The sequence below is a fragment of the Sorghum bicolor genome, chromosome 10 (assembly GCF_000003195.3).
Source record: "Sorghum bicolor cultivar BTx623 chromosome 10, Sorghum_bicolor_NCBIv3, whole genome shotgun sequence".
NCBI lineage: Eukaryota > Viridiplantae > Streptophyta > Magnoliopsida > Poales > Poaceae > Sorghum > Sorghum bicolor.
Window position 1 is genome coordinate 56,164,282 of NC_012879.2, and position 67,922 is coordinate 56,232,203.

The 67,922-nt window shown below is 44.7% G+C and overlaps 10 protein-coding genes across 14 annotated transcripts in view; 5 read left to right on the plus strand and 5 right to left on the minus strand.

Annotated features, from left to right (window-relative positions):
* Positions 1,147–2,340, plus strand: LOC110430841. Its single transcript, XM_021448928.1, has 2 exons — positions 1,147–1,777; positions 1,958–2,340. The coding sequence occupies exon 2, from the start codon at positions 1,961–1,963 to the stop codon at positions 2,279–2,281; it is 321 nt and encodes a 106-aa protein (XP_021304603.1). The 5' UTR covers positions 1,147–1,777; positions 1,958–1,960; the 3' UTR covers positions 2,282–2,340.
* Positions 5,322–9,467, minus strand: LOC8069386 (endonuclease V). Of its 3 annotated transcripts, none has more exons than XM_021448927.1 (9): positions 9,143–9,467; positions 8,404–8,561; positions 8,034–8,301; positions 7,633–7,695; positions 7,266–7,305; positions 6,253–6,317; positions 5,991–6,107; positions 5,780–5,904; positions 5,322–5,674 (listed from the first exon to the last, which is right to left on the minus strand). In XM_021448927.1, exons 2-9 carry the CDS (start codon positions 8,472–8,474, stop codon positions 5,665–5,667), a joined length of 759 nt encoding a protein of 252 aa, XP_021304602.1. In that variant the 5' UTR covers positions 8,475–8,561; positions 9,143–9,467; the 3' UTR covers positions 5,322–5,664. The 3 variants fall into 3 exon arrangements, with proteins under 3 accessions (XP_021304602.1, XP_002438803.1, XP_021304601.1); XM_002438758.2 differs by having other exon boundaries at positions 5,776–5,904; positions 8,404–8,556; positions 9,143–9,465; XM_021448926.1 differs by having other exon boundaries at positions 5,776–5,904; positions 9,143–9,465.
* LOC8069387 (photosynthetic NDH subunit of lumenal location 4, chloroplastic) lies at positions 10,146–11,717 on the minus strand. The gene is made up of 4 exons (XM_002438759.2): positions 11,125–11,717; positions 10,932–11,024; positions 10,677–10,737; positions 10,146–10,582 (listed from the first exon to the last, which is right to left on the minus strand). Exons 1-4 carry the CDS (start codon positions 11,674–11,676, stop codon positions 10,434–10,436), a joined length of 855 nt encoding a protein of 284 aa, XP_002438804.2. The 5' UTR covers positions 11,677–11,717; the 3' UTR covers positions 10,146–10,433.
* Positions 18,814–23,656, plus strand: LOC110430968 (receptor-like cytosolic serine/threonine-protein kinase RBK1). 2 transcript variants are annotated; one of them, XM_021449284.1, is made up of 9 exons: positions 18,814–19,353; positions 19,569–19,637; positions 20,391–21,092; positions 21,576–21,830; positions 22,252–22,406; positions 22,497–22,576; positions 22,667–22,802; positions 22,995–23,144; positions 23,212–23,656. In XM_021449284.1, the coding sequence occupies exons 1-9, from the start codon at positions 19,338–19,340 to the stop codon at positions 23,371–23,373; spliced, it is 1,725 nt and encodes a 574-aa protein (XP_021304959.1). In that variant the 5' UTR covers positions 18,814–19,337; the 3' UTR covers positions 23,374–23,656. The 2 variants fall into 2 exon arrangements, with proteins under 2 accessions (XP_021304959.1, XP_021304960.1); XM_021449285.1 differs by having other exon boundaries at positions 18,891–19,353; positions 20,409–21,092.
* On the minus strand, positions 23,881–26,352 carry LOC8069388 (fructose-1,6-bisphosphatase, chloroplastic). Its single transcript, XM_002438760.2, has 3 exons — positions 25,919–26,352; positions 25,040–25,436; positions 23,881–24,561 (listed from the first exon to the last, which is right to left on the minus strand). Exons 1-3 carry the CDS (start codon positions 26,309–26,311, stop codon positions 24,161–24,163), a joined length of 1,191 nt encoding a protein of 396 aa, XP_002438805.1. The 5' UTR covers positions 26,312–26,352; the 3' UTR covers positions 23,881–24,160.
* On the plus strand, positions 33,179–38,046 carry LOC8069390 (vacuolar-sorting receptor 6). The gene is made up of 12 exons (XM_002437369.2): positions 33,179–33,905; positions 34,938–35,648; positions 35,767–35,855; positions 35,973–36,042; positions 36,162–36,245; positions 36,372–36,530; positions 36,626–36,708; positions 36,821–36,884; positions 36,991–37,119; positions 37,250–37,353; positions 37,468–37,574; positions 37,641–38,046. The coding sequence occupies exons 1-12, from the start codon at positions 33,251–33,253 to the stop codon at positions 37,645–37,647; spliced, it is 2,262 nt and encodes a 753-aa protein (XP_002437414.2). The 5' UTR covers positions 33,179–33,250; the 3' UTR covers positions 37,648–38,046.
* On the minus strand, positions 42,134–49,861 carry LOC110431187 (proline-rich protein 36-like). The gene is made up of 3 exons (XM_021449914.1): positions 49,520–49,861; positions 48,708–49,328; positions 42,134–42,379 (listed from the first exon to the last, which is right to left on the minus strand). Exons 1-3 carry the CDS (start codon positions 49,859–49,861, stop codon positions 42,134–42,136), a joined length of 1,209 nt encoding a protein of 402 aa, XP_021305589.1.
* LOC8069392 (myb family transcription factor PHL12) lies at positions 56,724–59,287 on the plus strand. Its single transcript, XM_002437370.2, has 6 exons — positions 56,724–56,925; positions 57,034–57,110; positions 57,207–57,252; positions 57,655–57,715; positions 57,816–57,888; positions 58,265–59,287. Exons 1-6 carry the CDS (start codon positions 56,724–56,726, stop codon positions 58,865–58,867), a joined length of 1,062 nt encoding a protein of 353 aa, XP_002437415.2. The 3' UTR covers positions 58,868–59,287.
* Positions 63,551–67,437, plus strand: LOC8061582 (ALA-interacting subunit 3). Its single transcript, XM_002437371.2, has 8 exons — positions 63,551–63,968; positions 64,668–64,726; positions 64,833–64,907; positions 65,008–65,124; positions 65,322–65,392; positions 65,623–65,923; positions 66,122–66,411; positions 66,953–67,437. Exons 1-8 carry the CDS (start codon positions 63,878–63,880, stop codon positions 67,005–67,007), a joined length of 1,059 nt encoding a protein of 352 aa, XP_002437416.1. The 5' UTR covers positions 63,551–63,877; the 3' UTR covers positions 67,008–67,437.
* LOC8061583 (haloacid dehalogenase-like hydrolase domain-containing protein 3) overlaps positions 67,638–67,922 on the minus strand; it is a 3,703-nt gene continuing 3,418 nt past the window's right edge. For both annotated transcript variants that reach the window (XM_021449246.1, XM_002438764.2), the window contains exon 5: positions 67,638–67,922. This exon is cut by the window's right edge and continues 328 nt beyond it. In XM_021449246.1, coding sequence (XP_021304921.1) covers positions 67,891–67,922 — 32 coding nt within the window. In that variant the 3' untranslated portion in view covers positions 67,638–67,890.

The window sequence follows — 67,922 nt, forward strand, 5'->3', positions numbered from 1 at the left end:
ATGACAGTCTAAAAAATAAGATTGTTTTAGTTCGTTTCTACTTCTAAGAAGAAAAGACATGAGATGGTTGAAACAACGGGGGGTCTAATATATAATCAATAAATTGTGTTTGGGAGGGTGCGGAGGTTGAATACGGACAAAGTGAGTGAACGAATGATTGAATCATCAATATAGTAAAATATTCTACTTTGAGCGCTTGAGACTATTGCAAGAGCAAGACGGTTCCTTGTGGAGTCAGTCAGCCCCGCAAAGAATAAAAACACAAACCGATCAGGGTGGAGAAAGAATCCTCGGCGAGGAATGGCGCCCAATTGGGTCTAGCTCTTGTAGCAATGGATTGAGCCTCGATCGCTTGCAACTGCGGTCGGGTAGGTTCGGTTGTCTCCTAGCTAGTTGTTGGACCTAACCCGGCCGGGCGATTAGTCCCGGCGAGCACAGGATTTATTATATAATTAATCGCCCACGGAGCGGATGAGGTAGGGCAGAGGTCGCCAAAACAAGGGGCCCGCCGGCATGTCCTGGCGGTGTCGCTAATCCCAGGTGCCCTGCCGATTAATCAATCAATTTTGGGCACCATGCCACCACCACCACCACCACCACCCGGGATTCGTTCGTGGCTCCCTCCGCTATCGGCGATGGATCCATCAGTGGGGATGGTAGTTTAGTTTGGTAGAGCAACCAACAACGTGATTGGTGTGGTTTCAGGCCACGGGCCACCCCCAATTGGCACTGGCACCGGGAAATCTGAAGCAAATCCAAGACGGCACATGCCGCGGCGACGCCTCCACATGGCCTCCCGCCCCCCGAATCGGTGCACGCGGCTGCGGCTGCGGCTGCGTGGCGTGGCTGCGCGTGCTGTTTCCGCTTCGGCTTGGAAGCTTCCAATCCAGCGCCAGCGCCAGCGCCAGCATTTCTCGCCAGCCTGACGCGCTTTTTCTGTGCCTACGGTTGCAAGACGACGGAGGAATCTGTGCGGGCAGAGATGACGGTGGTGCTGCCAGCTTGTCACTGCTCACGTCCGCCCGCGGCGGTGTCGTTGTCAACCGTTCTGTGGAGATTTTTATTCCCGGATCCCCGTTTTGACTCAGTCTTAACGTACGTACTAGTACTACACATGCGTGCATGCCGTTTGTCATCATGGTGCTGTGATTCGGTGTGTGTACAAGGCCGGGGACGTGACAGCGAAGGTGCCGGTGGGAAAGCGCGCGGGATTAGTCAGCGTCTCCGCGACATCCTCTGGCCTGGCCTTGTGCGATCCCGGCACAGCAGACATCCCGTTCAATTGCTCGTACTCTATAGTCATGTGATCATGTCACGTCACAGATCTGAGTATCTGATGATCATCAGTCGGGTGGGTCAGGTGCGGTGCGGCCGTGTCGGTTCCCACGGCGCTCGGCGGGGTCAGACCGGGACCGAGGCGTGCCGCGTCCCCACCGGAGCCGGCCGAGGAAGAATTCGAGCCCTAGGTCGCCGGCCGGCGACTTGACTCCCGAATCTCGATGCATGCGGGCCAGCACGTACGGCTCCGACGGGACTGACGACCGGGAGGGGAGTCGCGCACTCACACTCCTCACACACTGCGCGGCCTTCGCCGGCGTGGGCCCAGGCCTTCCCTTCCCATCAACAAACGGGCGCAGTACTGTTAGGCAGGCCCAGTGCGGTGTCCGGACTCCGCCCGGAGCGGCCGCGCGCCGCCGGCGCCAGATGCTCGCCGGCCAGACACGCCAACGCCCCGCCACAAGCAGCGCTCGTGCCGCCGGCCGTCTCCCTCACGCAGGTCGTTTCCTGCTTTCCTCTCGTTCGTTCGTTCGGTTCGGACTTCGGACCATGCATGTGTGCGGTGGGCGTGCGGGTATGCATGTGTGAGGGTGATGCATGCATGTTCTGGTTCTGCGCGGTTCGATGACTGATGTGTGTTACTCTGCTGCTCTGCTTTGTCGTGCACTCTGTGTTTCAGACGATGTCCCACGTCCACGCGGCGTTCACCGCCGCCGTCAACAACGGCGGCGACGCGGCACCCACGACGGGGTCGGAAGAGGACAGGGAGAGGACGACGATGGATGAAGAAGATCCGGTGAGCCGCGCGGCTGAGAAGGCGGCGGACGTCGCCGGGAAGGTGAGGGGCGTCGCGGAGGAGGTGAAGGAGGCCGGACGAGAAGTCAAGGACCGGGCCAGGGAGGTCGGCGAGGACGTCAAGGAGAGCTCGGCTATATATGGCGCTAGGCTAGGCCGTAGCTCAGCCGCTATAGTTGTATACGCGTATAGTACAATACCCCTGTAGCCGTCAAGGTGACAGACAACGCTTGGTAGTTTGGTGTTCGTCATCATGCGATAAACTCACAACCCAGCTTGTTTAATTAACAGCGCGCCACATGCCTTAGCTTGCTAAACATGCGGCGAACTTTCATTTATTTGCGAAAATATGCATCCAGTTCCGTTCATCTCTCGCAGCAGCAGAAGATGCCGGCGCCGCCCTTTGGGAGGCACTGCCCGCCCTCGGGGTACCCATTGCGCTGGCACCAGCCGTTGCAGTGCGGGCAGTCATTGCACGGGCCATAGCAATCGTACTTCGCCTCCGCTGAAGAACCACACAAAAATCGATAACGATAAACCCCCTGTTAGTACGTATCGTACTCCGATCCAGTGTAGCAGCATAACATGCGTATAGAAAAACTTTGAATACAGTTTGATGATTTTGATCGTTGGGCATACAGTACGTACCATTGGATGAGTACAGAGTGGAAACTATGAGTACAGCGACGACGATCCTGCAGAGGACAGCACCAGAGAACGAGGCAGCCATGGCCGTCAGTGCTACTGTGATTCTGCAACAACTTCTTTTCGTTTTTTGTCCTTTGGATCTACAACTTGATCAACCAGAAAATGGGCGATGGCACATTGCCGTTGGTGTCAGTTTATATAGGGAGTACGTCCGCCTGCTCATCTGCAACAGTACCCAATATTATTCCTAAATCTATATCCATATCTATATTAGGACCGTCTATATCATCTATCTATAAACAGTGCCCAACTTCAAACATAATCTATATCTATATGTATAAATCTCGCCCACTTGGTCGTATGAAAACATTGCCGAATTTCAAACATAAATCTATATCGATCACTCTATTTATATCTATATTTATATCTATATCAATATCTTTATCTATATCTATATTTAATATTAAAAAACATAAATTTTATTCTAATCTATCTTTCATCCCACTTTTTTACTTCCCAAACTGCCCTCCCGCCCATCGTATTCTATACATGACTTAGCGCTTTGGCAGGGCTTTTCCCTTCGGCTCTAGCTCCTCTAGAGAAGCTCTGCCAAATATTTTTCTAGAGAAGCCGTTTTTTTTTAAAAAGCACAGGAGCGGATCCGTTTTGGCGAAACCATAATTTGTGGCTTCCTAAAACAGCTCCGGCTTCCCTAGAGGAGCCCTTCGTGAGGAGCCCTGTCAAACAGCCTCTTAGACTCATGACTTTTGTTCATACGGGTTATAATAACTAATTGGTGTCTAGCGATGATATGAAATCCAATTTGAAAACGTATTGGGTTCCCCTCGGTGTTTGATATGTGACCCAAGTTGATGATTCATATACATACAAGTTAAACCAACTCGCGTTTAGTCTATGAAAAAAGACGCAATGTTGTCCAGTTTTTAAGCATATAAATCTCTGAAAACAGATGTTATGCCCGGTTTTGAGCATAAATCTTTGAAAGTAGACGCAACACGATGCCTTGTTTGGAGCGTAAATTCTCTGAAAACAGACAACGCTTCCCAGTTTAAAGCCGACATCTCTGAAAACCACATGTGACGATGCCTTGCTTAGAGCCTCAATGGAGCAGTGGGTGGAGATTTCGGAGGAGTCCACTTTTGATTCGATGCCGCCGGTTGCATGGTCATCTACCCAGGTACCATCCGGGTGGATTGTGGATCCACCTCCCTAATAAGTCCAGCCGGGTGGGTAAGGAGCTTGAAAGGGTGGGGGGGGGAGCCTTGCAAACATCTGCAATACCAGAGGGTTAGTGGTGATGAGATTGATTTCAAATAAGAAAATCCTTTGCGTGCCGCCTCTATGTTTCGAAACAAAGTACAAGTTCTGGATGTGCTGCTGCCATGCTGTGGTTATCTTGTATACCTGAGCAATGGTGATTATCCACCATGTTCTTTCACATTCATAGTTCATGTTTGATGGTGTGAACTCGTCATATTCCTTCAATTTTCACTTGTCATAAGGCAGCATACGTGCCTCATCACCAAATGTTTGGTGCCGCTTTGACATTGGTGTAATCTTATCATCGTCTAGGTTTCTTTTATGTCTGACATGATTCCATGCTGGTAAATTTATCTGCAGATTAAATGGATGAAGGTACAAGGGACAGATGACCTTTTGGCTAAGAGTATCTTGGAGTAAGGAGGAGGATTTCTTTTCATCAGCAGCACTTAGTGTTTCAGCTATGAGCTTAAATCATGTCTAAGTGAATTATCAGTATTGTCAATCTTTTATGTCCATGAGCGCTTAAACAAAGCTGTAGGTTTTTGTTCATACTGTGAATTGTGTACCTGGTTTTATCTGCCAATGCCAAGTTATCAGGGGGTGGAAATGGATCTAATATGCATCGAATCGAATTAGGATGTCCATCTTTTACGACATTTTATTCCGGATTTGAATTTGGATACCAAAGATGTAAATACAAAATGGATGGTCCCCGGCAATCGTAACGCGCCGTCTCTGAACCACAAAGCACATGGAGGTGAGACTTTTTTTTTTGACAAGGCATGGAGGTCTCACTGCATAAGAGTATACATGAGACTTGATGTATACTCTTATGCAGTGAGACTCAGAGAGTACCGTAAGTGTAAATTTCTGGAAATTTTCATAATCCTTTTGCGAGTATATATAGCAGCATACAGTCTAGGCATACTATAGGATGACAGGGTAGCGACGATGAGTGTGGCAATGAGAAAGGATCCTGCAGAAGGCATTGGCATCGTCAGTGCCACTGTGGCTCTGCAATTTGCTGAGTGCGTGATGGCACTTCGCCGTCGTCCGTCGATGTCACCTATATATATAGCGCCCGGTCAGTCCAATGTTACGTTTAAACTCCCAAGTTTCAGATGCCAACGGTGCCAGGTTCTATGATCGAGAATCCGGAAAAGCATAGAAACAGACGCCTGCTTTTGGTAGCTTTAGAACTGGATTTGCATTGCTTTTGAGCGCAAGATTATTTCTCCACCGTTCACGGCATTAGAAAGTTTTGGCCTTTTAGGGACAATCTCTGGTATGCCTGTGATGGTGTTCTTGGAGCTGAGTCCATCAAACTGCTTTGATTCTACTATTTGCTCGTTGATAATTGGCAGCAACAGACGCACAACTCCAGACTGATCAAAGGAAGCATCACAACATATTTTACAAACGACGGTAACCTCACAACAGGCAACAGATTGGCAACGACAATCGGTTTTAGAGATGTGCAGAAGCTGCTTCATGTGGAAGTGCCAAATACATGTTACACATTTGTTTCTGGAAATTCAACTACAGCGAGGAAGATCAAGATCCCAATATGTCCAGTCTTGTTACAGCTTACGTTGAAGAAAAGCTAGTCTTGTCGTCATTGCCGTGGTTTTTGGAGCTTCTGCAGGAAGGCCTTTGATCTTATATCCGCCTAAAGAATAAAAAGAAAGGCCTATCTTATTAGCGACTCAAGAAATAATCATGCACATTATATCAAGGCCTGCCTCTTCAAAAGGGCAATCCTATTCCTACCTGCCTTGTAGGCTCAGGAACACGGTATTTACAACAGGACTTCACTATCACCATGGCTGAATCAAGTGAAATGCGATGCCCAACTGATATGTAAATTGGCTTCAATGAACCAGGGCAGGAGCGCATCGCCTGGCACAAATGAACTATTCAGTTCCACCAGCTTAGGCACTTAGCTAGGCGGAAAAGACATTTAGGTCTGATGTGGAACTTCTTACCGTGCCCCATTTTGTCCCAGACTGTCCAGTCAACAAAATCAGCTCCTTGTTGCAGTTCTCTTTTGATTCAAGCAGTCTTCTGACTTCTGATTGGTTAAGGCCATCTACATGATGTAGCTATGTAGTTGAAACATTGGCATTAGTCTTCTCTGAAAGAACGGGAACACTGAGAAATTGAATTCGGTTACAATATTCTCAAAAGCTGGATATCTACAGATGTACTTGTGCATTGAAACTGCACTGCTGCAGTGAAGTAACCTACATTTTTTCCAACTCCAATAGTAGGGACGTCTGCAAGGACGCCGAGATGACAAGCTAAACCAAAACCTGCTGAATGCAGAAGTTAGAGTGACCCAACGACATATGTTAAAAAAACGAATGTCATGAAGAATATAAAGAACAGATTACGTTGATTTTACATTCCTGAAGCTTTGTGGGTTATTTATATGCATATCAGACAAGATGAACCATGTCACTAAGCAGTGGCGGGCGCAGGATTTGATTATTTGAGGGCTGGGTATTCAAAAAAAAAATGACAATCAAATGGCCATTTTTTTTTTGACAACCAAATGGAAGGGTTTAAAACTCACGAGAACGGAGGATTATAAGCCTTGGAGATAGTTTTTTTTTTGTTTTTCTCATATACACATATATATACATATTATATATATATATATATATATATATATATATATATATATATATATATATATATATATATATATATAATTTTTTGCCAAAAAATTTGGGCATTCAACTGAATGCCCATGAATACATTTGAGCTCGCCCCTGGTCACTAAGTCTTCTTGCTGAGGGTTCACACAGCTATGAGGCATTCTTTACTCAAAATAGCATAGAAACAGAAAATGCTCCATTTTCAATGGATACTAATACTGATAGCCAGGCAGAATTTTGAGAAAGATTGTCTATTTCACCACCAATGAGGATTTATATGTCAAGGCAGTTTGCTCTCAAAATAGGAAATGGGGTCAAAGAGGATGTGATTAGACAGCGTCCTATAACATGAATAATGTTTCTAAAATGAACCAAGGTTTCCTTTCAAAAAAGGGAACTAATCTTCTTATGGAATCCAATACATGATGCACACATCATATATTATTTTACAATCTATCTATAGAATCTAAGTTTACATGTACAAAATGCCAACATTGTCAACTAAAACATTAAAGTAGCTATACGCAACAAGCTAGCTACTTGAAACCATTACTGTGAAAATGAGACAGCCAGTACCAGCAAGCAGTTAATGTGTTTTACCTCGTGGATGGAGTAATCCATTTCCATCAACCATGAGCAGCTGCCAGGGCAGAATGGTAAACCTTAGAAAAGGCACGGGCAAATACAGTTAAAAAGATATATTAATTCAGAAGATGCTATAATATCATATCGCGATTATGCAAAACATCTCATAAAATGATTCATAGTCATGAAACGTAATTGCTTGAACAGTAGAATTCTTCAAATGTGTAGCTCCAGGCCTCCAGCAGTCATTACATGATAATAAAGAAAAGCATATGCCTAGTTTCCTATGACCCCTTATGCAACCTGAACATTTTAGAAAGTGATGGTATCACTTCCAATTGAAGTATACAGGATTTTTTTCGCAGAACCAAAATAATTTTACCTGAGGGTAGAAATGAGGTGCATTGATCTTCACCTTTTCCAAGAGTCCAAGAAGAACTGGAGCCTGTAATGATGGATAGCCTTGTTTACTTGTTCAAAATACATGTTGGTACATTTCAACAGTAACAAGAAAGTATACATCATACATTTTTATCAGTGAACACAAAAGAAAGAATTTTTGAGAGACATGCACCTATCTCAAGATCTATGATTTTGGATTGATCATACTAGAATCCCTTGGATCTAGACTTTAGAGGCAAGAAGAACGAACAGTTAGCAACAGGGTATGTCACACTTCTTGCAGCAATGATTACAACTTATTTATTGGTTGAAATGTGCAAAAAAAAAAAAAAAACAGAAAATTTTGGATGAAAATAATTGCACGCCCAAAATGCATGATACCTCTCTGAATGCAAGAAAACCAGGAATATATGGCACTTGCAGTCGAACGACATTGAACTCTTCATGGACAACTTCTAAAGTATCGGCATTGAGGACTACCACTGCAGCACATGCTGTGGCTGGGTCTTCCTTTAAGAAGCTAATGTCAGTCCCACCAATATACTTCAGTTTGCACCTTTCATGTTCATCTGAACCTGAGCCCACCGAAGGTAAACTCCAGGCAAATTCATCTTCAAGAATAAGTTTACTCTTGAGCATGTCTTGTGTTCTGTACGGCCAAACCACCAGCAAGATATATGAGTCCACTCCTGGCAGACTGAAAGATGAGTACAAACAGTGAAATAGGTGATGCAAGGGGACGAAGGCATACTTGATCCATTCTTGTTTCTGCAGCACCGAGTCATGGTCATATCCTTCTTGGTACCCTTGAGCATCATCCATTCCTATTGTACTCCTCACAAGACAGCTAATTCTTGCATGTTGGTTCTGAACCCTCCAGAGAAGATGTCAAACCCTGACAAATCTAGCCTTCAACAAAATGTAGAATTGGGCGATTCAGCAATAGGTCCCATAAGGTTGAGATTGATGTTCAAAATAATGAGTAGCTGATAAATTTTCACACCTAGGGCTACTATCAAAGTATATGTAAACCACCAGCACCTTGTCAAATACCACCCACACTAACCTAGCTCATAAATGCATAAGTTTAGATGATATCTCAATTCCATGCTTAAATCCACAGCATACTTGATGAAAACATGAAAGTGGTAAGAAAAACCTAACTAATGAAGGTTTGGTTTGCCGTCGCCTCTCATACTTCATCAAAAATAGGATTTTATCCCCTGAAATCTCTCTTTGGTTATAGTGAGAATGGGAGTGTTTTGCTCGCTGCCCCCCTGTTTTTCCCTGTATTCTTTGACACTTTTTATCAATAAATTTCCTAAAAAAAAAGGATTTTAATGTCTTGGTCCTGTTCATTCTGTAATTCTCCAAAAAAAAATAACAAAGACACATAATTAATCATGGGAATTGGCAAAAGGAAGGTGACTTGAGAAATTCTCGATTGGGGAATTTAACATTGAAATAAAGATTAGGATTTGGGAATTCACCTGCTGTTGCTGCCTCGCTGGAGACTGAAGTTGGGTCTGGCTTGCTGCCGACTTGTCCTGGCCGCGTGCCAGCTGCCGGCCGGAGGCCGCGGCGACCACCCTGCTGCTGTGTGCGCGTGCTGACCAGCAGCCAGTGGCCGGCCCCCCGGCTGCCCGCCTACAACTTGACGAACAGCAGTAGCGCGGCCGCGGGCGGGGGAACGACGGCCCGCTCCGATTAGTTGCTTCACCGCCGGATGCCCCTTCCGCCTTCCTTGTCCGATGCAACGGCGACTAGGGAGCCGGGAGGAGAGGAGCAGAGCAGCGACGTGCCGACGTGGTAGCCCGTAGCCGCCCAGGCAGGCAAGCCCAAGCGGCAAGCGCTATTGCCTTCGGCCCTTTGCTTCAGTGGGCTGTAAGTTGGGGCCTGCTGGGACACCAAGGGCCAGACCATATTGGGCCAGAAAACTTAAGGAGTAGGAGTACTCAGTTACTCACTCCGTTGCGTTCCTTAAAAAAAAAGTTGTGTGTTTGGTAACGAGGAACGTTCTAGATTAAACGCCACGTTATAGAAAGAATATTTTGAAACCAACTCTTATTTTTGTATAAAGTTCGGAGAAACACCGGAAAAACCTAGTTTTTTTTGGGATTCTAGTTCTAATTTCAAGAATCCAGTGAAATAGCCAAACAATTTCATAAAGTTGTTCCAATTCATAAGAGAAATGTTACTCGAAACGCTTATAGAATCTAGGGTCTTGAAGAGACGCAAGCTGGAGGTACTCATGAGGAGTCTCGATGGTGTATGCTGAGTTTCTAATGAGTATCGTATCAACTTTATTTGGTCGATGGATGAAATCTCTCAGCTTATAGTCTAATCTCACAATTTCATAGCTACATCATTAGATTATTACATGTACAATATTTTATGATCAATGTGCTATACGATTATGTAGCCACTGGCAATAGCTTTTAAATTAAGTATTAGTTTGAACAGATTTTCTGATTCATGACACGGCAGCATGGATTGACATAAAAAAATCAACACACTTTTATTCTGAGAGATAGAGATGTGCTAATAAACTTCACCAAGAATGTCTGATGTCTCGCTACCCATATACAAAAAATATATTTTTTATACAGACTCGTGTCTGTGGCAATCTAAATATCGCTCTCTTTAACACACAGGGACAGCAATCACACGAGAAGAAAAATAACCCCTCTCAAAGCCCGGGCAGCTACGATCGTGTCTACAAGCTACGCATGGATCACTGAATCTTGGCCTCGTGCATTCAGTTCAGAGTTTCCGTTGACCTCAGCCGGAGGCTCTGCCGACGTACTCGACGTCGAAGAGGAGCGTGGAGTTTGGCGGGATGACGCAGGAGGTGGGCTCCCACCCTCTGCACCCGGCCCCCTTCTCGCCGTAGGCCAGCGCCGGTGGCAGCTTCAGCGTCCGCTTACCCCCTGAAGAAACGTATTCACGAATGGAATTGAATTCAGCAATACATCCGATTCAGTGTAGAGTGTTGACTGAGTTCATTGTTGAGTGTTGACGTACCAGCAAGCATTGGCGGAATCCCTTCGCCGCCAACAATGCCCTGATCCCATCCTTTGATCACCTGAAGCAAGAAACGAAAGAAATACACTTCTAACATGACACTGTGATCATCTGCAGAGTTTTTTTTAGTTTTTGTTGCTGGGTTCAGGCTAATCCTGGCTGCAGGCGAAGATTCGATTCTGACGAACTAGCGTGAGTGCGTGACAAAGACAGACAGTATACGCAGGTTCGATCGTTTAGCTGGCGCGGCGGTACCTCTCCGACGCCGACGCGGAAGGTGAGCGGCCTCCCGCGCTTGTAGCTGCTGTCGAACACCGTGCCGTCCTCCAGCCTCCCCGTGTAATGCGCCTGCATGCAGGCACCGAACGACGCAGATGAGCAATTGAGCACGCACAGACATCGACCACATCAGAGAGACAGATAGAGATCATCTACGAACGGTGCTGACCCTGATGAGCTGCCCCTCCTGGGCGGCGGCGCCGGTGCCGACGACGCGGTCGCAGAAGGCGAGCCCGGACGGCGCCACCTCCAGCGGGCACTCTCCCCCACCATCCGCGGCCGCCGACGCCGCCGCGGGGAGCACGAAGCGGGAGAGGAGGGCGGTCGACAGCACGGCGGCCGCGGCCTCGCGCCGCCGGAGGACGAGGCCGGCGTCCGGGCAAGGCCGCGCGGGAGAGGAGGAGGAGCTGGTGGGGTGCCTCGCGGCGCCTGGCTTCGGGAGGCTGAGGAGGAGGAGGAGGCGGGACAGCGGCGACGCGGACGTGGACGACGCGGCCGGAGCCATGGCTACTGCCTGCTGGCGCGGAGGCGGGAGAGCAGGTTTGCCGTTGCCGTTGGTCCAGCGGATAAGGCGAGGCGGGTCGCCGCTTCTGAATCGTGGCGCCTGGTGGTGGTCTGGTCTGGCGCGTGAATTTGTGACGGCAACTTTTTGGGCCGTCGCAAATAGAGAAACGCCCAGGCCCAGGTGGGACAACCGAACAGCAGTGTAAGAAAAGCCCATTAACTCCAGGCAAATCCTGGTCCACCAAAAAAGAGTGGAAAAGATTTAAAAAAACAAAAAAAACTCTGACTAGTAGAAAGTTACGTTACGTGACGGAACCTTTGCCATAACACCGAGGCACGATGAAAACCGCCGGGTTCGGCGCACCGGACTCGGCGGCTGGCAGTGACCGGGCGCTATGGCGAGCGACGGCTCGCGTGGGCGGGCGGCCGACCGGGGCGTGCTGGGGAGTAAAAAGTGGGTAGGTTCCGGTCGGTCTCAGCTCTCACGCGGCCCGGCCGCAGTCTCCGCTCATCGCAGCCCGCATGTGCGCTGCTGCCGTTGGCCGTTGCATTTGCACGCCTGCCGGCCCTAGCGGACGTCGGCCACGTTTCCTCGGGTCCGCACGGGGGGCCAAAGCGGAGCCAAAAACGCCAATCGCTCCTGTGATCGCGGTGGGATATAGGGGACACGTCACTGCATCAGTTATTCGGTTGACAGCACTGGTAGAGGTAGTAGAGTCGTATGGGGGGACGGTTAGGCCCAGCACGCACGAGCACGAGATTAAAAATAAAAATCTTGTGCGAAGGCAAGACTCATCAAAGTCTCAGAAAATGACTTGCTGTCTTTTTTTTTTTCCCTTTCTTTCATCTGCTTATGGTTGGAGCAAATTGGCGCAGGCGACTGAAAAATTGCGAACTTGTTGAAGCAATGTAGCAACAGTAGCAGTATCGGTATGGCCATGGAGTCGTTCACCTGCTCGATCGGCTCAGCCTCTCGCGCGCTTTAGGTGGCCTGCAGCACTCCCGGCAGATTGCCATTGCTAAAAGGTCACTCCTCACTATGCTGCCACTGTGCCAGTCACCGTGCAACAGTGCCACGCATCCCATGGTATGGAAGTCAGACGCGACTAGAACCACTTCCATCTCCAACCGCGGGCCCCGTTCCATCAACACCATGCCCATGGAAGCGGTCAGCTACGCAATTAGTACGCCAAGTCAAAATCCGAGCGTTTAAGCACAATCAGTGGAGCGTGACTCGAGCCGAGCGAACCCACTGACCACTGCCAAAAAGTCTAGCGGCGCGGCGTGGTCGTGACCAACAACGGCTCCCCCACCCCCAGTGCTGTGCTCGTGCTCGGCGGCGTTTGACCGGCGCCCCGTCGTCCCTGTCCCTCCGACGCTAACACATTTCGCTGATAAATCATGAGAGAAGGTAATATTAATTAATTTATCTAAAAAAAATAATATTAAATAACTGATAGATTCGACTAATAATATCCGTCCCGCCATGGCATCTGCACGTACTCCTGCGTGTGCGGACGCGATAGGCAGTCGGCGAAGAGGTCGTCAGCTGCATGGCCCGCGAGGGTTTTATGGCGCCGTTTAATCTGACAGCGCGCGTCTGAACGATGACATATAGCTTGTGGATCGCCTCGTACGGTGCTGTGGGATACTGTCTGGAGCACGTTGGTACTAGTACTGTATAACTGCATACGTGTGCGTCGACCTGGCGGCGTCTTTATTAGCAATAATCGGGTGGCCTTGACACTTGCACGCACCTGAGTTTTGCTAAAATGGCACGCACGCCGGCACGCTCATTAGTTGTGCTTTCTCAAAAAAAAAAAAAAAAAGGAGATGACACGCAAAGGGAGGGATCCGCCCCGCGCCGCATGTTCTGGAGGCGGCCGCGCGCGCTGGCCTGAGCTGAGCTGAGGAGCGCGGCCGCCGCGGAACCTGGAGGAGAAGTCATCGTGTGCTCGGCTCTGCCGCCCTACCGGCAGGCAGGAGCAGGAGCAGGAGCCCCCGCCGGCAAAAGCACGGTCCTCGGCATTAACAAGTCGCGGCGATCGCCCAGCCAGATGACGCGAGTGGAGTGGGGGATGGAGTGAGCAGGCGTGCGTGCGTGAGTCGCACAAGGGAATCCGCAGGAGAGGGTTCGGTCCAACTGCTCCCAGCTTTGCCGATAAGGTTTTTTTGAGTACGAGGACTGATGGCAACGGCACCATGCGCACGCACTCTGCAGCTTGCATTTGCACGCACACCTGCACTTGCGTCCAGGCAATGGTGCAGTTAGCGCGTATGCTAGCTCCTTCCTACATAGATTAAGTGGACCGCTTCCTAATCCATCTTGCCCCATCGCACTGCACTGCATTAGTGCATGGGGGCAGTTCCCTGCGCACGTTGTCAGCTCCTTCCTACATAGATTATCATGGATGGAGTCGTGTCTCTTTTCTTCACAAACACGACTGCTGCTCGCTCCTATCATGTTCATTAATTGTTCAGTGTCATGTACAATCGCCCCCCCCCCCCCAAAAAAAAAACATGCCATTTACGACTATTTCTCTGTAGGCAGCGAAACAGCGGCGGTGTACGTATTTTTTGGCTGGAAATGGTTCCAACCACGTAATAAATTACGTGCGGTCGGCCGTCCGCGATGGCGCTCGGTCGCTCACCCAATCTTTTTTTTTTTTCAAAACGTCAGCGTCGGATTTTCGCACTAGCAACGGCATGCGTTTTGCGAGCTCGTGGCCAGCAATTTGAACTTGAGAACCAGGGCACCCAGGGTGATTATTGGGGGGGGGGGGGTGAAGTGAGTGAATGCATCCACGAGTTTGCGTTGGTGCTCTGCCACCGGAAGTCCGCAACTAGTGGTACTTGGGCCTCGTTTAGTTTCAAATTTTTTTTCCAAAATTTTTTAATTTTTCATCACATCAAATCTTTATACGTATGCATGAAGTATTAAATATAAACGAAAATAAAACTAATTGCATAGTTTGGTCGGAATTGACGAAACGAATCTTTTGAGCCTAGTTAGTCTATAATTGGATAATATTTGTTAAATACAAACGAAAATGTTACAGTGTCGATTTTCAAAAAAAAGCTACATTAACACTTTCGTTTGTATTTGATAAATATTGTTTAATTATAAACTAACTAAGTTTAAAAGATTTGTCTCGTAAATTACAGACGAACTATATAATTAGTTTTTATTTTTATCTACATTTAATGTTCTATGCATACGTCTGAGTCCACGTGATGAGTAATTTAAAAAATTTTGCAAAAATTTTTAGTGGTACTAGACGAGATGATTCTTCTGCACTGATCGTATCCTATATGTGGATACGGATTGGTGCTTCCCTGGCCGATCGAGGCGGTGATCAGAGGAGGCCCCGGCCCGTACCCCGTCCTCGTGTCTGTCTCTGTCTAACATGTTGCGGCTGTGGATGAGGACGATGAGTGAATGCCGGCCATTCCAGTCCGTTCCGTTCCATGTGCTTTGGATTGTGGGATTTCAACTTCGAGCCTTGTTTAGTTCTAAAAAAATTTACAAAATTTTTCAGATTCTTAGTCACATCAAATTTTTAGACGAATGCGTGGAGTATTAAATATATATATGAAAATAAAAACTAATTACACAGTTTGGTCGGAATTGATGAGACGAATCTTTTGAGCCTAGTTAGTTCATGATTGGATAATATTTGTCAAATACAAACGAAAGTGTTACTATTCCTATTTTGCAAAAATTTTTAAACTAAACAAGGCCGAGTTTCAGCAGCAGCCCATACATAACTGTTCCTGTTCACTTGGCCACTTGGCCCTAGGAGTGTGCGGGAGGAGAGAGCCGTTCCTGGTGGCACAGTCACTGTAATGTGGGCCCCGTAGGTTTTCTCAACGTTTTCTATGGCCACTGCTAGTAGTATCTTTTCTGATGTCGATACTAACGGCGTCCTAACAGTTGCGGTAAGGGGGTATTTACGCCTTGTTGTTCGTTTGATATGGCAGAGAAATATTGTTGGACTGATTTGTTGTTGGAGAAAAACACTGCTGAATGGCTAATAGATTTGACTGATAAGCTCAAGCGAATAGCCACGTCACACATGTGGCTACCACCGAGAGCTGGCTGGTGTTTGGTTAGCTGCCACCATAAGCCACGCCACAAAACTGTGGCTGCCATCGATACTGTAGCGGCTATTTAGATGCAGTTAAAGTTGTGGCTGCCGCACAATACTACGGGGCTGTTTGGTTGCTAGCCACAGTTTGCCACACTTTACCTTAGGCAAGTTTGAGCAAGTTGGCAAGTGTTTGGTTGACAACTAAGTTTAGGCATGATTCTTTTGGGCTCCACATGTCATAGAGTCAAAAAGTGTGGCAAGATTTCTTTAGACATGACAAAGTGTGGCAACCAATTTGGTAGCCACACTTTTTATGGTTTGCCACACTTGACTAAAGTTAGTTGTGGTAAACTATAGCTAGCAACCAAACATCACCTACAATACAAAAGCACGTCACAGGTGTGGCGGGCATATTCATCGCCACAGCACGCCGCAGGTTTGACGTCGTTCGGGCACTGTAGCTAGCAAGCCACACAAAAGGCTGGCGTGGCTGCACATCCCCTAAAATCGCCGGCTACTTGTTAGCTATAAACAATAAAAAAATAACCTCGGCAAGAATGGTAGGTCAGTGACTCAAAAAACATAAGAGAAATGTGCGAGCTAGATGCTTGCTTGATCGCTAGCGCTGTAAACTTTCTCGGTCTTTCTTCTTGTGATTCTCGGTCTTTCTTCTTGTGATTGGATAAACCGACCCTTCTAGCTAGCCGGTTGTCAGCCATTGGAAATGGCTTAGGGCATCCGCAATGGCTGACACAATGCTAGCTAGGAGGGCTAGTGAGCCAATCATATAGAGAGAGAATCAGAGAAATGAACAGCACTAGCGAGATTGAAAGTGCTAGGCTCGCACACCATCCGATGATTTTACTCTCTCTAACTGTTGCTCCCATGCTCTGTAGATTAGAGTATCTTAATTATTTTTCATTTTTTTATTTTTTCTGAGCTCAACATAGGCTGGCGATTTGGCTTACTTGTTGCGGACGCCCTTAAGAGGGGTGTTAGATTGCTCTACAAACTTGCTCCACATAAACAAAGAGTTTGTGGAGCATCTCTTTGCTCTTATAACTTTATTATTTTTCTCTGAAAAGAGTGCATAAATCAAAAAACTATTTGGTTAAAAAATATAGAGTGGAATAAAAAAAAGTGTAGAGTGGAGTAGTCACTCATAAATTTAAGTTAGAAAACAGAGTATACTATACTACTGTAATATACTTTAGGACTAAATTGTATTTTCATGTCAAGTGTGAGCCATCCACGTACTGCTACTTTGAGATTGAATTCTCTGTAATGGTACAGTTCTGGAGCTTTAATAAGTGCCGATGTGGCACTACTCCTTCCTTAAATGACCTACGGCCTTGTTTAGTTCACCCTAAAAACAAAAAAGTTTTCAAGATTCCCCGTCACATCGAATCTTGTGAAACATGCATGAAACATTAAATATAGACGAAAATAAAAACTAATTACACAGTTTAGCTGTAAATCACGAGACGAATCTTTTGATCCTAATTAGTTCATGATTGGATAATATTTGTCACAAACAAACGAAAGTGCTACAGTACCGAAAACTTTTCACTTTTCGAAACTAAACAAGGCCAACGTTTTGAAGCAAAGCGCATGATCCATAAAAAATGTAGACCAGACATACCATCTGTTACGTGACTGGTACCACAGCAAGGCCACCTGTTCATTTCAATGCATGTGACCCAACGCTAGTTCTTAGCCTTCTATTAGGAGGTGGTACCACTACCACCACCCTAATGCTCCATCCTCCAAGCCCTATATTGCAAAAGGATAATAAAATCCAAGACAAAAATCCTTACGTTCTATTGACATATTATGAACCTAAATCCCTTAACTGCCAAACATTATTCTCATATACTCTATCCGTCCCAAAATAGATATAATTTTTATTTCTCGAGAAGTCAAACACTTTTAACTTTGACTGAATATATCTAAAAATTATTAATATTTATAGTACATAATTAATATCATTGAATAGATCGTTGAATATACTTTTATAATAAACTTATTTGGAGAAATAAATATTAAACACATTTTCTACAAACCTAGTCAAAGTTGAGAAAAATTAACCCGCTTGTATCCCATAGCGATATCTATTTTGAGACGGGGGAGTGTACCATTAACGTTGATATGTAATCTATTCCATACTAGGCTTTGTTTAGTCCCACCCAAAACCTAAAAACTTTTCAAGCACATGTATAGAGCATTAAATATAGATAGAACAATAATTAATTGCACGATTTGTAGATGGATCTTGGATCAAGGAACGGATGTGTAAGATGTTGGTTGTGCAGGGTACCTGCTCATGTGTGGGCGATGTGGGTTGCGTGGTTGCTATTGCTTGGCTGCGAGTGACCGAGCGTGGCAGCAATTGTGGACGATAAGCGAGCAATACACTTCCTACATGTACATAGGTCTTAAGTGAATAGATCCTTCCAAAGTTACAAGGTTGCATAGTAGTACAACATCACGCGTTCAATTAGCCAAGACTATCCAAATACGACTGGTAAATATAATGACGTGAAGACATTAAAATTATACTGATAGTGACGTTGATATGATTTGAGTTTTTAGGTGGCAGACCGGTCTCGATTAGTTCCAAATTTTTTTACAAAATGGACATTGTAGCACTTTCGTTTGTATTTGACAAATATTGTCCAATCATAAGCTAAGTAGGCTCAAAAGATTTGTCTCGTAAATTACATACAAACTATGCAATTAGTTATTTTTTAATCTATATTTAGTGCTCTATGAATGTGTTGTAAAATTCGAGGCCACCAAAATTTGAAAACTTTTGCATTTTTTTTGAAACTAAACAAGGCCTATTTTTCCCCAAAAACCAAAGACAAAGGATGTACTTGGAACTTGGAAGGGAAGATAATAAATTACCCTCCAACTAGTATATACTGTATCCAACATGGATATATCCCCATTCCCCACGAAGGCAGACATCAACATCCAATTCTCTCGTCAACTTTCCCAGTCCAACTCCAACCAAAGCTCTCCAAGATTTTACCGAGAGGATTAGGCACAAGACACAACACAAAGCACCTATCAAATTCCATGCCTTTTCCACCACCAACTCTCACATCTCCACTCTCTTCTTTCTTCTCCACAAGAACCAATTCCAACACTACAAAAAAAAAAGAGATTTGCAAATATTTTTCTCTCTCCGTCTCCTCCTCCTGCCTTGTATTCGTAGGTCCCTGCAGGACCAAAAGAGAGAGGTCATGTCACTACAAAAAAAGGCGAGGGACTACCATCAGACCTCTGAAGTGCTCCATTGCCCGGTCCCTCTCCTCCCACTCTCTCTTCTCTCTCTAGAGTAGACTAGACCTGCCGCCCTGCCTATATGTTCTCTTCTTTTGAGAGAAGGGAGGAATAGCCGCAAGCCTGCAGCGCAAAGGAAAGCACAGCAGTACAGCACAGCACAGCACAGCGGCGGTTTTCAAAAGAACCCGCCACTCTCCGCCGGTCCGCCCTGCGCCATCCCCATCCACACCACCACTCGTCCAGCAATCCCTCTCTCCCACGTCTCGTACAGTAGTATTAATTTCCTTGCGCCTCCTGCATCCTCCATTTTTCTTGGGTGCCGTGCGAGCTCCAAGTACCCCTGTCTCCCTCCCGTCTGCTTGCCTGTTCCATTTCCGGCTGCTCAGTTGGTAGTGTCGTCGTTTCAATGCGAGACGCCCGTCCTCGACGAGCTTGATTGCCCTTGAAAGCGAAGTTGGTGTCCGTCGTTGCCGCTTGCCGGTGAGGAAGAGGATATATGGCTCTCACGGAAGGTATTCTTCGTTTCTCCCCCTTCTCCCTTCTTCCTTCTCCCTCTCCCTGAGAGATTCCTACCGCGACGATACAAAGCTTGCTCCTTTTATTTTCATTGGAATCATCTCTGTACATTCTTCCGTCTATTTTGGTTGGGCGGGAGAGAGGGGGAACCGCCTGACCTCGTCGCCGGCGATGGTGAAACTGAAGGAGTTTTTCCTGCTTGGTCCCGCAGAGGCAGCAGGGGAGGACGAGCGGCTGCTCAAGGATCTTCTCGCTTCTCCTTCGTCTTCAGATAAGGAAGGTGAGCGCCGCTTCTTTGATAACCTTCCTTCCCCAATTTCTGTCTGTGGTTCACACACAGCCTCTGCTGTATCTTTTCTTTCTCCATTCTGATGCTTCTTTTATGGAAACTAGTATTTCTGATGGGTTTCTTTTCTTTGTAATCCTGGAGTGTTTCCAGATTCCAAACTTTTGAAGTTTGGTGACGCAACTTTGAACTTTGAACAGTCGTTTTTTTAGAGATGAGAGAGAGAGAGAGGGATGGCTGATGTCAGGGTTAGGATTCCTTGTCGATTTTGAAACAGTAAACTAGTATGTCTCAGGGGGTGCAGTTTTTTGCTTCCATTTTATACGGTGGACTGTTAAATGGTCAAATTCCGCCGAATTTCCAACCCTACCAAAGCCTCTGAAACGGACATTTTTGCTGTTTTATTTAAGCGCCGCTTTCGTCTTCAGCACCTGTGGCTGTGGTAGATAGGAACAAAACATCAGTTTTGGAAGTGGGCAAGGGCGGTGGTGCAGATGTCAATTTTTTTTGTGGCATTTCATATATTGTATTTCTTGAAAACAGAAACTTCTTCAATAGAATGCGTCATGTGATATCTTCTGGCAGCACGTGCCTTTCAAGGCAAACCAGACAATCGGTGTATCATTGTGTTTTTGTTTCTTGCTGTGACTTGCTTTGCACTTTGTCCGGTTCTTGATTGTAGTTAGGTAGCTGATTTTTCACGAGCAGAATTCTGTTGTTGGTAATCAAATAACATACTTGCCACAGCCCATGCTATGTCTGCAGGAGAGGATGAAGGGAATACAGAGACAGAGTCCGATGAATCTACTAAAGAGGATTGTGACGAGGATTGTGACTACGGCCGGTCCATAATCGAAGCCACTGTATCGAGTGAAGATCTCAATGATAAGGGTGACAGCAACAGCCAATGTGCTGAATCTGATGGTGCTTGCAATCAATTGCCTGAAACGGGCTCCGAGAGCAGCAATGTTGAGTGCGCTGATGAAGTGCCTCAAATCAGATCCAAGAGCAGTAATGATGAAGATAATGGGTGCGCTGATGAAATGCCAGGAACCCTCTCCAAGAGCTGTAGCAATGATAGCAGTGAGTGTGCTGATCGGAGCTCTCCGCGAGCTGTGCTAGATATCTCAGTATCTGGTAGCATGGACTCGGATGACAGTGTTTCAGTCGAGCAGTCAGCAGAGTCAAACCATAATGTGCAGTGGAGGAACCTGATCAGCAGTCTAATACTTAGGAGAAAGAAGTCCATGGGCAGAGCAGTGACGTTCCCTCAGAGATCCAAGAGCAGAGGGATTAGAGGGTACCTGGAGAGAATGAGGAGTGGTAAGAACCAAATGGACTGCAGTGCCATTGCTCCTGAGATCCTCCCTGAGATTGGGAAATGGAGGCCATCATGGCGTAGCTTTGACTACAACGAGCTTTGTGCTGCTACTGACAGTTTTAGTTCAGGTAACATGCTGTCATGCACACTAACTACTTTGGGATGTGGGTGACTTAATGATTAGGCGTCGTTACTATCATTGCAACATTTGTGTGGTGGAAAATAGCTTTAGGCTTTAGCATTAAGCCATGGATTTACAACTGTACTGCTATGATTTCACTGGGAAACAAAATTACGTGAGGTCTGAGGTCCTAATCATGAACGGTTCTTTAGGTTAATGATGATGACTTGTTACTGTCCTTTAGCAGCAAAAAGTTAACATCACGCACATGTTAATCTAAACTAGTCTTTTCGCATGAACATTTCTAGATTACAATACCTCTGATACCGTGGCAACACAATATAGAAATGTGATTCCTTCAGCTCTGATTTTTTTAGTCGATCATATCCTTTTCTTTTCTTTTATGTAATGCTAATACTGTTTCAACCAAATTTTATTATCTAGCTGCCCTGAGTATCCACTGAATTTGTTTTGTGGTTGACTTTTCTAGAGAAAATGATTGGGAAGGGAGGGCATGCCGAGGTATACAAAGGGCAGCTTGCTGATGGACAATTTGTGGCAGTGAAGAGATTAACAAAAGGCGGTAACAAAGAGGACAGAGTTAGTGATTTTTTATCTGAGCTTGGAATAATAGCCCATGTTAACCACCCAAATGCAGCACAGCTCTTGGGGTTCAGTGTGGAAGGTGGTTTGCACTTGGTTCTTCAGTTCTCACCTCATGGAAGCCTTGCTTCTGTTCTACATGGTATATTCCTCTCTTAACATTAACACTTTTGTTAGCTAACTAATGAATGAAATAGTTGAGTGATTTTCTGTGATACGGGGACATACTTTATGCAAACATTTCTGAAAGGGACAGTCACTTTTTAATTAAGAATTGGATGGGAGCAGATCTTTACCTTTAATGCCAGTACATCATAATCCTTCAAAGTAGTTTTTGAAATGCCAATCTTCAAAGTGCAATTAGTTGGGAGAAAAAAGGTTCATGTGTCGATTTCTGCATACTATTTTATAAATTTACACTCAGTGACCTAAGTCTCGTACAGCACATGCATGGTCTGATTAAGCAACCATTGCCTTTTTAATATAAAATGTTCATTAGCTGTTATATTAAAGTGTACTGTGATGCCCTTAGTCTAGTGATAAAATGGAGTTCAGCTAATCAGGTACAAAGGAGCCCCTGAAGTGGAAAGTCAGGTTCAACATTGCACTTGGAATTGCTGAAGGGCTGCTTTATTTACATGAAGGCTGCCATCGACGCATAATTCACAGAGACATCAAGGCATCTAATATCCTTTTAACTGAAGACTACCAACCTCAGGTATGTTCTACTGTTAGGTTACACTAATCGTGCCCATTATGTGATTACTATGGATGTCAAGACTTGCAGTTTTGCTCCCTTCTAATACAGATATCAGATTTTGGGCTTGCAAAGTGGCTCCCTGACAAATTGACCCATCATGTTGTGTATCCCATTGAAGGCACATTTGGGTGAGACTGGCTGTCTCTTGATCATGCTTTCATAGTCAAATATAGCGTTTTAGTTGTTGTTTTAACTTGAACCTTACACCCAATTTTTAGATATATGGCCCCAGAATACTTCATGCATGGGATCATAAATGAGAAGACCGATGTGTTTGCATATGGAGTTCTACTTCTTGAACTAGTTACCGGGCGGAAAGCGGTGGACTCATCCAGACAGAGCCTAGTGATATGGGTACAATTAGCAAACTACTACTGTACACTTTATATAAACTCAAGTCATTTCATTAGATTTGATTGTGTGATGTTGTTAAGTGTAATTTGATCATTCAGTAGTAAGAGAGAATGAAAAGAAAATAAAAGATGATCAGCATAATTACATGCTTCTGAAACCCTGGAATTCACACATTGTTGATCATCTGTGAAGGCAAAACCGCTGCTTGATGCGAACAACATCAAAGAGCTGGTGGATCCTTCCCTCGGCAACGAGTATGACCCTGAAGAGATGGTGTACACCCTAGCAGTGGCATCCTTGTGCATTCACCACAGCTCAACCTCGAGACCTAGTATGAAATCGGTAAGTGGATCTTTTCTGATAATCAAAGTGCAAATGAGGAAATTGACCCTTGATTTGTTGGTTGCAGGTAGTCTGTTTCTTGAAGGGAGACCGGGAGTCACTTGAGCTGGTGAGAAGGCCCAAAATTGTGAAGCCCCTGATGTTTGACTCGTGCGATTCAGAAGATTACACACGCTCGAGTTACCTCAACGATCTCAACCGGCACAAGCAGCTTGCATTAGAGCAGTGAACTTTGAATTGAGTTTGGACAGATTCACTGTAATTTTGTACATCAGTCACGCTCTAGCCACACTTTGATCCTCCCGCTTTCCACATAGGTTTTAAAAATTGTATGGATTGATGTGAGGGATCAGTTATCATTCAATCCCTGGTTACTGATCTTGCTGTAATTTTCCCCAGAGTTTAGCACATGTTAAGGCCCTGTGATCTACTATATCACTTCGATTGTAATGCCAGGTGATGCAGCCATCAGTGACATTCCTGAGATGGTGATTGTTAGTATGGTTATGTTCTGATCATTTCCATGGTTTCTTATATGTAATGTTTCCCAGTATTAACCCTCACGAGCCATGAGAGAACTGCATGTTCCTAGTTTCTGTGGTTACATCATGGATCTCCTAAAGGAAAGTAGTTAGGTCATGAGTGCAACATGGTGACTTCATTCTGCAGCCAGCATTTGCAAAACAAGATGATACTGCTACTATTACTATGAAGTGCTACATTGGCTACATGGGCATGTGGTGGTGGTGCTAAGAGATAATGTATATATGTTTAGATTTTAGAAACTTTCTATTATTCACAAATAGGGTGCAGGGTTGTGTAGCTGCCAAAAAAAATCATAATACTTCACTCAAAGGTACAGCAAATTTTGGCAGAAAAGAGAACAACAACAAAGCGTTTAGTCCCAAGCAAGTTGTGGTGGGCTACCTTATTGTATGCAAATATAGGGTTGCCACACGTCTGTTACCTTATTGTATGCTTCGGCACCTGAAAAATCTGAAGCTTTTTACATATCGTTAAACTTCATATCCAGGATTAACCTTCTGCTGCACATCTCCATAGCTTTCCAGCTCAAGCATGTCATCTATGCTCCCTAAGAACAAGGGCAGCCTCTGGTGCAACTTCACAGGCTGAATGTTGAGGATTCTGTTCTTTCCATCTGACCCTCTACCCCCAGCCTGCTCAGCAAGGAAACTGAGAGGATTTGCCTCATAAACCAGCCGCAGATGATCCCTTGGGTTCATAGCAACCCCACCATATATGAGCGTCCGGTGGAAATCAGCAACCAGTGAGCACACGTAGCGAGCTGAGTACTTCTTCGGATGCTGTCCCTTGCCTTGTCTGATTGTGTCAATGTACTTCCTTAAGCCCTCAGGCCAGTCAAAATACCTAGCGTCATTCACCGAATATATCTGCCCTGACATAATATGCAACTGTAGCTTTTGAGCAAAGGTAAAATCCTGTAAAGGGAATTACTAGAAGATGCAAGTCTGAAACAGGTTTATATAATGAATCAGAGTTGCAGACTCTGCAGGGTTACATCTGTCAGTCTCTAAGTCATAAGAAAATTATTGTGACATTCTTCAGAAGTAACTCATGTTGAGAGTAAAAACCTGTAAAAGGAATTACTAGAAGGTGCAACTTTGAAACAAGTTTATACAATGAAGCAGAGTTGCAGACTCTGAAGCGTTACATCTGTCAGTCTCAGTCATAAGAAAATTATTGTAACATTCTTCAGAAATAACTCACGTTGAGAGTTCTAGGAATCAGTTTTAATAAAACTTGCACAGCTGTGCAACTAAAACTAAGCAATCAGTAATGACTAAGCAACCGTTCAATGTTCAGTGAAGAATGTGGAAAGCAGCAAATTACTAAATACTGATATGCTTGGTTACCTCTAGGGGGTATTTGGATGGAAGGATGTGTAAGGATGAATTCTCCGGTCGACCAATCCAATGTGAAGGCATGGGTACCTGCACCGAAGCTGATACACAAGATGGTGGCAGATGAGTACAGGACATACCCAGCAGCAACAAGGCGAGTTCCACTTTGCAGTGAATTGAGCTGAGCTCTCTCCTCCAAAGGGAGATGGTCCAGCTCCACCAGCCTATTGTAGATCCCAAATATTGTTCCAGTAGGTATGGAGACCTCAATGTTGCGAGAACCATCAAGCGGATCAGTAACAACAACATATGGACCGTCATTAGATATCCAAATGGGAAGATCATTTTCTTCGGATGCTAGCACTGCAACCTTTCCAGAACTTTGGAGCGATGACAAGATGATATCATTCTGAATTCAAGCAAACAGAAAGGATGCTTAACACAGTTTTGCCACCAGTAAAAGAGATATGGTAAAATATTTGAGTGTAGTTCTTGTGGTATGCATAGCAATGGATTCAAGCAAGATAATTTGGTAATGCAAACACCTAACATGGCCTATGTGATTCTGCAATCCAAACTCTATACAGGTGAATTTAACAAGGTCCAGGTCTCTAATCTTTGACCTTTCATATCCTAAATCTACTATGTCAAAGCTATAATTTTTTTGGAATCAACTAGTTAGTTGATGAAGGAAAAATATAAACACAGCATAAAATAGAAGAGATCAAGCACCTTCAGAATTCAGATGGATATTTTGTTATGTATACTACCATACTGCCATATAAGCCCTTAAGATCAGTCCCACAACAATGTTACATCCATAAAAAAAATCACGTGGTTAAATGCGAGAACGAGGCTAGGAACTCAAGAACAAGCGAAGACAGCACGAACCGACAATTCGTCGAGCGGCTTAGGCGCGTCACGCCCGGCCGCCACGGTCCCACGCCCCGCCTTATTAGACCGCGACAGTTCGGCGTTGCCGGGGGACGCTACGAGAGCCGCGATGCGCTTGCATGCGCTCTGGATATGCGCCACGAGGACAGTGAGGTCAGCGGCCGTGCCCGCCTGGCCCATGTGCTCGAGCAGCGTGGGGGGCGACGCCGCCGCGGCCGCAGCAGCCATGTCGTCCGTGGCCGCGGCGAGCGGCTGGCAGACGAAGGCGCGGCGCCCTGTGAACGGAGGGAGGAGTAGGCGGGGTTGTGGCGGTGGCGGCTGACGATTTGAAGTTGGCGGGAGAGGGCGCGGCGGGTGGTGGCGGAGGAGGGAGAGAGATGATAACGGCATAGCTCAGCCCGTGTTTGGATGGTTCCTGTTTGTCGGGGTCGGCGAAGGCATAACTTGGAGGAGGAAAAAACCGATAATGGTTGCATCCAACTGTCGTGTTCCACGTGTAAAAACTCCTGCCTAGGTCGCTTGGCTCGGTGCTTGCATCCTTTATTTTTCTTATCTTGACGACTCAGGCTAGTCTCGGTGGGAGTTTTACCAAGATGTCATGCATATTTATTAGAGCACCATATCAGCAAAACTGTACTTTTTATATGAAACGAAAAGGAGAGAGAAGGAAGTAGTTTCACCATGGTGAAACTCCACGGGCGTTGTTTCCCACGCGGTGAAACGGGATGAAATCTCCACTGATGGCTAAATCGTTTCACCATCTTGCATGTGATCCAATCATTTTGCAGTAATTAAATGCTTTGCTTAGCCTTGGAAACAACAAAGTGAAATCTTCATTGCTGGGGTTATTTCATAGATGGTTTCATTTCCAATCTTGATGACGTGTTGGTATGTGAAACCGTACAGTGACATTGTCCATTGAGACTAGCCTTAAACTTTTTTTTTCTAAAATACACAAAAGGTTTGCGTATTACAGACACGTCGGACGAGGGGGAAGGTTCTTAAGGTATTACAAGCAGCGCAACCTCTCCTGCACTCTACACATCTAACTCATGGATCAGACAACCCAGGTTTCGTGCCCCGGCATTAATCTACATGTCGGCAGTAAACGGCTGCTTAATCAACATTTAAACATTATAAACCCAATGTCATTTAGGCCTTAAATGGTGAATTAAACCATTGAACCGTTTAAACTTTTAAGAATGGTCTAAATGTCTAAACACAATCAAGTTAAATGTGATTAAATGACCTAAATGATCAACTCATATTTAGTTATTAGTATGAGGATTACAACTATTACATATAGTTTTATTTTTTATGTAAAAAAACCTAGGTATTCTATGAAATACAAAGGCATACCCCTAGCTTCGCTATGACCATAACTCGCCCACTAGGTGCTATTTGGATGTTAGGATAGACAGAGATGTAGTGGGATGATACCATGTACAAGGTTGTTTGGTTGAGACATGCAAGGGCAGGGCATCCTATCTGGAAATATTCCTCTCGGATTCGAGCTCAACTTGCCCTGAAAAATGGTGGACGGAGATGTCCCCACTGGGACGAGAGATGCGCACGTGAAGAGCACGAGGCAGAGACCAGTCGGTGGAGTAGGAGAGCAAGGAGTGTCGGGTGGCAGAGAAGGAAACAGGACCAGGCACAGGGGCCACGACGAGATGGCCTCAACTGGTCGTGAGTGGCCACCCCAGCGATGGAGGACTGGCCCCGGGCGTGTTGGAAATTCCGGTCCGGGGAAGAAGAAAAGGAAAAAAACAAACAAATGGACCCCATTTGTCAGTGTGTAATCCCACTTTTGATGCTCTCAGACCAAACAGAAAATGAGCCAGTCCTATCTTTGTTAACCAGACAGAAATTGGAATGGTCCCTTCTTTGTCCCGTCGCAGAAATTACAGACAGAAATATTTCACTCTACCTTGACTCCCAAACAAATGCTACCTAAGGCGTTGTGCCATGGGCAGAGGACGCTAGTTCACCGAACGACAAAGACAAAAGATGAGATGCAGTTTTTGAGGACTTCATGGGTTGGTAGTAATAAAAAGTTAGAAAGATTTATAATTAATAATTTAGAATGAAGAGGATAGACAGATAGATAAATAGACCGATTAATTTAGTATGTTATGCAAACTAAAACAAAATAGAAATGACGTCTCTCGCGGGACGAGCCTCAAAGACGCCACAAGCATCGACTTTGCCACATATTATGACCCGGAAAGGACGTCTGACCCGGAAAGGACGTCTGACGGTCTCCGGCCCCTAGAGGACTGGCTCAAAACTCACCGTCAAACACGCGGTCGGCCAAGTCTAAAATTGCCACAAGAAAGATCGACGACTGACTGACCCAATGCAAGAGTCGTCCAACTTGTCCAGGACCCAACAGATCGCTCACAAATTTACCAAAACGACCACGACCTGCCCACCTTTTTCTTTTTTGATTTAATTTTAGATTCAGATTCTCCTCCAGTTTAGGTTCAAAAGTCATTTATTAGTTTAGGGGCTCTTTTCCCTTCCATGGCACGCATATATGGACCGGCAGTCAGTGGCACTAACCTTCAGTCCCTACCTCTCTCTCCATGATGGGGAGATCTTTCTTGCAAGCAATCGTGTGGTGCAGCACACTTGCAGCAAGAAACATACAACAACTGAACTGTTTGTTGCGTTATGTCGCATGATGTACTCGTCATGCTGCTTAATTTTGGGTAGGGCGCGAGCTAATGTCACATCGTCTAAAATATCGTCGCATATATTCCACACCACAAAGGATGATAGAAGATAGATGAAACGTCATAACATTGCAAGAAAGTCTGAGCCTGCGTGTCACAGCCGACTATTTATAACCGGCGCCCGTATTTGTAGGTTCTTCTTTGCAGAAAAAGACAGGTACTGTTCCAAGTCAATTGTCGGAAATTACAGTTTATATAAAAATAAGTAATACAAGCAAATATGAAATATTCTCAAATCCATCTAATCATGCGAGGCATTGGTGATGCAGCCCTTTCCTTGTTCTTGCGCATGGCTGTGCCCTTTCTTTTGTGCGATTGTCACCTCTTATTTTTCGTTTTTTTGTTCCCATTGCTAAACTAAAATGACAACTATCACTCTCATGTATAAAGCTTGATGACATTTTATGTTAAAATTTAAACTGATCATACAGGCATAGTTGTGAGGATATCCTAATAAGACAGGTAGCTTTTGTAAAGTTTTATTTCACATACGTACATAGGGGTTCATATACGTGCATGTAAGTTGGGCATACATATACACACGTTATATATGTTGCGTTCCTAAGTAACAAGTGCATCAAAAAAAGAATTAGTTTATTCTAATTAAATTATGTTATATCTATAAAGTTACAAAAATAAAAAAAGATTCATCATATCTAATACTCCCTCCGTCCCTAAATAACTGTCGTTTACGCTTTCCGAGAAATAACTTTAATTATATATATATTAAAAAAATATTACTACCTCCATCTCAAATTGTAAGTCATTCCAAGAATCTTGGAGAGTCAAACTTTTCAAAGTTTGACCAAATTTATATGATAAAATAATTATTATTATGATACCAACTAAATATCATTATAATCTTTCTTAATTATATTTTCATAGTATACTCACTTTACGTTACAAATCTTAGTATTTCACTCTATAATTTTGGTCAAACATGAAAATGCTTTAACTCTCCAAGAATGACTTACAATTTGGGATGGAGGGAGTAATATTTATGGTACATAATTAATATCATTAGAAATATCTTTAAATCTAGTTTTTTAATAAATTTATTTAAAGATGTAAATGTTGCACATATATTCTACAAATCGAGTCGAACTTGTGGCACGCATACCAACGGCGACAATTAAATAGAGACGGAGGGAGTAGATCAGTATGCATCAATTAAATCTAAAAATAGATCTTCATATCTAAAAGTTTACTTATTTTATCTATTACCTCCTAGAAAATAATAGATGATTCTAGCGCTATGATCTAATTAAATCAACGACTCACAAACATTTAAGAGTATCATAGCAACACTCATATAAAATATCGTGAATTAGCATATTTCAATTCGTCAACAGCGTGTTTGGTTTGAGAATTAACTTCATCCGGCATAGGTTTACTCCATATGCATTGAGAGTCAGTTCATCCGTCACATTTGTATGGAATGAACTGGCCTTTGAGATTAGCGGCATGCTAGAGTAAACAAATGGAATGACTCGATGACAGATGGCATGGCACGACGACACAAACTAAACAGTATTTTTCCCCGGATGGACTGATCTCTGGCAAACAAAACGCGCAGCAAGTTCTCTGAGGTGGAACCTGTCGTTATACAGAACCCACAAAGGGTTATTTACACTGATTTCTCTACAACCACGTTAAGCCACGTCATTATTTTTTTGTTTCAACCGTTATTTAGATCTTCGATAGACATCGCCACACATTTCGTTGTTTGTTGTCAAAACAGGCTACGCACACGTCACCGCTTGCGCTTATTCCTCTCGCTCTCACGATCTCAGGCCTTCACCAAAAAACCAAAAACTTTTGAAGATTCTCTATCACATCGAATGCATAAAGTATTAGATATAGACGAAAACAAATACTTATTATGCAGTTTGCACTACTACACAACTGTTTAATCGTGACGAGCACTTTACGTTTACCGCAGCGGGCATTGACGTCCGCCACGAATGAAAGGTCACGGTTAATCGTGGCCTCATCGTGGCGGGCGCCTGTGCCCGCTGCGAAAAATAGATTTACCGCAGCAGGCAACATAAGGTGTCCGCTGTGGTTAATCCCATTAACCGCAGCGGGCACCTTATGTTGCCCGTCGTGGTTAATGATTTAAAAAAACAAAAAAAAACTAGACAGGCCCGCGAGCCCATCCAGAGGCCCGACGAGCCCATCTAGGCTGTTGTTGCCGCCGCCGCTAGGAAAACCCTAGCGCCGTCAGTCCAGGGTTGTCGCGGTCGTTGTCCATGGATCTACTTTAATCCACCTTCTCAAATCTGGCTCGTGGCGGCTCCTTCACCGGATCTGGAAAGAGAGAAGGAAGAACAGTGAGATGAGTGAAAAAAGAGGAGGGACGGGAGGAAGAGGAGGAGCAGCGGCGTACCTCATGTCGACACAAAGAGGGATCCATGTCTTGACGCCTTCCCCGCCGTGGATTCGGGCTCCATCCGCACCGCCGTGCTCCGTCCGCGTCGCCCGAGGAGGTGGGCATAGCGAGGAGTGGTAGTAGAGCAAGGCGAGGATGAGGAGGAGCATGAAGGCGACGCCGATGGGGGAGCCTCCCACGCGGTGGACGGCGTCGGGGAACTTGCCGAAGACGGGGAGGAGGAGCAGACCCACGGGGCTCAGCAGCTCCGCCATGGCCTCCGTCAGCGCCTCGCCGCCGTCGCCTAGGAACAGCGGGGCCGCCGCCACCACCGCCAGCAACAGGTCGTGAGGCACTAAATTGAATAATCATGGCTAGCAGCAGCAGCAGCAGGTAGAGACCTTATATATTTGGGCTTCAAAATTTACTGTGACGGGCATGATAGGTTGTCCGCTGCGGTAAATCGATTTACCGCAGCGGGCAAAAGTGTCCGTCACGGTTAATTAAAAGTGTCCGCTGCGGTAAATCGCACGATTTACAGCAGCGGGCAAAAAAAACGCCCGCCACAGAGTGAACAGTAGCAACGTCACGGAAGTTCGTTTCTGTAGTAGTGTTGTCTATAAATCACGAGATAAATTTTTTGAGCCTAGTTAGTCCATGATTAGATAATATTTGTTAAATAAAAACGAAAATGCTACAGTACTTTTTCCGAAACTAAACAAGACCTGAGCTCCAGCTGCCACCATGTCTTCGGCTCCCCACTCAAGATTAACCAACACATCATCACTACAAACGAAACAGACGGGGGCATTTATTTCCACATCGAGTGCTCAGCCACATCACTGCAAACAAACTGTTACCGAAAAAAACCGAACCTTTTCTTGCCTCCTCCATTGCAGTATTCATCCATGAGGAGACCGCCGCTGTCGCGTGGCCTTCTCTCCATTTCTCCGTCCCAAAATAATAATTATTTTTTTAAAAAATAATTTTGATTAAATATATATTAAAAATATTAATATTTATGTTATATTATTAGTATTATTGAAAAGATATTTAAATCTAGTCTTTTAACAAATTTATTTAGAAATATAAATATTACATATATTTTCTATAAATCGAGTCAAACTTGCGATACGAAAACCGAAAACAACATTTCATTTGGGACACGACTACACGAGGGAGTACACCTCTGCGCTGTCCTTCTCTGCCTCCGCATCGGCGCTGGCCTGCCTGTTCACTTGACTGATAAGTCATAGCTAAAAGTACTATTTACTAATTTATTATGAGAGAAAGCCATTGCTGAATGACTGACAGATTCGTCAGCTCAAGCGCACACGTCCGAGGGGAAGAGACGATCCTCTAGTTTTGCCTGGAACAACACACCCCCTTAACAAGATTTATAGTGTTGTCCCTTCACGTATAAGTTGAGTTTTAATATCAAATTTTATGAGGTGGTAAGGGATATCATGAGTTATATTAGAAAAATATATATTATTTTCTGCTAGTATTTTGATAGCTTAGAAACTTTATTAATAAAATATCACTAGAGATACAATATTGTGTAAAAACATGATGATAGAAAATTCATAATGTGTATCTTTCTAACATAAGATATGATGTCCACTACCACCTCACAAAATCTGAAACTAAAACACAATTTATACACAGAGAAACAAAAAGGGAAAATCATTTTAAGGTGTAAATTGGATCAACTAAAATAGTTAGAGAAAGTAAATTGAATCAATTGTTAGTTTAGAGGGTTTATCTTGACACATAAAGCGAAATTGGAGGAAATAAATTTGGCTTTTTCTTTAATATTTTTGTGGCAAGTGACGTATCTCTCAATAACGATATGCTTCGTGATGATCTTGTCATTCTCATTGCACACGAGAAAAATGAGTGCTGCTCAAAACAAAAAGGAAAAAAGGGGAAAAAATCACGGACAAAAGTGTCCAACAAGAGACTCCAAGCCACAGCCTCTACCTCTCACTCTCCCCCTTTTGAGATTCTTTCTCACACCCGATTCGTTTCGATCTCTTCTTCTTCCACCACCTGACCTCATGTTTCCCAGATAAAAAATATTGTCACTGTCATGCTCCTACTTTGAAGTAGTCTCTGCCTCTCTGCAATCTGTATGGCCTCACACCTGCTAGCAGTTGGCTGCTCCCTCTCACTGCCACCTTCCTCTTCCTCCTCCTGTCACCTTCTCTTGCACGTCACATGTTGGACACCAATGCCCCGGACCAAACACCCATTCTGTACGATTCAAGCAACCTCCCTCCCTCGTCATCTCGCCGTCCAAACTCCAAGTCTCCTCTTCGTCTCCTGCGCACCTGCACCGATCAGTTGCAATATATTTCTCTCCCCTTCTCGCAACCACCTACCCCTGGCTTTGCGTGGCTAGTTGCCACCAGACGACGCGATCGACGCATTGCTCTCTCCTTGCTTCAAGTCTTCTTCTTGTTCCCTCCCTCCTCCTCTCGCTGCTGGGGTCGAGAGCGAGGGAGACTGGCCGGCGCGGCGGCTGATCGGACGTACGGTCAACAGTTGATCGGTCGATCGGAAATGGCGGCGAGGCGCGCGCCGTGGCTCGCCGGCGGCCTTGTGGCTGCTGTGGCGGTGCAGCTGCTGATGGTGGCCGTGCCCGTGCGCGGGAGGTTCGTGGTGGAGAAGAGCAGCGTGCGGGTGCTGGCGCCGGAGCACATCCGTGGCCACCACGACGCGGCCATCGGCAACTTCGGCGTGCCCGACTACGGCGGCACGCTCACCGGCGTCGTCATCTACCCGGACAAGAAGGCCACGGGGTGCGACGAGTTCGACACCAAGTTCAAGGCCAAGTCCCGCCGCCCCGTCATCCTCCTGCTTGATCGTGGAGGTCCGCTTCTTCTTCTCTTCAAAAGTCTTAAATTTCTGCCATTCATTTTCCTGAATGAACTAATCTTATGTTTAGCTCTGAAACTGAGTTTCATTTCATCAACCAAATTTTGAGTTGTGCTGGCTTCAAGCCTTCAAGTACAGTTTTGTTCTTTTCTGTTTGGAATGAAAGATTTGTCGATATATTTTGAGGAGTTGAAAAGGAGTTCTCTTGCTTATTATCCCTGTCAATATCATACTCATGTCAGTACTCCCTCTTTTGTTATGTTAACACTCTGTCGGAAAGCATTGTTTAGACAGTGATTATTAAGGTAGAACAGAATGGTTGGTCAGTGAATAACATCAGGGATGGACATGCCATCTAAGTGATATAATATATTAATCATCTGATGCCGATTGATCTCCAACTAAGGTGTCACATAGATTTCTTAGTGCTTTATATTATAATTCAGTTCATCGAGCAGGGGCCATATTATATCACAGCAAACACTTGATGCAGCTCTTGCTGCTCCATTGAGTTTTTTCCCCCGAAATCCGAATAAGCACAGCACTAAACAGTACTCAGTAGTTCAATTAATCAATTCTCACATACTGGGTTTTGCTTATAGTTTTTTTTTTGGAAGTTTGCACATGCTGATACATACCACCTACCATGAACCTGCTAGCAAACAATGACCAATTCATCAGAAAAGAACTCTTAGCTCAGAGTGCACAGTGGAGTATTATTGAAGTCATCTTGCTCTCACTTCCTGTTGATTATTGTTAACTCACATCTCACTTGATCCCACGACCGCCACTCACCTGATCCGACTCCTCCGCCGCCACCACCGCACCAACCAACAGTTGGCGTCGGCGCCAAAGTCATGAGCTTCCTTCATTCAGAGACCAATCTGCTTCACCCTTGCTTTCAAAGCAAAGCGTCCCAAAGCTGAAGTTTCAGTCAACTGTTCACCCAGACTTAATAACCTTGTTAGTAAAAACTATTGCCATTCGTTGGTGAGTTGATGCACGTCCGCCTCGCCACCTGATGCAGAGTGCTACTTCGCGCTCAAGGCGTGGAACGCGCAGCGCGCGGGCGCGGCGGCGGTGCTGATCGCGGACAGCGTGGACGAGCAGCTGCTAACAATGGACAGCCCCGAGGCGTCCGCGGGCACGGAGTACGTCGACAAGATCAACATCCCGTCGGCGCTGGTGAACCGCGCGTTCGGCGAGTCCCTGAAGAAGATGGCGCAGAAGGTGGCCTCCGCCGCCGGCGCGGGCGAGGAGGTGATCGTGAAGCTGGACTGGCGGGAGTCGATGCCGCACCCTGACGAGCGCGTGGAGTACGAGCTGTGGACCAACAGCAACGACGAGTGCGGCCCGCGGTGCGACGAGCAGATGGCGTTCGTGCGCGGGTTCCGCGGCCACGCGCAGCTCCTGGAGCGCGGCGGCTACGCGCGCTTCACGCCGCACTACATCACCTGGTACTGCCCGGAGGCGTTCCGGCTGACGCAGCAGTGCAAGTCGCAGTGCATCAACCACGGCAGGTACTGCGCGCCGGACCCGGAGGGGGACTTCGGCGCCGGCTACGAGGGAAAAGACGTGGTGGTGGAGAACCTCAGGCAGCTCTGCGTGCACCGCGTCGCCAACGACACCGGCCGGCCATGGGCGTGGTGGGACTACGTCATGGACTACAAGATCCGCTGCTCCATGAAGGAGAAGAAGTACACCAAGACCTGCGCCGAGGACGTCGTCACCGCGCTCGGTCAGTTACCTTGCCTGCTGCCGGTGCCGGCAGCCGGCATACTCCATGGATGGATGGCTATGATATCTCGGCGTGCTTTTCTTGACCGTCTCGTGTGGGATTTGTGGAATGGAACCAGGTTTGGATCTCAAGAAGGTGCTGGAGTGCATGGGCGACCCCGAGGCCGACGCCGACAACGCCGTCCTGTCCAAGGAGCAGGAAGACCAGGTTCGTGTTCGTCAGACACAACACAACACGATCTTCCTTTCCTAGCACTATGAATCTATCTATCTTCTGGTCTGGATCAAGACAGAACCTGATCATGATGCTGCAATGTCGTTGCAGATCGGTAGCGGGTCGCGAGGCGACGTCACCATCCTGCCGACGCTGGTCATCAACAACGTTCAGTACAGAGGTTGGTGCTGCTGCATACGTTTTGCTTCGACGCAAAACTCTGCTTCGTCGTTCGTCGTCGGAGAAACTGTGTATGTGCAGTCATGAATCACTTACACGAATTGTGATGATGATGTGCAGGGAAACTGGAGCGGACGGCAGTGCTGAGAGCCGTGTGCGCCGGCTTCAAGGAGGGAACCGAGCCCCGCGTCTGCCTCAGCCATGGTATACGCATACACGCCTAGCTCTTGTGATTCTTGTCCAAGTGTTTCAACGAACAAAATGGAACCGAGACATGGCTGTTGCTGTGAAATCTGAACAAGCTTTCTCTGTCTCCCATGATCGCTTCAGACATCGAGACGAACGAGTGCCTGCACAGGAACGGTGGGTGCTGGCGCGACGAGGCCACCAACGTGACCGCCTGCCAGGACACGTACCGGGGCCGGGTGTGCGAGTGCCCCGTCGTGAACGGCGTCCGCTACGAGGGCGACGGCTACACTGACTGCAAAGGTAAAAGATGGTCTGAAAACACGGCACTGAACAAGCTTTTACGCCATGCGCCATAGCTTCATCTGTCAGCGATATCGTGTCTGTGTGTGCTTCAGCTATCGGGCCGGGAAGGTGCGCTCTGAACCACGGCGGGTGCTGGTCGGAGACGAGAGGGCAACAGACCTTCTCCGCCTGCTCGGTATGTAACAGTAACACGGTCCATCGAATCTCTGATCCATTTGCTCGCATGATCTTCTCCGGTGACGGCCGTCGTTGCTAACCGCGTGCTCGCCGGTGATCATCGCCCGCAGGAGACCGCGCTGACCGGGTGCCGGTGCCCGTCGGGGTTCCATGGCGATGGCCACAAATGTGAAGGTAAACTCTCTCTCCCGGTCCTGAACCATTGACGGCTTTAGCAGAGGGGGCAGGCAGAATCACTGAACTAATCGAGACGTACACTCCGATCCATGTCGTCCTCCAGACCTGGACGAGTGCAGGGAGAAGCTGGCGTGCACATGCCCGGGCTGCCAGTGCAAGAACACGTGGGGCAACTACGAGTGCAAGTGCAAGGGCAACCAGCTCTACATCCGCGGCGAGGACGTCTGCATAGGTAAGTGAGATACAATGTTACATATGGCAGCCACAGCGACCTACACATGTAGATCACAATTCAGACCAGCTATGCATCTGCCATCTGACGGCGGTGACAAGACCAACTTTTTTCTGGACCTGTCACGCAGCTAACAGCATGTCGAAGCTGGGCTGGTTCATCACCATCGCGGCCGTGGCGTGCGTCGTAGGCATCGGGGTTGCCGGCTACGTCTTCTACAAGTACAGGCTCAGGGTAAGCCCATCTGAAAAGGACACATGGTTCATCAGTGAACGCCGTAGAATGCAGAAAAAAGTTTGAGCAGATGGCAATTCGATCAACTGAAAACTCTTCGCCGTTGTGTTGCAGTCGTACATGGACTCGGAGATCATGTCCATCATGTCCCAGTACATGCCGCTGGACAGCCAGAACAACGAGAACCAGCCTCTGCGGCAGCACGACTCGGAAGCTCTGAGGTAACTTACCTTTACTCTGCAGCCAAGTTCAGGACGAACGGATGACACTGGATTCTGATGCTTCAGGCACTGAAAGGGCTGGCCTGACTTCCCTGTGACGTTTGCATGGAGAATCTGCACAGTAAACCTTAGGTTTCCTCCGGCAAGGAGTTGCTGCAGGGCACCAAGCTGCACACATGATTTCAACAGATAATCTGCTGTGATTTCGACGATATTTGCTTCGCTTTTGTATAGCGTAGAAAAAAGAGGACGGTTTGCACAGAGCACAGAGTTGAGCTCTAGTGAGTTTAGACAGGTAGGCATTTTGGCTCTTTTGTAGTCCTGTGGATCAAGAGCCGTGTAAAGTACACACACAGCATTTAGAGAAGGCCTATACGAGCTGTTATACATGTACACATTGTACAGTAGACAAACCGTACGAAGAATTTGGTACTGCCATATTGGTATGTGTTGGAGTTTCACCTTATGATTCTGGTATCTTGCTTCCATTCCCAGAGCAATACACTGCACGAAAAATAAATAATGTGTGAGAAAGTGACTGCAAAATAACTGGTCCAGAAACGGGAATGTGGCCCATAGCACAAGAAAATATATCAAACATGATTGATTCGAACTGTAAAGTGTAAACCCATACACAAGAAAAGAAACTGATTAGCTCTTAACAGATTTTCATACCCAAGGAAACATAATTCGGTAAGCACGACAGTAAAGCCCGCATCAGGAAATTGACAGGGAGAGAAATCTCGCAAAAGAAATAGCCATGTTTGTCAAACTAACATCTCAGCGAAAGAGAAAAAAACATTGCATGGACTGGGCATCACATCTTCTCTGAAAACAAAGACAGCCCTTCCAATCTCCTTGGCGGATAAATAAGATGGTTACAATAGAGTATAAGAGGCCTTTCTACATGTATTGCTCTGAAACTATGCGAGTAAACTTGTCCATGAATTGCCATTTCTTGATAAAAGCCTAGCCAGGACAGAATATTAAGAAAAACAATCATAATTTTATGACATCAGTAATCCTATTGTGGAAGAAGAAAAGGAGAGTAGTAATCAGTAGGAAGCAACTAAAAGGCAGCACAACAAAACATCTCTTGCATTATCAATTGATGTATCTATCTACGCAAGACATGTTCCAGTACCATGATATAGAAGATCACTACACCAGAATAGTGAATATTGACGATACTCAAAGAAGGGAAAACATTCGAGGTATCATGTTAAACAAGACACAAAGCAAAGATAATTGTTTATTGCAGTTAACTTAAAGTTTGATGTGCCAATTAAAAAGCGTCTCAAATTCGTTAAAGAAACCTGGCCACTGGTTAAACACAATTCATGTTACTCATGATTCAGGATCAGAAGTTGAATGACTAAAAATGCAAACATATCAAATTGAGCCACTGGTACTTTTGAGGAATGTTCAGAACACAAGTTGTCACAAGAAGGCAAACCTTAAGAGATAGTAGAGTTTTTATCAGTAAACCACTTTACTGAAGAAGGGATGCTTTCTGGAAAAGTGCTAGAACCTCTTTGTAGCTCCTCTTCTTGTTGTTTTGCAGTCACAACATCAGGTTCACGGTACATATCTATGAGCAACTTCATATGGGGTGCTCTAGCCATTAAATGTATCACAAATCCCTGATAGTGAACAAGTTAAAATACTTCCCACAAAAAATCTTGTATTAGCAGCAGGCTGAATACAACCATGAATGTATGCATGAACTAGTTGGTATATAACATATGAACTGACACAAAATGTAACGAGATGTTGTAAGGACTTCCATAAGTGGAGTAAAATTTGAAATATAGAACAAGGCATCTAATAAAGACGATCTTTATATGAGCTTCTGTTGTGTAAAGTTATGTCTGTATATCTGAATAAAAATCTACCAATATACCTAAAGAAACAGAATTGCTATATGCTAGGGGCCTGATTTTTTCTTAATTTCTCTCAGGCCACGAACTAGAGCCGTTGGATCTTCATCGTGTGGCTCCTGTGTCATGTTCAACCTGCATCATCTTCTTCTGACGTGTGTGGTTGCAACACTCGCCACTGCCTCCTGCCAGCTTGCCCTGTCCACCCTGGACTCCTAACCTCCGTGTCTGGCCCCACTCTGCCCTAGTGCCCTTCGCTGCTCCACCCCTGCACCTGCCTCCTCCCCTAAACCCCTTTCTATAGATGCACCATACAGCCAACCCCCAAAACCCACCCTGAACCCAAACCCAGAGGCAGCACATGGAGAGCAGCGCCTGAAATCGATCCCAGTTTCAGGTGCCTGTAGTATAGAGATGTGCTAAAAAGATAAGAGGCCAGCCTGGATAAATTTTATGCATAGTAGTTAGCAGAGTTATGACCACAAAGACTAGATGGGCAACAAAATTGTAGACATTCGTAAACAAGAGTAACACTGTGATTGCAACCTATGTTGTTCACATGTACTTTGTTCTTAAGCCTAAAAGGCCGTTGCAGGTAATGATCATCTAATATTACCATCCACCCATTAGCTGATTTTGTATTGTAATTTGTAACTGTACAAAAATGGCTTCATGTAACACTGTTATGAAGGCTTGGAATTGTCTAATGCATCCCGAATTCAAGTGACAACAAAAACAGCATATACGAGCACAAGCATTTTTTAGGGTAAACATAAAACTGACAAGGTCAGTTCAAGAAATTATCTCCCATACTTCCTGGTTCTGGAAGCAACTATGAAGGGCTTCACATTCTGAAGCATCTCCTCCAATGACATTTGGTGGTTTCTCATCAATATCAGGATTACCAAAATTCACATGGTACTCTGGCTCAAATTCGATCTGCATGCACAAACCCACAGCAACAAAAAAAAAACCTATCAGGAACCTTACAGGCACATCCAGATTGAAGAACTCTACAGAACCCAAAAAGGTTCTGCACGCACCATGTTGATTGTGTGACAACTGACAAGCCCCGAGGTATGCATCCTATTGGATATCTGCCGCCACCACGCCCTCCGCCATCTTCGCCGGTGTGGTCCCCGCCGCCCAGGAGTTCATTCGCCCGTTTCAAGGCTTCCTGCAGAAATAACTTGGCACTTCGATTGCTGCACGCCCGGAGGCGAGGGCGGCTGGGCGGCAGCCTGCTTTGCTGCCTCGCGGCGCCGGATGAACCGGTACTCCTCCGGAGGCTTATCGGCCCGCGGGTTGCTGCGTCCGGGGACCCCGTGGCCTGCGCCGGAGAACTGGAGAGTCCAGGGCGGCGGCGGAAGAGGCATCGAGGCTCGGCGGCTCCGATCGGGGAGATGAGGAGCGTTGTGCGGTTGTCGAAGCGCTTGGTGAAGGTCGGCTGCTCAGGGGGTGGCGGCGGGCATTGGGAATCCACGGCCACGAACCACGCCAGAGAACACGGCGAAGGAGAAGGACGGGATGGTGGGGAGGAGGGAAGCACAGACTCCCGCGGCGACGGCTGACTGATGCTGTGGCCATGGAGGGATCCGCGACGTCGTCGTCGGAATTCGGAAATGGGCCTACCGGGAGCGTGCGGATTTTGTGTCTAGACGATCTCTAGCCAAATTTTGATGTTTAGCTATTTTGTAAAATATACAACTTTTTTAAAAAAGAAGAGATCCACAACAGCTTTGTTAGAGCATCTCCAAGAGATTAGCCAAAAAGACTAGTTACTAATGTAGCTACTCTCTAAAATAGATTTGACAAAAAGATATTATAGTACTCCAACAGACTCTATAAAAGATGGCTAGTGAGGTAGACTATCCAAAAATAGAGAGCGAATAAGGTGGGATAGAGAGCTGCTAAATTTGAAGAGTCATTTACAGAGTCTGTTGGAGACGTTTTTTGTTTAACAATAGCCAAATTTATCTTTAGAAAATGATTTGGCTAATCTCTTGGAGATGCTTTTATCAGATAGCTAGTGTCAGTGGTTGGCTATATATGACCAACGAAAATCAAGGAATAGCAAACTTTCTATTTTACAAAACTAAACAGCACATCTGTTGGAGCTTATTTTTCTGTTATACAAGTTCTAAAAAGCCTTCATAATAAAAATAGCAAAGCTGTTGGAATTGCTCTTAGTTCTTCTTTTTTTCAAAAAAAAAATTTGGGTTTTGTTCCATCATTTTATAAAATGAAACTAAACACTATGGAATTTTTTTGGCAAAAAAGTGGTTAGGGGGTGTTTAGTTCAAAAAAATACAAAATGCAAAATGTCAACTATTTTGGAATGGTGGAATGTAAATGCCAAAATTTTTAGGGTCGTGTTTAGTTTCATCCAAAATACAGAATTTATTGTCTCAGAGCATCTCCAAGGGCTTTGCAAACAAACTTTGCATTGCCCTATTTGCAAAAAAGAGTAGAAAATACCTCTCCAATGGTTTTGCAAATAAGGTTTGCATTTTGGTTAACTTTGCAAATAGAGTTTGAGGCTTTGCATATATGCAAACCTTCCCACCACTTTGCATCTACAATTCCGGCCTTCCACGTCGGATTTCGTCCCCCCGCACCCTCACCCCGCGCGATTTCTCTACGCCCGTCCGCCCTCCCTGCCACGCGCGCCCGCCCTCCCTACCGCGCGCGTCCGCCCTCCAGCTGCCGCGCGTGCCCGCCGTCCCTCCAGCTGCCGTGCGCGCCCGCCTTCCCTACGTACGCGGCCACGGCGCGGGAACGGAGGTGGACCTTCCCTCGTGGGGACCTTCTCTCGGAGGAGGACGGAGGTGGTCGGAGCCGAACGACGACGGCGACGAACGCGGCCTGGGTTGGGCGGCGACTGACGCGAAGACTTGGGCTAGGCGGCAACTGGGGCGACCTGGCCTGGGCGGCGACTGACACGCACGACGTACGTTAAAATGGCGCGAAGGGAAAAAAAACACGCGGGCGCGATCGGTGAAAAAAAATTCAGGGGTGGGTTCCACACTTTGGGTTTACCAAGTCTAAATGCAAAGTCCCTTGGAGTTGGACTATTTTTAGACTTTGCAAATGAATTTGGGACTTTGCAAACAACGCTAAATGCAAAATTTATTTGCAAAGTCCCTTGGAGATGCTATAAGAGCCACTTGAGGATCATTTTGGGGTTTTTTTGGCCTCTTGAGGCCAAAATCTAAAATGGAGAACAAACACCTTTTTGCTAAAAATTTTGCATGGTGTTTAGTTCCATTTTGCAAAATAATGAACCAAAACTCAATTTTTTTTGGAAAAAAGGGGAACTAAACACCCCCCTTATTCTCCATTTTAGATTTTGGCTTTAAGAGGCAAAAAAACCAAAATGATACTCAAGCCTTGGTTACTTCCAAATTTTTTTGTAAAATAGGAATAGTAGCACTTTCGTTTGTATTTGACAAATATTGTCCAATTATAGACTAACTAGGCTCAAAAGATTTATCTCGTCAATTCTGACCAAACTATGCAATTAGTTTTTATTTTCATCTATATTTAATACTCTATGCATACGTCTAAAGATTTGATGTGACGGGGAATCCGAAAAGTTTTGCAAAATTTTTGGGAAACTAAACAAGACCTCAAGAGGCTCTCATGAGGCAATAAATTCTACATTTTGGATGAAACTAAACATGACCTTGAAAAATTTGGTATTTTGCATTCCACCATTTCAAAATAGTTGGCATTTTACATTTTGTATTTTTTTTTAAACTAAACACCCCATTTGTTCCCAAGGCTTGTTTCAAAGGTGATTTTCTATTTTCTAAAAATAATAAGCTTCGTATCTCCAACAACTATGGGAATCTCGGAGGAGAGGTCATCACACTACTAGAAGATAATGTATCCATGGAGTTCTCCTGCCCGACCATCACCACCACTAGTGCTAGTCTCATCCGTGTGACTGCGTCACCTAATCTACAACAGGACGCATATTAAGGTAATGATGGAGTACAGCTGCATTATTGCTAAGGCCTACTGTGCTTGCATTAGTGTTATTCAACCTAGGATAGTTGGGTGGAATTGGGCCTAGAGCCACTAGGGCCATGTAGGGATAAAAACGGTTCGGATACGAACAGATATCACTGATATCATATTTGTTTTCATATTTTTGGTCGGATTCGGATTCGAATACGGATAATGTCAACAATATCGGATAAGATATGATTGGATGTCGACATCATAAATATACGATTACGGTATCGGATATTAAACGTTCGGACTCGGATGCGGACAGATCTCAACCCCTCTAAACGAATTCGGTCTCAAATACGGTCGGAAAATATCCGTACCATTTTCATCTCTAGGGCCATGGCAGGTGTAGCCCAAAGAAACTCTTTAGTATCACGTTGGACCTAATGTTTAGACTTCGAGTTCAGCACAAAGAGGAAAGAGGAAAGAGAGTCTCTTGCGAGCGCCAGGTCTATTCCACTCATTGTTGTGATATCAGGACTCCGCTCTCTCTATCGAACACTAGGGCTTGCCGCCGGCTGCTATCCTCCACCAACCTATTGGGGCATATATTATATATAGAAAAAGTCTACATAACCTCCCAAACTATCTAAGGTGGAATACTTCACCCCCCAAACTATAAAACCGGATATTCTACCCCCTGAACTTTCAAAACCGGTCAAATAACCCCCTCGAGTGGTTTTAGAGGGTGGTATTGTCTTTTTCTTTTTTATTTATTTCCGCTGAATCTTTGAAAAATCATAATAAATCACAAAACAATCATAAAATAAAAAATTCAATTTTGTTGGACTCCTGATGAGTAGATCTACATAGTGAATATATAATGTAATATACTTTAGTACAAAGTTTTTTCTGTAGCTTTAAATCTATGTTTTTCTGTAATTAATTAGAATAATTCATATATGTAGTTCCTATGGTCCAATTGTGGTAAAATTTTTATGGTAGACTCATTATTGAATGCTTGAACTATGGTAAAAATTTCATACTCATTGGATCACATATAACTTAGTTATAGATAAAGCATAGATTTAACAAGAATAAAGCTAAATAAATCTATAACTAAATTTTACTTGATCCAATGGATACACAACTTTTACCATAGTTCAAGCATACAATAATGAGTCCACCATAAAAAATTTACCACAATTGAACCATTGGAACTACATATATGAATTATTCTTTTTAATTATAGAAAAACATAGATTTAAATCTACAACCAAAACTTTGTACTAAAGTATACCATATTATATATTCATTGTGTAGATCTACTCATCAGGAGTCTAACAAAATTGAATTTTTCATTTTATGATTTTTCTATGATTTATTATGATTTTTCAAAGATTCAGCGGAAATAAATAAAAAAGAAAAAGACAAAACCACCCTTTAAAACCACTCGAGGGGGTTATTTGACCGGTTTTGAAAGTTCAGGGAGTAGAATATCCGGTTTTATACTTTGGAGGATGAAGTATTCCACCTTAAATAGTTTGGGGGGTTATGTAGACTTTTTCCTATTAGATATGTTTTGATAGTGGCTCCAGGCGTCAAAATTGATGAGTGTGTCTATGATTGTTTCAAAGTCCAATCCAAAATACGACATGTGTCTATACAGTTAGTGAAACGACCTAGATTTTTTCACAAAGGGGAAAATCCACAGATTCGAATTATAATGTGATAATTCAGAAATTGAGCCATCACATTATCGTATATCAGCTGTTATCATAGTCATACATTGTGAAAAACAATATTACAACATATTTACCTTACAACTCTTGGTCAACAAGCCTATTACATCGTTTTTCTAGCGGAAACACACGCGGGTCTTTATCAGAGTCGATGTAGCGCGTCAGCGTTGAAGGCTCCTCCTTCACGGGCAATCATCAGAGTCGGCGTAGTTTATCAGCGGGCGTAGCCTTCATCTCCGAACCAAACTTGAGCGCAGGAACGAGACCACCTAATCCTTTTATTCTCCGTAGTTATCGTCATAGACCACGTTCAAAACCTGCTAAACAATTTTCAGTACGATTTGTACTGGCCACTGGCTCCCACCCTATGCTTTTGCGTATGCTTTGTGGTATGTGGAAATGCAAAGGGTATATCAAAGGCCTATATATATGGTTGTAGTCTTCCTATGCAAGTTCATCAATATTTTATAATAATAGTTCATCAAGTTTTATTCCATCTCATCCACACATCCATCCATCCATCCCATCACACACATCTCACCACACTCTCACTCTCTAGGCGGCAAGTACGACTCCCGCTCGTGCCTTGCCTCAACGGCCAACGCCGGATCCAACACAAACCTAGGGGAAGGTAGAAAGGACTCCTCTCACTAGTCAAACGAAGCGGAATATAGGAAAGGTCCATAGCCGAAAAGACGGCATATGTATCGATCTATCAACCAAACTCTGCAGAGGTTTACACTAACCACAAGATCACCATCATCGACGATCCGGCTCATCTAGGCTGATACCGGGCTGCCTTCCAACTAAATACGATGCCACCCTACCACTCAGGACTGGGGCCACATCGGAGTACCACCGACATGCTGAGACTGTGAGGCGTAGTATCGGGCCCCCAAAGGTCACTACGCTGTATTAGGAGGGTGTGGGTCCTCATGCCCGTACCTCCCTACACTATCCTCTATCAACCTAGTAGTAGTGGCACCGCACTAGCTGGTCGTACATCCGTCCCGCACCATAATAAGGTGAGTGGCGTGTAAGGCTTCCTACGAACCAGTTCTCAGAACATGTCAGTCCTTAGGGTAACCGAACAGGACATCTTCACGAGGGCCAACCGATGCCCCGCTCGACGGGACATCCAGCTACCCCGTGCTAAACAGCACCTATCTCGGTGCTTCGTCCCACGAAGACACTCCACCCCGGGACCTCTCCCTGTCACATGTACCCGCCACAGGTATCTCTCATGGAGAACGCCCAGGTAGCATCCTCCAGCAAGACTTGTCCCAAGACTCGTCGTAGATCCTACTCGGTCGACTCAACCCTCACCACACACCCAAGACACACGCCAAGATCTCCCCGAGTCCATTATCCATTTCTTATCCAGTTATTGGCACCACGTGCCTTACCCACTCACATCCAATCCTCCACAATGTATCACATCAGAGATATAATGCGTAGTAGAAGCAGTAGCAAGTAGTATGCAAGCGTCTATCCTAACAGCGGGTGTGCGAGGGTTATAGGTTGCAACAAGGCAATGGCTCACAAGCATTTCTACCATGCAACCTATCTCAGTTCATTTGCATAAAAGTAAAGCACTAGCATCTACGTTATTGCATGTCTAATAGGATTCTACGAGGTTGGGTGAGACGTGGCACCTGTTGAATGTCATTTCCAAGATCCACTGTTCACTTGTAGTTGTACTTATCCAAGGTATTTATTCCATCCGCATGCCCTTCCTTCAACGGGTCTTGATCCAATCAACGCTAACCCCGTAGCAACTACCTCGTAAGTGACAAACAAGGCGAAACAATCAAACCACTAGACCTCGAAAGACTGCGAAAAGAGACGTCAAAACACTGAGGAACAACTACACTAGAAGAGCAACGAAAGGAAAATGTCTTAGCCCTCTCAGTGGATGTCTGATCCCTGGGCTAAAAGAAATGGAAATGGTTGTTTACTAAGTACAAGTCAGAGTCTTAGCCTAGCCGGTACTTCCCGGGTCGATCGTGTCGACCTGTACAGCTTTAGTAACAATGGCGTAGACCCTAACTTATTCTAAGTAAACACCACGACTTACGAACTTTCGATCCAAGCATCACAGAGATCAACGGGGATCGAAAGGACTACAAGCATGAGAAGTTCCGGTCTCTCTTAACTCGTAGACCATTATAATTGACGAGAGCTAAGAGAGGGTGGAACAGTAGAGATAGAGACGGGTGGTCTACTCCTTCCAATACTCAGGTCATGGCAAGAGACGGGGCATAAGAGGGAGTGACACACAACAGAACACGAGTGCTCAAGCTACTTGTAGGGTACCACAACCTAGGTGCACTAAATGCACTAAGACATCACTAAGGTTCTTAGCGGTGCGGTTGCACCGCGAGAACCAAAGAAATGCTACGATTGATTAGGTACAAGCATACAAGAGTTTAAGCACAAAGAACCAAAAGGCAGTAAAGAGATACGAAATTCATCTTCCTTTGACCCACCCGCCATAGCAACAGCGGGAATCGTAGAAATGGAATCAAAACATCAAACAAGCAAAAGGGCTCAATTCGCATCTTACTGGATCGATGGGGATTGAGACCAAGAGAGAAGAATGAAATCACACTCTTCCAACCAACACGCCATAGAACGAAAACGGTTGGTTAAAAGAGATACGACCCCACAATCTACTCCAACTCATAACACTTCACGACCTAGGTGCTTTTGAATCGGCACAAGGTCATTCCTATAGTTCCAGACGATGCGGTTGTCATCGCGGGAACTAGGGGAAATGCCCGGGTCTAGGTGGCATAAGCATACGAGACAAATAAGATAATCGTGCGAGAAAAATAGGTAAAGCCCGATGGTCATGGCGAGGCAAACTCGCGTCCATGAGCTTCACCTAACGAGTTGGCTTCCGACTGTCCCACAAAGGTTGTCCCCTAATTCGTATCCCACTAGACAAGATCATGAAGGTCTCGAATGGTGCGGGTAAGAACCGCGTCGATAACGACATCGAGTCCACGATGGCCATGTCCGAGGGACGGGAATAGGAGCTAACGAGCGTAGCGTGACGAAGTCAACTTATCACGGGGAAATGAGTTACGCTCGGCATCGCGATCACGGCGGGACGTACCCACGACCGAAATGATCAAATGTATTATGATCCCCCGACCGGCTCGAAGGCACGATCCAAAGCGACAAGAACCACACACAACCCGCAAGAACAACGCATGAAGAACCACAACACAATGACTGGCAACACAATCGACGCTAAGACAACACGGAGTAGCACATTTCCATAGCAACAAAAGATGGATAGGTAGACAAATAGACCGGCACGAAGGCACGACACATGCATGGATAGATAGATCATGTACAAATGATCGATAACGAAATGATGCACGAAGGCACGACACATGCATGGCGAAGAGTGGCACAGGGCTCTGACGTGTGCACAGCAGGGCTCATGCTCCCCTGCGACAGTGGTAATTACGGCGCAAAGGCCGGACTCAGATAGGAGCACATCGATAATGTGAAAAGGAAAGCTTGGGGTTTCGGTTACTCACCAGCGACAGCAAGGAGCTCCGTGTGAGGTGGTACTGCTGCTGCAACGGTGGAGTAGGGCACCGCGGTGGCTTGGTGTAGCAGCTGAGATACTCGGGCGCCGTGGTCGTGTCCGCAGCCGAGGACGGCTGGTACCGTTCGCGCGACCGGCCGTGGCTGTGGCCCGGCTCGACGGGGCAACAGGCGGCGTCGTGGCTCCGGGGCGAGCCGAGGTGCAGGTGCGCGGGGGCGAGGGCGCGTTCCCGGCCACGGAGGGGTCTGCGTGTCGAGACGACGCTCGGGCTTGGCGGCGATGAGTGCGCGAGGGCGAGGCTTGACGTGGCAGGGTGGAGCTCGGAGCAGAGCGTCGTCGTGGGCAGCACAACGTCGTGGACGAGGAGCTCGCGGTGCAGGGGGGGCTTGGCGCGCGGCGTCGGTGGCTTGGAGCAGGGCACGTTCAGGTGCTGGTCGCGGGTGCGTCGGGGCGAGGTCGCGGCCGCGGTCCTGCTGCTGCTCGGCGTCGCGACGAGGAAGAGGACGGTGGTGCGGCCGTGGCTCGACTTGGCGAGGACGACGCGGGGGCGACGGGGCACGAGCACGACGTCGTGGCTGCGGGAGTGCTGGGAGCCGGAGGCGCTACGGAGCTTCGGGGCGTTGGCATTGTCGACAAGGTGCCGTCAAAGATCGACGTCGTGGCTCCTGCGTCACCGCGTCGGGGCAGGGGTTTCGAGGCGTGGCCGAGGCGAGGTCGAGGTCGTGGTCGCGGCTCCGTGTCACGGTTTTGGGCTCGGCTCGGCAGGGCAGCAGGGCGAGGCCGGTGGCGTTGGCGGCGGACTACGGCGCCGGGGTCGCGGATGCGGTGGTCGGCGTGGCTCGGACGTGGGGACGGGCGAGATGACGAGGATGGCGGCGCCGATGGGGAATCGGGCAAGGGTAGCGGCGACTCCTGTTTTATAGCGCGCGCGAGGGCTAGGGTTCTAGGCGGTCTTGGCGTCTGTGCCGTTGATGTGACGGCCGGGACACGCGGCGGCCGATGCGAGATCGGGGGTACGGACGCCGAGGCAGGGGTGTGTGGCTCCTCCACATCAGGTGGCGGCGGCAGGCTTGGGGAGAGGCAGGGGCGCGCGGCTTCCTTCGCTAGGGTTGGGGCTGGGGCGCTGGCTGCTGGGCCGGCCATGACTTGGGCTAGACCAAGGATGGGCGGATGGGCCGCGAGGTAGGCAGAGTGGTGCTGGGTCGCTGGGCCTCAAGTGCTGCTTCGCGCGCGTGGGCCGAGCGAGGAGAAAGTCTACTAGGCCTTAGTGCGCGGGATGGGCCTGGGCATGAGCTGGACTGCAGGAAGGGAAAAGAATGGAGAGAAGGAGGGAGACTCGACCCAAGAGGGTAGAAAAGGGGTTTTCCATTTTCGACTAAGCACAATGGAATGAAAACAAAGGAGTTTGGAGAAGGATTCGAAAAGAGATCGGATAAAATCCAATGGAGTTTTGAGAATCACTCCAACGGAAAAGTTGAAAGGGAATTCTCGCTATAGATTTGTGTACTCCAAACCCTAAACTCGACGAAAACCTAAACCGACTCAAGAACACCGACACTCTCCTGCAAACAAATCTACCTGTATGCTACGATTCGTTAGTCGGTTAGTCTTGAGTTAGACCTAAAAACTATATGCTTCACACGATTACAGGAAAAATTTTAAAAAGCTCGTATTTTTGGTTTTCGTAAAAATCTAGGATGTTACAGTTAGAGCAATACACTCACACACATTTACATAGTCTGATCCCAAATCTAATTGGAATGTACAATGCAATCAGGGTGCATAGCCTAATCCAAATGATTTGGAATGGACGACATGGCATTGAATAAATCTTTAAGCGATGAGTTAGTGGTGGAACCAGGGGGCTAGTAGGCGCTCTGCCCCCCCCCCCCCATGTTTTTAATATTCCTATAACTATTTCAAATTATTGCACAATAATGCATCAATTCACATATTTTATTTATCATAGTATTGTGATTTTTCTTTATGAATACCAATGGCATATATAAAAATATTAGAAAAGATATTGGTAATATATATTTATCACACATACAGATGGCATCATGTTTGTCCATCCCCCTTAATCAAAGTTGTTGGTTTCGCTATTGCTACAAGTCATCTGGTTAATTGCGTAATAAGTCACTTCTCGCTTTTATAGCGTATTTAGATGATGGCGTCAGATTGATCCGGGATCACACACCAGCTAGGTCTAGATCGTCCGAGCAGTCATGGAACGAAGAACACAGTGAGGATATCACACTTACATGGTGAGCAATTGAGAGGTTTACGAACAAACCACCAAATGATAACCACTTGTACTTGTGTGATGAAGAACATCTAGTTTTTAGGTAAACTAGCAAATAAACCGTCGAAGCTCTGGCCTGGAAGGGACCCCATCGGGGCAAGAATATCATCGAATTGTCCTAGTTGGCCAACAAGCTTAGGGCGCCATCCTTGGCTGTCGGATCAAGCATTGAATAGCATGAGGTTGGAAAGGGATAAGGTAAAGAGAAGGTTTGTGTTGTGTTTTGTCGATTGTGAGTTGGGATTCTCAATGGCCATGATCTTTTCGTTTGTATAGAGGGTGTGATCTTATCCAGTAAAAAACAAGTCTCAAACATGATCTCTAAGTTTTCCACGTCTAAAATAGGTTCAAAGTCAATTTGGATGTTAAACCGACTCAAAAACAGCAAAAAAGTCGGTTTAGCTGATTTAAGAGTCGGGGTGGGTCGGCTTAGCTGACTTGGTGCTCACAATTCTGGACAAAAAGTCGATTTAATTTGCTTGAACTCCAAATAAGTCGATCCATATATGTTTAATTCGCTTGAAAAACATATTTAATTCATATATGGAGTTCATATATGGGGTGGGTCGGTTTACCTAAATTCATATTTAATTCGCTTGAACTCCAAATAAGTCGATCCATATATGTTTTTCGATCATCGATGAGAGGAACACAATGATGCAGTCTATTCTTGCATTTGAAGAAGTTAGGAAAGTCGACTTAGCCAACTATGACTGGATCATCCCCGAAAAGTTATTTTCTTCGCTCGGGCTTCAAATGCGATGATCTAAGTATACTTTCTGACTGTCTTGGTAATTAATAGAAACATGATGTAGGAGTTACACTTTGGATAATTTTGAGTGTCAACACAAGACATAACGTATACCCATCTATGCAAGAAAAGTCATGATTTATAATTTAGTGGATGATGTAGTTATTAACAAAATAGCAACCCGTACGTTCTTCAGGCCTTGTTCAGTTGGTGAAATGAAAAAAAAATTGGCCACTATAGTATTTTCGTTTATTTGTGGCAAATATTGTCTAATTATAGAGTAACTAGGCTCAAAAGATTCATCTCGCGATTTACAGGCAAATTGTGTAATTAGTTTTTGTTTTTAACTATATTTAATGCTTCAAGCATGTGCCGTAAAATTTGCTTGAAAAAAATTTGATTTTTGATGAACTAAACAAGCCCTCAATAAAGCTTGTGTCAGCGAGTAGTGTTAGTTTTTTTAAAAAAAAATAATTACCACACCAGCATCTGAGATGACAGGTATGAACTCTCGGCGACGGCGACGAGGCTGCATGCGGCCCAGTTTGGTGGCGCGGCTCTAACTCTAACCCAGTTACCCAGCAGGCCAGCACTAGCAAAGCAAAGCTGCTGCTGCTTGCACCGCGCGCGGCAAGCGCCGGGCACGGTGGCACTGGCACTGCGCGCCTACGGCCAGCCTCAACCATGCACCTGCCACTTGCCAACCTAGGCCTGTTTGGTACAGCTCACATGAGCTGTTTTTTTTTGCCAAATATTTATTTTCAAAACAGCTTCATGGGTGAAGCTGTTTTTTCTCTTCTCTCACAAAGACATAAGTTGGAAGAAGCTGAAAAAAAGTAGCTTATTGTAGCTTCTCTCTCATTTCTCTCTCTCAATTTTGTATGAAGTAGTTGGTGAAGCTATTTTGCCAAACACTTTCTCCAAAACAGCTCAGCTTCATCTAGAAAGTCACTCATGAAGCTATTTTCTAAAAACAACAGCTTTATTAGTGAAGTTGAGTTGTGTCAAACAAGCCCCTAGCCTCGCGATCAATGTGGAGCTCGATCTACATACAGATGAGCTACGTAACACCGACCGACTGAGCTAGACCGCGCCTTTGCGAGACATTCCAACCGTGGGCTGCACGCCGCCGGCCGTCGTGTCCAAAGCGTCCGGCGACCGATCCCAATGCATGCATCGACGTCGTCGGTGCCGATCGAGAACTACTGGAACTCTTGGAAGCTTGGCTTCCACGCTGAAAGCGCACCGGCCGGGTGACGTGCTCCGAAGAAAAGAGATCGAGCTAGTAGAGGGGCACCACCGCTGTAGCTGCTGCCTCTTCTCTCTGATGGCCAGCTTTTTAGGCTTTTCTCTCCATGCCCTCCTCACGTACGTCGTCGTCTCGGGTGAAAAAGGCATGCAGTAGAAACCAACGCGCAAACACACTGTGTGGACCTTGTGCCATACGCCTATAGATATGTGTTCAACGTAACTTTGCATTGGATCGATCTCGTATGAACTGCAACTTCATCTGTTGCCTTGCTTAGTAAAGGTATATAAATGAGGAGGGCCAAGCTAGGATCGGAGGGCCCATATGAATGGCCTAATCTAGCCAAAAGCAGAAGGTCTACTATATATATACTGAATTCTTTAGTAAAGAGACACGACATTATGTTGGCAAGCAACTCAAGTGTGTTCACACAATAATAATAGATAATCTGGCCATATCAAGTATCTTGAGAGATTTGCATTGGCTGCATCATCATTACATGAACTTTGTGGTCTGAATCATTTCATGTAAAAGAGCAACCAGCAACTCAATCTCATGTGTGCTTGTTGAGGAAGAAAAATTAAATTAAATAGGGCTTATCTAAAACATATATGACGTTTTTGAATCTTTATGGTCTTTGAGATATGCGATTTGATCACAATTTACTGTTAAAATATAATTAATAATGTCTACAAAACCTTCGCAAAAAAATAATGTCAACAAAATGTATTTGTGATTATGAAATGTTATTGAACAGAAATACTCCATATGCCCATAGCATTTATATATCTCGCAACTGAATATATACTTTGAGACCCATAACTGGTGAAAGTTTCAAAAAATTGATATATTTATGAAAGGAAAGAGTACATATAAGCAAGGTCACACAAGATCCCTAATATGGTAAAGAAGAAAACGGTGAGAAGACTAGCTAGCAAAATGATTATTTTGCGTGAGTGAAGACAGCAGGCAAAAAAAAAATCCATGCATGGTCATATATATGTCGTCAATTATTATTAGCAATGTTAAAATTAAAGCAGAGTTATTCTCTTTTAAAAAAAAAATTAGCTATGTTATTTGTATGCTTAATAGTCAGTTTCCAAACACGTTTCTCATGTCTTATCTCATAGAGCATCTCGATACAGAGCTGTGCTTGAAATTCAAGCTACCATCATAGTGGACAGTATGATTTCTGAGCTTGATCGATGAGAGATAAAAGTAGTAGAACGCAACTTTGCCAGGCATATTTAGTAGTCATGCTTACGCCGTCTCTCTTCCGTCACGTGGACGTACTTTCGTAGCGAATCTGTGTATCTCATGGAGTCATGGATCGATATATGTACCAGTGTTTGCTGCATATGTGTACTTGTACATATGCATGTTTGGCCTGAAATATCCGACTTTCTATGCAACTGAAATATATATCCGACTTACATGCATGTGTGCTTAAAATATCCGAATTGATCATATTCGGTAATCACCGGCGTGTGTTCTGAAATTGAGTCGTTAGTAATTGTTATAACCTTATTACTTAGGATTTTAGGTGATGTAGTGGCTTCATGTTTGAATTAAATTATACAAAAAGAATATAATAGACAGAAAATTTTATATGTACATACTACAAATTACACCCAATGCAAAATCTCTAGTCTATTCCTCAGAAGAATCTTTGCTTAGTTGACAAAGAAGAAAGCATCTATTCCCTATGTGTGGTCGCGGGCGCCTTCGTGGAAGAATGTGTAGGGGACGGCTGACGAGCAAACTGGACTAGCTTTATAGTGTTGTACCCTTATCTTCTCTACTTTTCCTCATCTAATTGGTGGGCTCAGTTTGCAACTTGGATATATAATGTTTTCATATATGTATTAGGATGGTTTTACACTAAAGTTTGTATCCACATGTAAAGACAATCACAAAACTATGTCCTCGGTATTTACGATTTAATTTAACTAAAATTAGGCTATGTTTAGACACAACTAACTATTAGCTATGTTAATTAGCTAAGAAAAACTAGCTAATAGCTACTCCCTCTATTCCAAATTGTAAGTTATTTTAGTTTTTCTAGATACATAACTTTTATCATATATCTAAAATATAATGTATATCTTGGTGCGCATCAAAATCAATGTCTAGAAAATCCTATAAATAACTTATAATTTAGAATAGGAGTAATTGTTAGCTAGGTGATAGGTAATACATTGGCTGACTTATTAGCTGAGGATCCAAACAAAACCTCAGCAAATTCTTAGCTACATGAGATCCAATATAATAGATCCTTAATTCATAAATATTATTTTAGTAGCTAGCAATATTCCACTTCATCCAAACAGGGTTAGCACCTGAATGGGAGAGTAAGACTATAAATTGAACTCGTTCACTTTTGATTATCTAAATTAACATGCATCAACCTAAGCGGATAGATCAATCATGCATGCATGTGTGTAGTTGTTTGCACTATGCCACCTTCTCATCATATCTCTGCATCTGAAGATGATAATTTGGTCTGGGGTACCAACAAAAAGGAAATATGACTGCTGCTAGCAATAGGTCTGCCACACAAGTGCCATCAGTGACTCCACTATATATGATGGATAGATGTGTATGTGGTGACTTTAGCCTCCTTTTGATTTTTGTTGGGTACGTTTTGTGATATCTGTCTACTTGGCTAACACAAGTCCCGGGGCTCAATGCAAATGCGCATGTTTTAAATCCCCTCACAATCTGGATGCCATCATTTGGACATGATGGTGGTGATGTGAGTTTACTCTCTTTTCATGCACTGATGATTTGATCAAACCCTCGTTCTATAAAGTTCTCTTCGACATGCATGCCTTGAATTATTTTTTTTCCTTTTCTAACGAAACTAATCATGGATCGCACCAAAACTAAACCACACGTTGTTATGGGAATTGCAAAGGATTTTGAGTGAAGTAAAATGAAAATGATGTGGATAAGTTGCATTAATAAATTAGAAGTTAGTGAGATGACATATCTATTAGTGGGAGATGATGTCGATAATTAATAGAGATGATGTGGATGACTTGCATGTTAAGACAAAATTTATAGTGAAAACTAGTTTTATAAGAGATATAGATATAGATATAGATATAAATATAGATATAGAGATATAGATACTATCTCAGCCCTACAATCTTCTTTGGACAGATGATATATATGTACTACGTATATAGTACTACTATTTGCTATTGGACCATAATTACCAGTAAAAGATGCAGATGTTAATCTAATTTTTTTTGCAGAGGGCCGGGTCCACACGGGGAGACTGGCGAGTAGCTGGCGGTGTGGCTTTTCTCCCGGGTAGAATTTCTAATACCCGGCCCGGGAAGCTTTCTGCTAGGAGACTACACACACTATACAAACGAGAAAGAGAAAGAAACAAAAGCTACGAACTAAAGTCTAAAGCACACACAGACAGAGAGATCGAGAGATCGAGAGAGAGAAGAGCACATCAAGGAGGAAGAAGAGACCAACACTAGCACCACGCTTCTACTGTACACTCCTCGTTCTGTGTGCGAAACGAATCTCTGCATCCAGTCGTCCTCGTAGCAGATCATCAGATCGCTGCTCAGCCAGAAAGAGAAGAGATCGCCCCCGCCTGCAGGATCGATCGAGATCTAGAGAGAGAGAGAGAGAGAAAGGTTTAAGAGGGAAAGCCGAGGCAAGGAGGCGAGAGAATAGAATGTTCCCTTCTTCCTCCAAGAAGCAGGCGGCCAGCACTGGCGCGGCGAGCTCAAATGATCGGCCTACTACTATGTGCGGGCAAGCCGGCGGCGACTCCGGCGGCCTCGTCCTCACCACCGACCCCAAGCCCCGCCTCCGGTGGACGCCCGAGCTCCATGACCGCTTCGTCGATGCCGTCGCCCAGCTCGGTGGCCCAGACAGTACGTTAATACAGATGCTTCAGTTACGTGTTGCTACTTGTTAGGGAATCTTATTTGATGGTTTAATTTTGATTGCTTTGCATCTATTGTTTTCTTCGCCGTATGTAGAGGCAACGCCAAAGACCATCATGAGGGTTATGGGAGTCAAGGGCCTCACCCTCTACCATCTCAAGAGTCACCTCCAGGTACGTACCTGCATGATGATCCAGTATGCATAAGTTGAAATTAGGTTTAAGCTGTTCTTTCTGATCTGATTTGTACTGTGTGTCTCACTCTGCCAGAAATTCAGGCTAGGGAAGCAGCACAAGGAGTTCGGTGACCATACAGGTTAGGACTGTAAAGATACGGTGTACACTACTACGACTTCTATATATACATATATATATATATATATATATGCTTATTATTATCTCTAGAGAAAAATGAGTAGAACTTGTAGTATAATTTTTGTGTCCTTGCCTTCGATCTGTCCTATATCTACTTATATGTGTGTGCCTTTTCCATCCTTTTGTTAAAGCTAAGCTATATCCTGAGATATGATGTTCTGAAACCTATTATGCATGATCATGATCTCTTTCTGTAGTTTTGATTCATTCATCACGTACACAAACCTAATTGCAGAGATCATCATTTTTTTTATATATATCATGTGTCCAGTACTTTTAGTTGTTCACAAACATATATTTTCAAAAGTATAGTAACATCTATCGTCCAACAAACCACATTCAGCAATGGAGATGCAACGTAGCGTGGCCTCTTCTTCAGGCGTGATAGCAAGAAGCATGAACGAGTGAGCTGATTTGTTCACTATACCTACTCTTACTCTAACTCTTGTGAGTGCAGAGTCTAAGGTTCTGATAATACCTTCTGTTTTCTTGTGAATCATTCAGCCGCAGCGTGAACGTGAACGAGGCACTAAGGATCCAAATGGAAGTCCAAAGAAGGCTCCATGGAGAACTAGAGGTACATGCATTTACATACATAGTAGTAGCATGTGCTTTAGGAAGTTTACTTACCACAGCTTTTGGTTTCTTTCTTCTGGCAATTGCACGTTGCTCGATCATGAACTTTGCATAAATGCATCAGTGAACGTTGGGAAGTTTACATACACTTGCCACCTAGTATATATATATATATGAAATTTTTTTCGGTTCGCATGTTCCGAATCATAGACGACACTTTTGCAAGACCAATCTTGGGAAGTTTACTCGACACACAACTTTTCTGTCCTTCTCATATATGTGTGTGGTGCTCATGAACTCAGCATATATGCATATTTTCCTTCAATCATCTCAACAAAAGTAAAAGGGTGAACTTTGCATGCATGCATGACATGCAGGTGCAGAAGCACCTCCAGATGAGGGTTGAAGCCCAGGGGAAGTACATGCAGTCCATCGTGGAGAAAGCATACCAAGCCCTGGGTTCCAGCGACTGCACCACGTGGCCCGCAGGGTACAGATCTCTAGGCAGCAGCCAGGCGGTCCTTGACATCGGCACCAGTTCCACGAGCTTCTCCTCCGTCCAGGACCTGCAGGGCTTCTATGGAGGAAGCAGCCACATGGACCAGCTCCTGCATCAGATGGAGAGGCCAATGGATGGCTTCCTGACGTTGGGCGAGAGCTGCTTCATTGGGTCAGCAGACAACAAGAAGGGCCCTAACCATTGCAGCTCCAGTGGCAAGAGCTCGATGACGATGTGGGCTAGCGAAGAGCAGCAGCAGCAGCAGGCAAAGAGCGGCAACGATCAGCTCCAGATGGGGTCGTCGTCGACGAGGATGGAGGGTGCAGGCACTGATGTAATGGATCCGGTCACCGGCCTGTACGAGGGTGCCATATCGGGAGACTCCATGGACAGCAAGGGCTTTGAGGGTTCGAGCTCCAGGCTTAAGATGAAGCCGCCTGCACAACAAGCACCTGTAGGAAGTCAGAGGATACGTATATAGTCGTCCAATGGTTTGGAGCGAGCTCACGTAAAGAAATGTATACTATATATGGGTAAGAAAGATCAAGCTAATTAAGGTATTTAAATGCATGTGTCAGTTTTGTTGTGAAAGCTTAGCGTGTGAGCGGAGTGTAGTACATCCAGTCATTAGTTTTATTGGATACAAGATATTATGGAGATCAATGTGTGCGCGTCAAGCGTCATATATATGTTTGTTTATTTTAGCCCTAAGATTACCTGCTATATTCTGATGAGGATGGCTAGCTAATAAGGTAATCTAGTTTAACATCTTACTGTTGGTCACTTGGTTTTGAGTTCAGATCAAGTGATAGCGCATTTTAGTTGACATTAACGAAAGTTTTCAGATATGTTTGTACTATAATGGATTTGTGGAACACTGCTAGCTGTAACATTGACCAGAGATCTTTTGTGGGTGCAGTGTACTTATGCATGCATGTGATAATATGCGAACAGTGCTGTTTATGCTTTTAAGAAATCAACATTTTGTATTGTATATCAGTTAAAAAACAATTGTATTACATATCCAAATAAGTTGACTATGAAAATATATGGTGTAATTAATCTAACAATTTCAGTTAATCAGTATCATGAATATTAGTAATTTTTTGGAAACATTAAAGCTTTGCAAACATAGAGCCAAAGAATGAAACAAAGAGAGAACAGTATTACAGGAGTGGCATGAACTATCTTCCCTATGTATTCATCCAAACATCCGTGGTCATTACCCACACAATATAAATCCATTTCTAGGTCGTCCATCAAGCAACTAATAAACCTCTCTTCCACACCAACAATAAGCTACCATGGAGGCTTACCAATGCAATATTTGGCACTAAGACCTTGGAGATTTCACAGCCCACAATCCATCATATTCAGTTGGATCGATAGTTTTTTTTGTAGGCAGCAGAGGCATTGGTTCATGAGGTGATGAGAGCAGCCCAATCTTTGGCTTCTAGTTTTAGGGCACCAAACATAGCCAAATCAAGCATGTCATTGACATATTGTAAGGGTGAAGTGAAACCACCACGCCCATCCCCACCTAGCCACCTAGGTTGTAACTACGCTTTCTTTGGGCAGGGGACGAAGAACTTATGGGAGGGAAATGCAAAGTAGCTTGGACACTAGTGGCAAGACCAACTGTCTTTGGCGGACTGGGCATTCTGGATTTGGGGAAGTTCAGCAGGGCACTCAGGCTGAGGTGGCTTTGGTTCTCTTGGACAGCGCCAGATAGGCCTTGGAGAGGAACCAAGCTTCCTGTTGACGATGGAGATGTTGCTCTGTTTGCAGCTGCTACGAAAGTGACAATAGGAAATGGGAGATTAGCTTCCTTCTGGAACTCAAGCTGGTAAAATGGCCAGGCGCCACTTACCCTCTTCTGTTCAACCACAGCAAGAGGAAAAACAGATCAGTTAGAGAAGCCTTAAATGGAGGAGCTTGGATTAGGGATATTGCCTACAATCTGAATCATGAACTCCTAGAGGACTTCTTCAAACTCTGGCGAGCAATAGAAGCGGAGGCGATTACCCTTGACGAAGCAAGAGAAGATCAGATAGTATGGACCCTGGAAAGCTCAGGTGTATATACAGCGCAGTCTGCATACATGATTCAATTCGAAGGTCAAATCATTTCAAACTTTCCCAAATTAATCTGGAAGGCGTGGGCACCCCCTAAATGCAAATTTTTCGTCTGGCTTCTACTGCAAGACAGGCTTTGGACTTCGCAACGCCTCCAGTTAAGAGCCTAGCCAAATAATTACTTCTGTGCCCTATGTGAGCGGAATTTGGAGACAACTCACCATCTCTTCTTTGAATGCCCTTTTGCACGTAGTGTTTGGGCCTTGGTTGCCAACTGGAGTGGATGTCATAATCTACAACCGCAGTCTTGGTATAATGTGTGCGATCTGGAGCTTTGCTTCCTGGAAATAGTGGATGGAGGAAGCAAGCTGGGTCACTCTCTAGCTGTTCTTACACTCTGGATGTTATGGAAACAAAGGAATGACTTCGTTTTCAGAGGCACCAGGAAGGATGAGCGACAGACCTTTTTTGAAATCAAGGAAGAATGCTACCTCTGGTCCATCTTCGGCGGACATGTTTTAAAGCCTTTGTTCGTTGCTAATACCACTCTTATGTAATAAACTCTTGTTTTCTTTCTGTATTTCTCTTTCTCATTTTCTGTATTCCCCCACAGCCTAGGCTGTAGGTGGTCGCGCTTCTCGCGCATGTAAACGTTGCTGATGTTCTCTTCTTATGATAAATCAAAGCCAGGTTTTCCGGATCTTTCAAAAAAAATGTAAAGGATTTTTCTCACTAATAAATATAGAATATTGTTAAACTGATACCAATTATATGAAAAAATAACATTCAAATTAAAATGGTACAATTGTAATGAACTGGCGAGGCCACGAGCGCGGCACGATCGGCGGGCACAGGCGAGGCCTAGAGCGAGCCAAAGCCAAGTGTGGATGCTAGGTGCCTGTGAGGTTGCAATGTGGTGAACATGCTATACATTAGGACGATGGAAATCTGCAATATGTGGTGAACATGCTACATTAGGACGATGGAAATCAAAAGTGCAGCTCATCGCGAAAAAAATAGTTGTTTCCTTGTATCAAGCTATAAAGCAAGACATCGTTTCAACAACCATTTAAGACAAATACACAACACCACCTAGGAGCTTACAGGATAGAGCAAACTAAACACCTGCAAACCAAAGAACAACTTGAAGCAAAACACAAGCTAACAATATCCCTTTAAGTGCGTAGAGGGCTAGTTTAATCAGTTTCTTTGTTTCGGTTACGAGTTAGGTTCCTATTCATCTCTGGCATCTCACTATAGATGACTCAGGAATATAATTTGCTTCTTCTCCTTAAGGAAATACACGCGAAGTTGTGTTCTCAAAAAAAATCCACTGGTATCATGCTCAACTAACCTAGCTAATTCCTCCAAAGAGAGCCATAGCCTCCAACCAAAGAATAGGCAAGCCTAAAAGAACATCTAAAGTGTGTTTAGAAAGTCTTCACATAAAGCAAGTCTTCATAGAAAGCCCTCCTCTTCTAGGTCTTCAATTTACCTCCCGAAGTCCTTTAGCTAAGTCTTCATGACCTTCCTCCTATCGCCTAGATATTTAGCATCATCCACCTTCAATAACATTCACCATCTTTGTATGTAGGTACAAATTTTATGGAAAACTCATTAAAGAGCATATAATCTTTCTTCCAATCCCCCGTCTTATTCCTAACAATCAATACCACCATGATCTAAATAAATGTAACAAAAAAACTATGATTGTTTGGTTCGTATCACTAGTGGAAAGGGAAACACTAGTCGTCCTCCTCCTTTTCTCCTCGTTGAGAAAGATTTGCCTTGTGTTGTTCACTTCAACATGCTCCTACTCCTTAGTGCCACCCTCTCAAACTCTGACCATATGAAAGAGGCATCCCGACACGTCGTCACGTCTAGTCTACACTCATCTCTCATCTTCCTCCTCTATCCCTTCATCGCTGTTAATGGTGTAAGCTCGAGCTTTGACCATAGCCATGCCTGGAAGTGGCATCTCGACCCACTGCTGTTGCAGCCCCAACTGACTTGAGACTAGGCCGCTCACGCCTCTGCCCACCAACACCACAACTTGGTGCTCCCATGCTCGATGCCCTCATTACCTAGCGCCCCTTGGCTGGCACCTCGCGCCGCTATGCCTAGTAGGCCTTGAGGATGGTGCCCCATTGAGCTCTGACATTGGGATTAGATGATTAGAAGGAGCATAAGGAGCAATGAAGCATGCAGTAATGGCATCTGTGTTTGCCTCCTCATGTGTTATTAATTATCAACTTTTAACTAAGTCGAGACAGATTCTACGATATCGCTTTACATTGTGCTAGAACCAAACATAAAACAACACAATGAACTTGCATTATAATCAAATAACCAAGCAAAATGAATAAATCAAACAACATCTAAGACATCCATTAATCTCTCTCACTCCAACAATCCTCATTTCTCATTAAAAAAAATCCACGGTGTGATACGAGAACGGAAACATACCCCCTCTAAAAAGGGTCACTATGATGTTCACGTTGATCAAACTTTCTCACGTTTAACTATATTTATAGAAAATATTAGCAATATTTATATCTGTAAATAATATTATTATATATATATTTTTGAAAGTGATTATAAAAATAAATTTGAAGATCTAATGATATTAATTACTCCCCATACAGGAAAGAATATAATTCTCATTTTTTTAAGGAGTCAAACAATTTAAACTTTGACTAAATTTATATAAAAAACTACTCTCACTCATGATATAAAATAAGTACCATTAGATTAGTTATAAAATATATTTTCATAACAAATTTTGTTGGAAGATATAAATGCTAATATTATTTGCTATAAATTTGGTTAAATTTGAGTTACTTTGACTGACACGGATCCTATAATTATATTTTTCTAAACAGACAGATTATATACTATAAATTAATATTTTTATTATATATTTCTATTAGTCAAAATTAACGAGAACGACAGGAGGAGTAGGTTTATAGTCTTCTAGAAATTTCAAGAAAAAAAAAAGGTTATAGTCTTCTAGAAGAAGATCGATCGAGCGCACAACTTGGGTGGGCGGTCCGCGGCTGGGCCCCCTGCCCCCCAAACTGTCGACTCCGGGTCGACACGAACCCAACCCAGCCCAACCACCTCGCCAGTGAGCGCCTCCCTCCCGTCTCCTCCCTCCTCCCCCTCTGCTGGTCACCACTCCGAATCAAATCACTGCTCCCCCAGCTTCCTTTACCTTCGCAGCAAGCAAGCCGGTACCATCAAGCTAGATCGCGGGGAAGCTCCTCGCCTCCCCCATCGGCGCTGCTCCGGCGCGCAGAAGCGTCCTCTCGCGGCGGCCGGGGAGACAACTCCGCGCCGCCAGTTGCGGCGGCGGCGGCGGCTTCCGTGAGGTGGCCTTTGGCCCCAGGGGCGGCGGGCTCGTGGCGGCCGGCGGGATGAACAGCCACGCGGCCGGAACAAGCAACGGCGGATCCGGGGATGCGGCCGCCGGGGGCGCGGCCAGGAGGAACACCAGGATGCCTAAGTGTGAGATCTCGCGCCGAATCTGTCCCGAGTGCTTCCCGTATTAGCGGCTCTCTCGTTTCGTTCAGGCTAAGGCAAGGGACGGCGCGATAATATATGCTGGGGTTAGTGGTTCGGTGTTAATCTGGCCCCCCTTTGGGGTTTGGGGATGCTGCTAGCTTATGCTCTCCTTTGGCGTTGATATTTTTGTTGCCATGTTGTTAATCGTGGGAGCTTGCGTATTAGTGACTGTAGCCAGTTCAATCCAGAAGAAAAACCATAGACTAGTTAGCACACGATGGTGTTATTTACATGCTGATTGTGGCTAGTTCAGTTCAGTACTAAAACAGTCAATCTAGTTATTCCAGTGCATGATAGTTTCATTTTCTTATTGATTATAGGTAGTTCAATCCAGAAGAGAAACCGTCAATCCAGGTGTTACATGATGGTATTATTTCGTTAGTGATATCCTGTCATATTAAGTCCAGAAAAAAAACCTGTCAATCTAGTTGGTACACAACAGTATTAGCTTCTTAGTGATATAGCTAGTTCAATAAAGATGAAAAGGCGTCAAACTAGTTGTGGAATGATGGTATTGTTGGGTATCAATGACATTATGAGGTCAGAAATTGTGATCACCTGTTAGACAAATGCTAAGGCTGTGATGTGACTTGCATTTGCGGATCGCAAACCTATTCTTACTAAAAAAAATCTTATGTACAGATTCCAAGTTCACACAGCAGGAGCTGCCAGCTTGCAAGCCGATTCTTACTCCAAAATGGGTAGGCTTACTGGCTGTGGAGATTATGATGTACTGGTTGTGGAGATTTAGAAAATTGACATTGGAGAAGCTCACAGATGTTTCGATCTTTGACTTATGTTTTGCAGGTTGTCTCTGTTTTCTTCATCGTCGGAGTCATCTTTGTTCCCATTGGTGTTGTTTCACTGATAGCTGCAAGAGATGTATGCTGCCTTTTTGTCTTGTGGCTTCCGTCTTGAGATAGATGTTGTGAGTTGTGCTAGTCTCATCTTTTTTCTATTCATACATGTTGACTGATTGCAGGTTGTTGAGATTATTGATCGGTATGATGAGGCATGTGTGCCAGGCAACATGACTGATGACAAGCTTGCCTACATCCAGAATGAAACCATATCCAAAGAGTGCATAAGGAATCTTACGGTAATAAGCTTAGACTTTCATGGGTATTGATTTACTGTTTAAAATACTACAGCATAGAAGAAGCAAAAGTGCAATTAAATAGATTTTTTAAAAAAAAATGATTATAGAGTTGGAACAAACATGCAGTTGTAGCATACATCTTCTATCAGATTTATCACAATTTTCTTTGCTGAAAAATAGAATTAATTTCTTTCCAGGTTACAAAGGATATGAAGCAGCCTATTTTTGTGTATTATGAACTCGATAACTTCTACCAGAACCATAGGAGGTATGCTGTTGTTTAATATTTGCAGACAATCATTTGAATATTGATCCCTTTGCACAAATTGAAAGCTATCATTCTCCTGATGTTGATGAATTATTATTTCCAACCGTGATGCTATTTTAATTGGAAAACATGATACAACAACTTAACTGCTCACTTGGATATCTTACCGCCAAAGAAAAAAAAGTGAACAATCTTGCATTGTAGATTTACCATGCACGTCCCTGATTCAGGTATGTAAAGAGCCGAAATGATGCACAGCTAAGAGATGCTAGTAAAGCTAACCAGACATCCGCTTGTGAACCTGAGAAGACCACGGCTAATGGGCAACCAATTGTTCCTTGTGGCCTCATTGCTTGGAGCTTGTTTAATGATACATATAATTTTACTCGTGGTACTGAGAACTTGACAGTGGACAAGAAAGACATCTCCTGGAAGAGTGATAGGGAGCATAAATTTGGTAAAGATGTCTATCCGAGCAACTTCCAGAATGGTGCACTTAAAGGTGGAGCAACACTTAACCCAAAGATCCCGGTATGTGAACTTTTATTCTGCACTATCATATTGTGGCATATGCTTGTCTAGGGAGACTATTATTCATTTAGTATACATCTGCAACATCATAATTTCTGCTAATGTCCATTGATTTCTTGTTCATGTGGATAAATAAAAGCTGTATGGGTAAGGAATATTTGTGGCAGTTATTCATGTAAGTTGAATGTTATGTGACAGTTGAGTGAGCAAGAGGACCTCATCGTTTGGATGCGGACTGCAGCACTTCCTACATTCAGAAAGTTATATGGGAGAATACACTTTGACCTCAAGGAGAATGACACAATAACAGTGAGATTGAATAACAACTACAATACATATAGCTTCGGCGGCAAGAAAAAACTGGTCCTCTCAACTGCAACCTGGCTTGGGGGGAAGAACGACTTTCTTGGCTTTGCGTACCTTATAGTTGGCGGGCTCTGCATTTTCCTGGCATTTGCATTCACCTTGCTGTACTTCGTAAAACCAAGGTTAGTGACTTTTGACTGTCTGTTGCAATCGCTTGGAAATTAGCTGTGTGCTGGATTTAGTCCGTGAACCCGCTATATATATGCATACGCTATCCACTGTTAGCCATACTGTGAATTTGATGCTTGCTGTGAAGTCAGGTATTCTGATTATGCCTGGTGCAGCCCATTTTATCTCAACATCTTTTATGTCAATTAAAGGTTGAGGTGGCCCTGAGGCTTTAGCTGTATTGAGTACATTTCACGACATTACCTTGGTCCTGTTGTTGAAAGTTCTTCCATAGGAGCACCTTCTATAAATTTTGGTGGACTAGAACCAGACAACCAGCTGTTCTGTTTTACTTGTCCTTCACACTGCTAATTTGGTTATCATGGTGTAATATTGTGTTGAGTAAACTGTGGCCTAGCATGATCAAGAGGCTTGTACCATAAGCATGATCGTTTTAGGACTCCTCTGTGCTTGTTAAAGCATCTGTCTTATCATTATTTTTTGTTGACACGATACACGAGTGGAAATGCTAATCCAATCTGTGGCCTTCGGCAGGAAACTGGGAGACCACAACTACTTATCCTGGAACAGACACCCTGCAGGACGCTAAGATGTTTTGGAATGCCAAGTGTCCATGCTACTTGAAGTGTAACTTGTATGAAATGAAATGCTCTGAACCAGAAATCTGTTGGGCATATGCAAGTATGGTTCAGGCTAGAACTTCATGTACATTTTTTTACAAAAGGGATCTAGGTGGCTACGTGATTTTGTTTCTTGTGTTCTTTAGAGCTGCATGTAGCAGTGATCATGAGAATACCTATACCTATAGATCTCTAATGGCTTGCTTCGTGGTATGAGCGCTCTAAACGGTTTCCGCTAATAGTTTACTATGTGATGTTCATGCTTCGACTACCGAAGATCTGTTATCAGTCAAGGGTGCCTAGGTAACGATTGATGTAGATTGATTGTAATATCCTCAAAGGGAAACAGTACCAACTTCTGTACAAATCGATCACTGTCTGATGTTTGTTTGTCTACTACGATTTCATAGTATACGTCTGTCGTCATCTATTTGGGTTTGGAAATGGAAGTACAGCCTGCACGGTCAAAAACGCCCTTCTACATACATGTTATAAGATTAGAAAGCATAATCTACAACGCTCGAGATGCATATGCGAAATTTCCTCTTTGCTCCACAAGTGGAGAATGTAAAGCATGACTAGAAAACTTGTGACGCATGTTCAGAGTTCATTTCCACTTCCTTTATTGCTCCACGCAGATGAATGGAAGACAACTTGAAATCTTCTTCGCAACATGATTCGTGACACTCGGATAATGTTCAGCCCCAGATGCCGCAAGCAGAAGGGTAGCTCAAGCTAATTACAGTAACCTAGTCAAGAACAATCACCTACCCCCCATCCATCAGCACAAGTTTCTTTTGGAACTTCAGTCCGATAATACTATAAAGGAACACTCATATAATTATTGCACGATCAAGCCCCCATCTTTAGCTTTTCAGACATTC

Coding starts and splice junctions, on each gene's coding strand:
- LOC110430841 (XM_021448928.1), top strand. CDS start 1,961: ATGTCCCACGTCCACGCGGCGTTCACCGCCGCCGTCAACAACGGCGGC.
- LOC8069386 (XM_002438758.2), bottom strand. CDS start 8,474: ATGGATGATGCTCAAGGGTACCAAGAAGGATATGACCATGACTCGGTG. Junction 7,306..7,632: donor CACCTCATTTCTACCCTCAG/GTAAAATTATTT, acceptor CTGCCCTGGCAG/CTGCTCATGGTTGATGGAAA. Junction 5,905..5,990: donor CTGGGACAAAATGGGGCACG/GTAAGAAGTTCC, acceptor CATTTGTGCCAG/GCGATGCGCTCCTGCCCTGG.
- LOC8069387 (XM_002438759.2), bottom strand. CDS start 11,676: ATGGGCTTTTCTTACACTGCTGTTCGGTTGTCCCACCTGGGCCTGGGC. Junction 11,025..11,124: donor AGGAGGGGCAGCTCATCAGG/GTCAGCACCGTT, acceptor GCCTGCATGCAG/GCGCATTACACGGGGAGGCT. Junction 10,738..10,931: donor TCCGCGTCGGCGTCGGAGAG/GTACCGCCGCGC, acceptor TTCTTGCTTCAG/GTGATCAAAGGATGGGATCA.
- LOC110430968 (XM_021449284.1), top strand. Junction 22,577..22,666: donor CCCATTGAAGGCACATTTGG/GTGAGACTGGCT, acceptor CCCAATTTTTAG/ATATATGGCCCCAGAATACT. Junction 23,145..23,211: donor CGAGACCTAGTATGAAATCG/GTAAGTGGATCT, acceptor TGTTGGTTGCAG/GTAGTCTGTTTCTTGAAGGG.
- LOC8069388 (XM_002438760.2), bottom strand. CDS start 26,311: ATGCCGTTATCATCTCTCTCCCTCCTCCGCCACCACCCGCCGCGCCCT. Junction 25,437..25,918: donor AGCCGCTCGACGAATTGTCG/GTTCGTGCTGTC, acceptor GCTTGAATTCAG/AATGATATCATCTTGTCATC. Junction 24,562..25,039: donor CATCCAAATACCCCCTAGAG/GTAACCAAGCAT, acceptor ATATTATGTCAG/GGCAGATATATTCGGTGAAT.
- LOC8069390 (XM_002437369.2), top strand. CDS start 33,251: ATGTTGGACACCAATGCCCCGGACCAAACACCCATTCTGTACGATTCA. Junction 36,043..36,161: donor CAACAACGTTCAGTACAGAG/GTTGGTGCTGCT, acceptor GATGATGTGCAG/GGAAACTGGAGCGGACGGCA. Junction 37,120..37,249: donor CGGCGAGGACGTCTGCATAG/GTAAGTGAGATA, acceptor CCTGTCACGCAG/CTAACAGCATGTCGAAGCTG.
- LOC110431187 (XM_021449914.1), bottom strand. CDS start 49,861: ATGGCCGGCCCAGCAGCCAGCGCCCCAGCCCCAACCCTAGCGAAGGAA. Junction 49,329..49,519: donor TCCGCGACCCCGGCGCCGTA/GTCCGCCGCCAA, acceptor AACGCCCCGAAG/CTCCGTAGCGCCTCCGGCTC. Junction 42,380..48,707: donor GGAGCTCCTTGCTGTCGCTG/GTGAGTAACCGA, acceptor GTCGCCGCCCAG/GCCAGGTCGCCCCAGTTGCC.
- LOC8069392 (XM_002437370.2), top strand. CDS start 56,724: ATGTTCCCTTCTTCCTCCAAGAAGCAGGCGGCCAGCACTGGCGCGGCG. Junction 56,926..57,033: donor CCAGCTCGGTGGCCCAGACA/GTACGTTAATAC, acceptor CGCCGTATGTAG/AGGCAACGCCAAAGACCATC. Junction 57,889..58,264: donor GGCTCCATGGAGAACTAGAG/GTACATGCATTT, acceptor CATGACATGCAG/GTGCAGAAGCACCTCCAGAT.
- LOC8061582 (XM_002437371.2), top strand. CDS start 63,878: ATGAACAGCCACGCGGCCGGAACAAGCAACGGCGGATCCGGGGATGCG. Junction 64,908..65,007: donor CACTGATAGCTGCAAGAGAT/GTATGCTGCCTT, acceptor GACTGATTGCAG/GTTGTTGAGATTATTGATCG. Junction 66,412..66,952: donor CTGTACTTCGTAAAACCAAG/GTTAGTGACTTT, acceptor GGCCTTCGGCAG/GAAACTGGGAGACCACAACT.